Source organism: Notothenia rossii (genome assembly GCF_949606895.1).
Source record: "Notothenia rossii genome assembly, chromosome: 7".
In the NCBI taxonomy this organism is placed as follows: Eukaryota; Metazoa; Chordata; class Actinopteri; order Perciformes; family Nototheniidae; genus Notothenia; species Notothenia rossii.
The window spans coordinates 54,726,387-54,798,475 of NC_136905.1; the positions used below are offsets into that span (position 1 = coordinate 54,726,387).

Here is a 72,089-nt window from a genome sequence, read left to right on the forward strand (position 1 = left end):
CAATGACCTGGAAACGGGGAGGAGCCGGCGAGCCCCTTTCATAAAACGGCAGACCAAGGGATGTTGGCTAGCCGTCTTTCCCCCAAAGCCCACATGGCATGCGGCAATAGCAGCCAGGTACACTTTGATCGTGGAGAAAGCTCTGTGTTTATCAATCAGATCCTGTAGAAATGATAGAATCACACCGACAGGGCATTGAAAAGAGATGTGTTTCTTTTGAAGACAGCACTCCTCAAACACCCTCCACTTACAGTCATAGAGAGACCTGGTGGAGGAAGCCCTTGCACTCTGAATAGTGTTTATCACTTCCTGAGGGAGCCCCACTGTACTCAGGTTATACCACTCACGGGCCAGGCCCATAGCGCCAGGCGCTCTGGGTGTGGGTGAAAAATCATCCCCCCCGCCTGAGATAGTATGTCCCTGCGTAGCGGGAGCTGCCACGGCTGTCCGCACAGCAGCTGATATATCTCCGCCAGCCAGTACATTGCAGGCCAGTGTGGAGCTATCAGGATCAGTGTGTGGCGTTGTTCTCTCACTCTGGCCAGAGTTGGAGGTATTAGAGCCAGGGGTGGGAACACGTACAGAAGGGCCGGGGGCCAAACGTGCGCGAGCGCGTCCACGCCTAACGGTGCATTTAGATCGCGCATTGAAAAGAACAGCTGACATTGAGCATTTTCTTTTGATGCGCACAGATCTACCGCGGCCCGGCCGTAACGCACCCACAGCTGACTGTTGGATGTAGAGTCCAGTCTGCGTATAGTGGTGCACCTCTGGACAGCAGATCTGCCCCGAGGTTCATCACTCCCGGTACGTGTGTCGCTCTCAGAGAGAGGAGACGTCCGCAGCTCCATAAGATCAGTTTGCGTGCCAGCATGTGTAACTGTAGAGAACGCAAACCCCCTTGGCGGTTTATATACGATATTGTGGTCGTGTTGTCTGTCCTCACGAGGACATGATGTCCCCTGAGAAAAGGCAGAAAGCGTCTTAGGGTGAGAAACACCGCTAAGAGCTCCAGATAATTTATGTGTGACCGTTGGAGGTCTCTGCTCCAGAGACCCCTCACAGGTCGACCTTCGTATATGCCCCCCCAGCCCGTCAGACATGCGTCCGTGGTGACCACCTTCCGCGATAAGACAGCACCCATAGGCACGCCTCGCACCAGGAAAGTCGGGTGCAGCCAGTGGCGTAGCGCCGTTACGCAGTGCACAGTGACCATCACTCTCCGCGCGCCATGACGCGCGGGGTTTAGTCTGAGGGCAGCTACCCAGCGCTGAAATTCCCTCATGTGTAAGCGGCCCAGACGTACTACTAGGATGGCTGACGCCATGAGCCCCAGTAACCGCAGACACGATCTGAAGAGAACATATTTGCGTGGCTGGAAACGAGCGAGGCAAGTCCTGAAGGCTCTCAGTCTCTCCGCTGACAGGCGGGCTGTGAAGGGCACCGAGCTCAGGCGTAAGCCCAGGAAGAGCACCGACTGGGCTGGGGACAACATGCTCTTTTCTGTGTTTATTACAAAACCCAGGTCGAGCAGGTGTTTCATGAGGATATTCGTCTGCATAATAGCCTCCTGCTCCGACTGTGCCAGAAGGAGCCAGTCGTCTAAATAGGTTGCCAGGCGAATACCCTGTTGTCTTAACGGGGCTATCGCTGCTTCCGTACATCGCACAAACACCCGTGGGCTGAGAGACAGTTATGTCTGTACTCGTAACAGACACCCTGAAAAGCGAACCTCAGATATTTCCTGTGTGGATAATATACTGGGATGTGAAAATACGCGTCTTTCAGGTCGATTGATGTGAACCAATCGTCCTGACGCACGAGACGCAGCAGGGATGTGTGAGTGAGCATCCGGAATTTGTATTTTCTGAGATACCCGTTCAGAGCCCTTAAATCTAGGATGGGGCGAATTCCATTCCCTCCCCGTTTGGGAACGAGGAAATATTTGGAATAGAAGCCGCTCTGACTCCGTTTGGAGGGTACGATGGATATGGCTTTCTTTTCTAGTAGCGAGAGAATCTCCTGCTCTAGAATGTGAGCCGACGCTCCCCGGGCATGTGATTGCACAATGCCCGAGAAGCGAGGAGGGGTGACAGCGAATTGGAGTCTGTAGCCCCGTGATATCGTCTTGAAAACCCAAGCAGAGCATGTGAGCATTTTCCACCTTTCGCTCCTCAGAGCGAGCGGGGATGTCACCATATCTCTGTTGTCTGCACCCTGTGACCGCATTGGTTGTGTTATGGCGCCCTCTAGTGTCTGAACACGGTGGCGCTCTAGGGTGACAACCTCGGTCGACACTGCGCATGCGCGCGGTGATGGTGCGTTCACAGACCCGGCCACCGTCCGCATTCCGAGAGAGGCGTTCATAGCCACTCTCAGAAGCGGGGCAGTCACCTGACTGTTTATTGACATTATTATTTGTCTTTTTAATATTTTCGACTGTGCCCTTGGCTTTAAGCCTGGAAGCAACAGTGGCCAACATTTTATTTTTAGACCCTTGTGTGTGTTTGTGTGACTTGAACGACTGGCAGGAACTGTTGTCAGTGTTGTGAAGTCTGCTTCCCTCATGGCGCGAACTGGAGGATGACGTGCAGTCATCACCCGAGGCGGCGGGAAGGCGGGAGCGTGGTTGTCCCCCGGAAACACATGGGTGCTGGATACATGCGGAACACGATCCAGGGCTGAAAGAGAACAGGAAACCTCCAGCCCTTTCCCCGAGGGGGGGAGGGAAGGCTGTCAGGCTGCCCTCTTCTTCTTCCTCGCCTGGTGACTGAAAGTCTGGGTCGGCGGCGTCTGTGTGGCTGCTGCCGGGACCGGGGACTTTCTTGGCCAATTCGTCCGCGCCTCGTGTCTCGGTGGGAGACCGGGGGCGGGCTGTGGCTTCTGCCATCTCGGGACCTTGAACAGGGCCGAGTGCGGGGTAGCCTGGGAGAAGGTCTGTCGCAGGACCGTTGGGGCCGGCGGCTGGGCTTTCCGAGGGAGGCAAAGCTGGAGAGCTTCATCCTCCTTCTTCTTGGCCTCACACCGTTGTTGCATGGAGGCAAGAGCGGAGCCGAATATGCCCTCAGGGTAGATTGGCATGTCCAACACGTCCTCCTTTTCCCGGTCGGGGAGGTTTGTCACGTTCAGCCATCTGGCTCTCTCCTGCACCACCATCATCCCTAGCGATTTGCCTGTGGCCTGGACTGCACAGCACTGTACGCGGAGGCAAATGTCTGTGATCGCCATGATCTCCTCCCACACGGCCGGTTCAGGTTTCACCGTCATGTCCGCACACAGCTCCGCTTGGTACGCGGTTAGCATGGAGGAGACATTCAGCGCCCTGACGGACAAAGCAGCCGCTTTGTAGGCCCGTTCAGTCATTGCGGACTGGAACCAGTCCGCCTTTGTCGGCAGTGTGGGGTTCCTGCTCGGGGCCGCCGACAACCGCGGTTGGAGGTGGGCTGCCACAAGCGGCTCCATAGGAGGCATGCGGAGTAACCCGAGCTTCTCCATGCCCTCACAGTCCAGAGAGGAGGCTCCCTGGATTGGGGCCTTGCTGCTGAAGGGGCGGTCTCTCCAGGAGACCGACACCTCGTCCAGCAGCTCTGGAAATACGGGGAGAAGTTGCCTGGTCAGCCTCGCGGCTTGGGGCAAGTTCTTTCCCTCGTATCTAGACCTGGAGGGCTCTCTGGCCGCTTCAGGCCAGGGGATGTCCAGCTTGGATGCAGCGCGTTGGCACACGGCCTGCAGGTCCATGCTGAGGCGGGGGAGCGGTGGCTCGCCTTCGCCCGGGGAGGCGGGCATGGCCCCAGGCTTGGCAGCCTGGGCAGACGAGACGAAGATGTCATCTTCGCCCTCGTCTGAGTCGGAAAGAAGAAACTCCGGGGCGTATTCTCCTTCCTCCTCCTCATAGTCCAGCTCCAGGACATCCTCCGTGGGTGAGACCATGGTGAGGTCCAGTTGGGAGCCCCAGCTTGACACAGCACGGGGCCCCCTTCCCGCGGCTGCCGCCGCCACCGAGTCCCAGCTTGACACAGCGCGGGACCCGCCACCATGCCCTGCTCGCCGGCCGGCGAGTTTACAGGCATGAGGAGGTCTCGGACCGGCATGCTACCTTGGCGTGCTAGCCGTCGGCGGCGGCTTTTGGCGGTAAAGCGGGAACAATGCCCGCACGCGCCGGGGGTGTCGATAGCCTCCTGGGCATGTTGCAGCCCGAGGCAAGACGAGCAGACCTGGTGTGAGTCAGTACTCGATATCTTCAGCCCGCAGCCGCAGAGCCGAGCCTCCGAAACTCCGTCTCCTCTGGTGTGAGGGAGGGAAGAGTCCATCCTAGCTAGCCTTGGTGCGGCGTAGAAGGGACAAACGAGCAACAGGCGTGTTACCGTTTGCGGGAAAAAAATCCAAAACCTTACGTTATCTGTTGGAAAAAAACGGCAGGGTAGATTCTGATATTAACTGGAGTGTTAATAAAGGGAATTCCCGTGCGAAGCAAAAGTAGCTGGCGAGCGTCCGTCGACCGAAGGTTAGCTTCGTAAATCAGTCTGTGGACCGTTAAGCTAGCTAGCTACTGATCTTTCTCGAGATGTGCTCCGAAGAGAAGAGGTGTTTGAATGACGCCTGCGTCGTGGCGCAAGCTACTTATAGGGTTGGTGGATTCCCTGACGTTGGCGTCAAGATCACCAGCCAATCAGGATTGGCGTAATGAGATTGATGCTTCTGGTGCATACGCGTTGAGGCGCATCCCATAGTGAGACATCGAACGGAGTGTTATGAATGAGAACAGGAGAGTAACAACTCATCAGAAACATCTGCAGAGTTGTGGCGAAACTGTCAGCGACTATGAGCTCACCTCAGCCAAATTAAATTCATAACACACGCAAAGATTCATATTACAACTAAGATTTACTTGAAGTAGCTTGTGGTCAGTGTTTACTCAAATTAAACCATGTCATTTTTTACAACTACATTTTAGGCGCAACACGTGAAATGTTTCCTTGTGTTACTAAATAACACAAATAACTATTTAGAGAACTCTGTACAGCTTCAGTTCTCATTAGTGATGCTCAACTATCTCTTTGATGGCTGTAACAACTTGCAAAGAGGGCTGAAACCTTATTTTGTGACAACGAAAGCCAGGACCCGCCCTGACCAATTTGCTGCCCTAGGCAAGATTTTAGCTGGCTAGTTTATATTATTTTAAATAAATGAAAAATTCCAAAATGAAAGCCTGAATACAGAACAAGTAACATAAAATGAATTATATACAATACAAATAAGGTGATCAATTAGAGCAGACACAACTCATTATAATCTATTCTAAATACAGTATAATTGATGCTGCTGGGCTGAGAAGGTGTCTGTAGGTGGCCCAAATATATTTCAAAAATGCATCTGAAGAGAGAAGAGAAATATATGTGACCATCAAGAGATGCATTATATTTGCTAGACTTGCTAGTCATATTATAGAAATTAGATTACAGGTGCAGCTCACAATATTATATATTGCCTCCATACCATGTCAAATATATGTGTAAAACAGCCTTTCCTCCTCCAAAAAAAACACTAAATAGGTTGATTGTTCAGCAGCTTATCACGACCTATAGTCACGTTTTAAGGTTTAGTACCTCTAGTGGTCGTGTAAGAAACAACATCCTCCCGTTGATTGCAAACGCTCTGTAGGGTCGTAAATAACCCTCTCCGGAAAATCCTAAATTGTAGAATAGTTTGGCCATTAAAATGCTTTTTGATTAGATTTTGAAACGCAGAGTGAAGCAGGTAGGACCCAAACGCAGATAACACTTGATAATACCTTTATTGCAAGGGCTCTTATCTAATACATAACTTGGACACACAAAACACTGTACTGTGAACTAGGTCACAAACAAAAGAAGCACCAACACTGAACACAGGAGGAGACGAGACTAAATACAGGGAGGGGTAATCACAAGACGAGAAACAGCCGGGCAGGGGAGGAGAAACACAAGGGTCACAGGTGAACACAATCAAACAACTAGACACACCAGGGAAACTAACGACAGGAGGAAAAACACAGGAAAAAGGACCAGACAATAACCCAGGAGGAAAACATGACAGCAAAACCCAAACATACAAAATTACAAAATTACCGGCGGACGGCCCGGGGGCAAGGCAGAGACCAAGGTGGGGAACTCGGGCGGACGGCCCGGGTGCAAGGCAGATTCCAAGGTGGGGAACTCGGGCGGACGGCCCGGGGGTAAGGTAGAGACCATGGATGGGGTCTCGGGCGGACGGCCCGGGGTCAAGGCAGAGTTCAAAGAGGGGGACTCGGGCGGACGGCCCGGGGGCAAGGCAGAGTTCGAGGAGGGGGTCTCGGGTGGACGGCCCGGGGGCAAGGCAGAGTTCGAGGAGGGGGTCTCGGGCGGACGGCCCGGGGGCAAGACAGAGTTCGAGAAGGGGGTCTCGGGCGGACGGCCCGGGGGCAAGGCAGAGTTCGAGGAGGGGCGAAGACCACAGCGGGCGAACTCAGGGGACCGGGCTCGAGGGCGAAGACCGGACAGCTCCGAAGGCCGGGCAGGAGCCAGTGTCGAGCGGACAGGATCCGGAGCCGGTGGGACAGGTGTCGGCAAGATTCCCCACGGAAGAGGACACAGGGCCGGCAGGACCCCCGGCAGGAGAGCAGTCGGCGGAACCTCCAACGGCACAGGACATGGAGTTGGCAGGACACCCAGCGGAAGAGTAGTCGGCGGGACCTCCAACGGCACAGGACATAGGGTTGGCAGGACCCCCGGCAGAAGAGCAGTCGGCGGGACCTCCAACGGCACAGGACATGGGGTTGGCAGGACCCCCGGCAGAAGAGCAGTCTGCAGGACCTCCAACGGCACAGGACATGGGGTTGGTAGGACCCCCGGCAGAAGAGTAGTCTGCGGGACCTCCAACGGCACAGGACATAGGGTTGGCAGGACCCCCAGCGGAACCTCCAACGGAACAGGACATGGGGTTGGCAGGACTCCCGGCAGAAGAGCAGTCTGCTGGACCTCCAACGGCACAGGACATGGGGTTAGCAGGACCCCCGGCAGAAGAGTAGTCTGCGGGACCTCCAACAGCACAGGACATAGGGTTGGCAGGACCCCCAGCGGAACCTCCAACGGCACTTGAGTAGGAACTTGAGTGGGGACTCGAAAGAGGGCTTGAGAGGGAACTCGAGAGGAAACTTGAGAGGGGACTTGAGAGGGAACTTGAGAGGGGACTTGAGAGGGAACTCGAGAGGTGACTTGAGAGGGGACTCGAGAGGTGACTTGAGAGGTGACTCGAAAGGTGACTTGAGAGGTGACTTGAGAGGGAACTTGAGAGGAGACTCGAGAGGGGACTTGAGAGGGAAATCGAGAGGTGACTTGAGAGGTGACTCGAGAGGTAGCTCGAGAGGAGACTTGAGAGAAAATGGAATGAAACCACGGCAGACTACTCGAACGGGTCCAGCCCCTCACCCCCCAGAACTAGACATGCTGGCAAATTTTTTTTCGCAACATGTTCTATGGCACGTCTTCACTGGGAATTGTAGTTTTAAAAGACGTTTTCGTATTTCCCATAATTAAAAGTTGCCAGTATTAAACTGTGTACATCCCTGGAGGTTTAGGGAATGGGAAACACATTGGTGTTATCAAATTTAAAACATATAATTAATAAATGGGTGAAAATTGCTTGTGTCCATAATGGGCAGCATTAATATATACCCACATGACAGCTAAGGTCAGAAGAGCTTTATTTAATAGCTGGTCTTATGTCTGTGACCCCTCCTGTTGTTAATTGATAAGCGTGAAACATTCACTTGTCAAGGGTAAGAGGCAAATTTTGCAAATATGGCAGTAGCCATCTGTCATCTTAAGATATACTTTATTGATCCCAAGGTGCGAAATATTTTTGTTACAGCAGCATGTACAACATGCAATTTATTGTTAGTTTGTAATTCTAATCGACTACAATTCAGAGGTTAACCTGGTATTTTTACTCCACAACATTTATTTTAGTTACTTTGCAAATTCTGATTAATGATGTGAAATATAAACAATCCTTAAATCTGACTTTAGTTAGTAAAATTCAGGGAAGGTGATTGTCAAGTGCCAAAATAAACTATGCAATAAAGTTTTTTTCTTATTCAAAAGACGACCTTAAAGTCCTTTAATGTTTAAATAAAGCCTTATTAGTTTGTCTGTTTTGCATCTTTGGACGTTCTGCACTAAACTGTTTTATTGTAGAGATACAGTATCTTCTTCATTTTCTATTCTATATTTCTATCATTGACCTTTTACTTTGCCCCTATTTTGTATGTAGGCTACTCTTAAGCCCTGAGCCTATTTTTCAGGTTTCAGGCTCCAAAATGCCACAAACACAGCAAAGACTATATCTTAACTTCTAAAAGGGGTACATTTAATAATATTTTCTCTCAAAGCAAGGTTAAATCTGTGAGTTGGATGTAGAAGTGTCAGAATCAATATAGATGTTTTTATTTTAAAGTAAATTCAGATGGAACATAGTAAAAACATGTAAATTCTAATGTCCGCCTAAAACAAAAACATTACTTATAGTGAAAACCAACCTTGAATGATGGGTTAGTAGACTAAAAGCTTTAGGAATCCAAACTATAACATATAATAAGTACCCTGTATCAAGATTGATGCAAAACAAGTAAAATTTGACCTTTTTAGAGAGGTTTAGAAAAATAAAGTCCAGGCGGACTCACCTCTGGGTCATTTGGGAACCATCAGTTCCATTTGACCTTTTTCACTGTAAAAATCATTTTATTACTTTGAATTATCACTATAGGTATTGATTCCATCAAAATACAACTGTTGTAAAAAAATCTACAAAAACTTAAACCAAAACAAGTGGCGCTACAGTAGGTAGCTACACAATGCTAACATGGCTTACCTTCATCTTTGTCTGGCCTAAACTGGTCTTCAATGGTATTAAAACGATAACAACGATGATGTAGTTCATCCATAGGTTAATTTCCAATGTGGCTGTGTTCCCTTTGAAATGTTCTGGTAATCTACAAGCAATAAAACTGCAATTCCGTTATCTGCTGTCCGCCCTGTGCTCCGTGCGCTCTGGGTCCTGCAATTCCTGCTTCCTTACGTAGTAAACAATAAGTAAAGTCTGCTGCGTAAAGTGCTTACGCTGGCTGGCATTCTTCATACTTTACGCAGGACCATAACTCTGGAACCCATTGGTCGATTTGGGTGATTTACACCTTTTTCTTAACCATTACATCCAATAGAGTCGATGGGCAGTTCCCAAATCCACGTAAACATTACCATTGCAGACTTAATAGAGAAGCAAACGAAGCACATCTGAAAGTACAAGCCTGGACGGCAAAACTTCATAGCCAGTATATTGCCATAAATATGATGGTGGCTTATCAGTAAAAAAAAAAGGTTTATCAGTAAAAGATCTGATATCTTGTTTGTGCAGTGACGATAAGTAATAAGGGCATTGCTACCGTGAGTGCTGTGCAAAAGTCCGTTAGCATTAGTTAGCATTTTTTCGCTGCATGCCAATTCAAAGACTTGGAATTACTCTTGTGTTTCTTTTAGCTAAAAATGCTTCATACAGATGTAGCGATTCATTTCAGACAGTTTGAAACGCGAGGGCCGTGATTGGTACGTGATCTGCCCTCGCTCAAGGGAAAACCTCCAGCTTGACTTGAGACCGCCCCCGTGATAGATAAATGTAATTATAATGAAGCCAGCTGCAATGGATCATTGATCCACCAGGGGGTGCAGTGGGGTTCCACACTGGAGTTCATGTGAAATAAAGTCAGATACAGTACGCTGGATGTACAGCCAGTGGCGGCTGGTGGAAAATATTTTTGGTGGGGCTGTTATATGATATAGTGAGTAAAACATTTTTTTTTGGGAGAAATGACCCCTTAAATTGGGACTTCTGGTGATTTAATGGCCACATAAAATCGTGGTTCTAGGGCCAGGAACAACCAGGCTGCGTCGGGCTGAGTCAAGCCAGCCCTCACGTGATATTGCGGTGCGCGAATATCCTATGCATTACGGTAGAGTAAAAAAAAATCATCCCTCTGTGTTCAGATGAGAATAAAACAAAAACTGTTTTGTATCAAAGACTCATTTCACTTCAGGGTGATAGCAGGACATCCCATCTAGTCACTCAGAAAAAATCAGGACATTCTGATGTAGAGTTTCAAAATAAAAGACCTTTGAAGTCTCATATGTGAGCTATCATCCCTGTTTTTGGATGAGAATAAAACAAAGACTGTCCAGTATCATAGATCCATCTCACTCCAGGGTGATAGCAGGACACCCCATGTCGTCACTCAGAAAAAATCAGGACATTCTGATGTACAGTTTCAAAATAAAAGACCTTTGAAGTCTCATATATGAGCTATCATCCCTGTCCCCAAAGGTATTTTATTTTTGAAATTCTACATCAGAATGTCCTGATTTTTTCTGAGTGACTACATGGGGTGTCCTGCTATCACCCTGGAGTGAGATGGATCTATGATACTTGACAGTTTTTGTTTTATTCTCATCTAAAAACAGGGATGATAGCTCATATATGAGACTTCAAAGGTCTTTTATTTTGAAACTGTACGTCAGAATGTCCTGATTTTTTCTGAGTGACTACATGGGGTGTCCTTCTATCACCCTGGAGTGAGATGAATCTATGATACTGGACAGTTTTTGTTTTAGTCTCATCTAAAAACAGGGATGATAGCTCATATATGAGACTTCAAAGGTCTTTTATTTTGAAACTGTACGTCAGAATGTCCTGATTTTTTCTGAGTGACTACATGGGGTGTCCTGCTATCACCCTGGAGTGAGATGGATCTATGATACTGGACAGTTTTTGTTTTATTCTCATCTAAAAACAGGGATGATAGCTCATATATGAGACTTCAAAGGTCTTTTATTTTGAAACTGTAAGTCAGAATGTCCTGATTTTTTCTGAGTGACTAGATGGGGTGTCCTGCTATCAACCTGGAGTGAGGTGGATCTATGATACTGGACAGTTTTTGTTTTATTCTCATCTAAAAACAGGGATGATAACTCATACAATAGAGATTTCAAAGGTCTTTTATTTTGAAACTCTACATCAGAATGTCCTGATTTTTTCTGAGTGACTAGATGGGATGTCCTGCTATCACCCTGAAGTGAAATGAATCTTTGATACTGGACAGTTTTTTTTTTATTCTCATCTAAAAAGGATTTTTTTTTTTTTACTCTACCGTAATGCATAGGATATTCGCGCACCGCAATATCACGTGAGGGCTGGTTTCACTAGGTTTTTCCGAGTGGAGGCTGGCTTGACCGCAGTCTAAACTAGAGAGAGAATCGCTGTCAAGGGGGCTACAACTACAACAAGATGAACATATTTGACCGTGATTTAATTGTAATACACGTTTCAAAATGATGCCGGAGTAACAACATACTGATACCGGATAGTAAAAACCATGAATTAAGGCTTTGACAAGTCTGCAGACAGACGGCAGGCGAAAAACCTTTTAAAATGCATGTTTTCTAATGGAGATTTGGCTAAGCTAACGTTGTAAATGCTCCGACCGTCCACACTCACAACAACGGCCTATACAGACATAAATAAACCAGCGACTGTATTCGCCATGACACAGACAGTATGTGGTTTGTACTTGTTTGACTTTGGTCTAGTTTCTGAACAGATATGAAGAGCTGTGAGCTCTGAGTGCTAAGAGCTAACGGCTGTGTTGTTTTTCTGGGGAGCTTATTGAAGATGACGTCACGGCTCCGCCTACACTGCATTACTATAGATACTACCCCAGTTCCTCACGAGTCTAAAAAACAACTCACGTCAACGCACGTAAGCAACGTGGGCGCCAACGTGAGCGCTCTCGTGACCAAAAATATTTGACGGCGCTGATTGGCTGAAATTATGTTTCGGCGGCACAGTTTACTATTGAGACTTTTGCAACGTGCTGGTTGCTGCTGTTTGGCTCGGGGGTAGCGCCCCGTAATGATAAACTAATGCCAAGGGCAAGGCCAGGCAGGAAACATGTGACTTATCAGTAACTTTAGACATCGTAACACAATTTTAAACAAGATTTTATTGTAGATTATACATTTTACTGACACCAATTGTATGATATTTACCTTGTTCATTAAAAATAAAAAATATAAAATATATATATTTTTTAAATATATATATTTTTAAAAAAATATTTTTTAATTTAATATTTTTTTTTATATATTTTTTTGTATGTGGGAAGAGGTGGGGCGGCACCCCTAGCGCCCCTATGGGCCGGCCGCCACTGTGTACAGCGGAACTTTGTTAAGATCCATATGTCACGGATATCATACTCTGTGCTAAATAAGAGACATGTAATCATTTACAAAACATCAACATGTTGTTATTTAACAAAATAATGTTGTTTAGTCGAAAAAAATGAACAGGAGGAAATGCAGCCCGGCTCTCGATTTTTAATCCTAATTTAATCATCATCTTCACCACGATAATTTATATTTATGTTCGCCGAATTGACATTAAATCACTGACACATATGAATATACTGTATTCAACTTCATTAAAACGTTATTAACGTGCCTAAACTCAGTAATTCACAAAAAATATTTATATTTTAATGGAGCCTCGTCGGCAGATCAGGATCCCAAAGCGTGGCGGAGGGATCCTGATCTGCATGACTGGTGTTATTTTCCCCATAAGGAACAAGTCGCTGCAAATTATCCCGCTTATTACACGGCCACATTCTCAACAAAGTAACGACATGACTCCCAGTATTAATTGAAATGCTTTTATGGATTTAGAAAATGTTTTTATTGATTTAAAAAATAGTTGTATGTATTGATTTAAATTGACATGCATCCGCTAAGAAAAATAATCTGTTGTTACCGTTTTTTAAACAGTCTGAATGAAACGGCAGCTCTCAGCTGTGTATTTACACAACTAATGGCCCATCAACCACAGCTCTCTCCCCCCCCTCCCCCCCTGATCTTTCCTCTCCAGCAGCTAAATAAACTGTAGGTTACTCTGAGTGACCATAGACTGTATGTGACAAGCTTAAAGTTAGTGACGTATCAACACCATAAAAGCCGGTGGGTTGAAAGCAATACAGGAGGTAAAAATAACTAGAATTCATTTATTGTGGCTTTTATGTTTTTAGGTATAAAATGTTATGTAATTCAGGCTTATAGTTCACCCTTCTCTAAAAGCCTTCAACAATGACAATATTCATAGTAATTTAATAAATCCTTCCAACACACATTGTAAAAAATAGCCTACTGTAAGTTAAGAAATCCTTCCAATATGTACATCTTCTGATGTAACAACAATAACATTATAAATAGTAACATAGCTGAACATGGTATTGCACATTTAGCTTTGAGTGTTACTGACCTGAGATATTTTTATTACATGAATTAAGGTGACTGAGGCTTTTTAACATACAGGGATGCAAACTCATCAGGTATGAAAAAGGTGACAAGGATCCGAGCCCCCGGCTCCCCCACCCCACAGAATATTGGCTTTAAAATGAGGAATAACAGAGGATATTAGCAGAACAACTAAAGCAGCAGTGTTAATAATAACAGAAACGCCAAAGAGTCACATCTAATAGAAATATATAAAAGCATTTATTTTAAATTGTGTAGCAGTCAGTTTATAATTTTGGCAGCACTGTTGGGCATTTTGAAAATGTATTTTCATGCCTCTGTGCAAGGCTTAGTCTTTCTATCTTTATAGCCACATGGTGTAAAGTAACTAAGTTCATAAACTCAACAAGTACTATACTTGGGCACAATTTTGAGATACTTGTACTTTATTTAAGTATTTCAATGTTTTGCTACTTTGTTCTTCTACCCCACTACAGTTCAGAGGTACATGGTGTACTTCTACTCCACTACATGTATTTAATACCTTTAGTTACTTTACAGATGTGGATGAATGATGTGAAATATAATCAAGTGTTAAATCAGACTTTAGTTCCAACTGGAGCAAATCCACAAGCTACCCTGCAGTATACAAAGTCATTCAAACTAGCTGCACCTTTACCAGCTTTGAGAACACTTTCATGATCAATCATTATAAAACATATCATATATATTATTCTGAAATGGACCAATCTGCACAATGACTACTTTTACTGTCGCTACTTTCACTATATTTCGATGAGAATACTTTTCTACTTTTACTTGAGGAACATTTTGAATGCAGGACTTTTACTGTAACAGAGTATTCCTACACTCTGGTACTTCTACTTTTACTCAAGTACAAGATCCGAGTACTTTTACTTTTACTCTAGTACAAGATTTGAGTACTTCTACTTTTACTCAAGTACAAGATCTGAGTACTTCTCCTTTTACTCAAGTACAAGATCTGAGTACTTCTCCTTTTACTCAAGTACAAGACCTGAGTGCTTCTACTTTTACTCAAGTAAAAGATCTATGTGCTTCTACTTTTACTCAAGTACAAGATCTGAGTACTTCTACTTTTACTCAAGTACAATATATATATATACTTATACCACCTCTGCTTATAGCCTATGAAAAAAACTATTAGAAATAGAAGGCTAAAGCTAACGTTAGCAGATAGTGACAATGTATGCTAGCTAGCTAGCTCAACGATTCCTTAAATAATATTGCCAAAGAAAAACTTTTCAGTTCACATCACGCTCTTCCAGTCCAACAGGGAGCTCTGCTCTGAACACCTGAACGGCCCGTTCTAACAGCTGTTCACCAGCGGTCCAGTCTGTGCCACAGTGACTCCGGACGTACAGTTAATATTAACGAACGCACCTGGAGGTAATGTAGCTGCTGAAGCTAGACCATCATGTCGGAGCAGCAGAGCCTTATTATACATCCACCATGAGCAGAGCCAACAGGCAGGAAGACTCGAGCACACAGCTCGCACTTCATTATAATATATATAAAAAAGAACATCATGCTTGTCATGATGGCACATAACAGCTCACGGCCGCAGATTACTCCGGGTCCCAGACAACCCCATACCTCAAAAATATTTTTATTGCAGATCTACATGAATCACACAAACGACCTATTTTGGATTCAAAACTGCGAATTTCGCCGAAAGGTGACAAGTTTGCATCACTGAACATAGACAGAGCACAACTGAAACATAACATCTGAAACGATGTAACAACATAATACACTTGTGGGGATGCAGCTTGGGATGTGAGGAGTGAGGGACACGGCTTAGAACGGGCGTGTCGCCTGGCAGGACAGGAGAGTGTGTGCACCAGTCTGCCTTGATCTATGAATTCATGTCCGTGACACTCACTGCTGCCCACAGCTGTTTTATAGAAGGAAAACCTCCTTCACTTCATGAAAGTGTTTTAACCACACACACCTCTACACACACATGACGGGTGTTATTTTCCCCATAAGGAACAAGTCGCTGCAAATTATCCCGCTTATTACACGGCCAAATTCTCAACAAAGTAACGACATGACTCCCAATATTAATTTAAATGCTTTTATGGATTTAGAAAATGTTTTTATTGATTTAAAAAATAGTTGTATTGATTTAAAAAATAGTTGTATGTATTGATTTAAATTGAAATGCATCCGCTAAGAAAAATAGTCCGTTGTTACCGTTTTCTAAACAGTCTGAATGAAACGGCAGCTCTCAGCTGTGTATTTACACAACTAATGGCCCATCAACCACAGCTCTCTCCCCCCCTCCCCCCTGATCTTTCTTCTCAAGCAGCTAAATTAACTGTAGGTTACTCTGAGTGACAAGCTTACAGTTAGACACAACACTGTCATTGCAAGTGACCCTCAGTTAGTTGACTTTTATGTTCAACTGCTAAATTTGTTACTGATAAAAAAGGGCTTCTACTGTACCTAATTACCTTAACACTAGAACCGCCAGAGGTTTTTGTATAGGCCTACCTAAACCTGTCAAATCTCGCAATTAGAATGCAATTTTTAACAACATAGGGTGCTACATAACACACTTTCAGGAAAAGTCACGGACTGGGAGACTTTAATATTTTATTGAAAAAAAGTTACATTGCACACACACAACACACATCACACAAATTGACCCGATTGGCGGTTCTAGTGTTAAATAAACTCACTAATTAATGAAACCAGTTCAATACGCATTATTCTTATTCTTATCATTCTTTATGAGCGCTGAAGTAGTCTTAAAATCAGATCTGTTTTTTAAATGAAATCTGACGGCAGGCAGTTAGCTCTGATCACCTATGATAAATGCGCCACACCTAATCTGGCCATTCAGCCACAGAGGTCCCTCTATACCAGGGGTGGGAAACCTTTTTCCTCTCAAGGGCCATTTCAATTTTTTAAACATCCTCCGAGGGCCGTACAAATGATTGACCTCTGCTTAAAAATACTAAAATCACAGCCCATTCATTTCGCCTTTCTTTCATGCCGTGCAAAGAAAAAGCAAACTCTTAATCCAGATATTTTACCATGACTCGTGCATGCATTCACGTGCACGGTTGTGGCATGACCACCAAAACAGAAAGTATATTGGACACAAGATATGTGCAAATGTATTTCGTTTCCTATCCATGTTGACGTGATTTAATAATGGGGGGGGGGGGGGACCTAACCTCCTCTAGGGGGGTCCTCACCTCCCCGGGAATATTTTTTTCCAAATGTTGAAGTTAAAACCATCAATCTGGTGCACTTTGAGAGCAACATTAGGAGATCTATGGATACATCTCTCAACATCCATATGAAACAGAACTGGAAGCAGATGTATTTTTCTTTATGGATATTTTACAAATCACTCCCCTTTCAAACTGTATTCTTGTTTATTAATAACAACTTTTATTTACTGTCATATCGTATTTTATACCTGTTTACTTTATTCTCTTGTTTTTTAGAACTATAATGATCATATAAAGATGTGCCTTTACCTCACTGGTTGGAGAAAAAGCTTCTTATATTCGTTAGCATAGCTAGCTAACCAGATGCTAATAATAAAAAAGCTATTGACTGTATGATCAGTATGATAGATGAACAGATCGCCACTGGGATTACAACTAAAGACACAGCCACGCAGAAACTGCGGCATGTGTACGGCTCCTTATGGGTACTGCAATTTTTGGAAGTGCCGAAGTGACGTTCTGGTGCTCTCCTGCCATGCTCCCCTGTCAGACGAGACATATACCACGTGATGACACGTTAGGCTCGTGTTGTGTTCAAGGACCCTGACCTTGGCCAGGAAAAACAGGCACTCGCCTGTCAAATTTTTTTACGGTCTAGATTTCTTTACTTTTTTTCTTTTTTGCGTGTGTTTATAAATTACCTCGAGGGCCGTAGCAAATGTTCTCGCGGGCCATATACGGCCCGGGGGCCGGATGTTCCCCACCCCTGCTCTATACAAATCAAACTGGTGTGAAAGCACCTATTGTTTTAAATAATGGTCGGAATGTGACCTGTGAGCCTTCTGAATTACCGTGGGACAGCACATTCTAAACTAAAATGTTCAATCAATAAAGTAACATCTTATCTTATCTTATCTTAATAATATCTTCATATTAATAATAGTAATAAATCATACAGTATTTGTCCGAAAGGGAGCAGGAGGAAGCAAACACAAAAATATACAAAAAATATACTGCATATTAAAGCAAACGATTGTAAAGGTAAAAGTATGAGCATAACAAATAAAGAAGTGTAATGTAAACATTTACATTATAATTATGATTATTTAATATATAAAGACTATATATGATTGAATTACAAGATTAGATATACTTTAGTTGATCTAAAATATTGATGTGTTCAAATGCTCTTCAAAACACAACTGAAAGTCCATGAAACTTGTCTTTCTGTATTTGTGAATGAAGCGCCATCTCCTGGTTAAAACCTGAAATTGAAAATCTGGCAACGCCCTCTTGGAAAATAGTGGGAGGGCTTAACATTCCTCTATACTGGTCTTAGGCAGGTCGTAGGCAGGAAGCTGTAAGCTGGAGTCTGAAATTCAGTGCTACATCTGTATTGTTAGTTAGCTGAGTTTCTTATCGTTAAAAGGGTATGGAACATTAATAGTTTCATAAATGTTAAGAAGCCCTGAGATATAGTCTCTTAAAAATTAAGAGGTTAATGTTGAAAATGTTTCATCAAATATAACATATTCAACAAAAAAAATGCAATAACGTGCTTTAACCACTAGATAGTGCGGGTTAAAAAACTGTCAAGTTTACAGTGTTAACACAATAAATTATACTTTCCAGTATAATTTCCAGTTTAGTTTATGACAGATTTATTTTGTTATCCACACATATATTGTTTTGATATTTGTAACACCAAACCGACAGAAAAGATGTTCTTAACATGACCCAGTGGTCTAGTTCAGGGGTTCCCAAAGTGTGAGGCGCGCCTCCCCTGGGGGGCGCCAGACAGCTTCAAGGGAGGTGCAGCCGCCAAAAAGAAGAAGAAGAGAAACAGTGAAATGTAGCTAGTTAACTTCAGCTAAATGTATGCGAGCGGCAACATATGGATATATTTTTAGTGAAGTTACCTAAAGTGAGAGAGGAGACAGCGTCTGTCAGAAAACGGATGAAGTATGACAATGATTATTTGAAGCTAGGATTTTCATGGACCGGTCCTGATGACACTCCACTGCTACAGTGTGTTATCTGCAACGAGGTACTAGATAATGACAGTATGAGACCATGTAAACTCCGGCGTCATATTGAGACGAAACACCCATGTTTGGTGACCAAGCCACAGGAGTTTTTTGACCAGAAGCTCAAGGAATTGCAGTCACAGAAAAATGTCATTGACACATTTAGCACTGTGAATACAAAGGCAACCAAAGCATCATACCGAGAGGCGTTACGGATAGCTAAGGCAGGTAAACCTCACAACAATGGTGAAACGTTACTCCTCCCTGCTACTAAATACATCTCCGTCGAACCTATTTCTCTCCGAGTGCAACGTATGAGGAAGCTGCCATCCTTAACCTCAACATGTTTAAAACATAAAGATAAAGAGGTTTAAAAAAGCTATTGTTTAATGTTTTAAGGAGGTGACGCTCAGCCAATCAAAAGAGAGAAAGGTAGCGAAAACAGAGCATTTTATGACATTTTCTCTTATTGGACCTCTTTGAAATGCAATTGAATACCCCTGCATTATAGCAACAACAACAACAATAATAATAATAATAATAGCAATAATAATTGGGAGGGGGGGCACGGCTGTGATTATGTTCTTTGAGGGGAGGCTCACCTTCCAACACTTTGGGAACCCCTGGTCTAGTTAATAAAACATAATAATATCAAACATAATATTACTATTAACTTTATTGTGAAATTAAAACAGAACGGTAAACGGTAAATGTATGTATAACATCTGAAGATGTGAAGTTTTATTCATGTTTTCACATAATTTTACAGGATATTGCTATATTATTTCACATATTGTAGTTCTACACATTAATATCTGATTTGTAAAACATCATAGACAGAAACGTATATATCCGTCATTTAATGCTAAGCTATTGAAATCCTGAATCCATAGATGTGTCTCCCATCACCCAAAACCCCTGACTAAAATCAGTAATATCTTTAAAAACTACAAATCCTTTTCTATCAGCTGTGCACCGTTATGGTAAATATAGCCTATCTACCAATTGGATCAAATATAAAGTCAGCAGAATTAGTGTTGATACTACTAAGAGACGTATTGTGTGAAAAGAAATTGAAGATGTTGTTTAATTGCTGATATATTTATGATCCACGACACGTAATCAGTTTCGGCGGCATTTCTTCCAGTTTGTCCAAAGGTCTTCTAATCAGGGCTCTATAAATAAAGAACTACAGCAGATATGTAATATTTAATGCAGCCGAACCGTGTATTGCAATGCCGTTATGTGATGACTTTCAAAGAGAAAAGCAAGCACACTCGGAATAAAGTATTATTATTATTTTAAATATTTTCGGATTTCACATCGCATAAACACCATATCCCAACGTGCATTGCGGCTAAAATATCCAATCATCAAGCTTCAGTGATAGCTGAGGATTATGGTTAGTTCGATGTTTTAGCCTATCAAAACCCCTGAAAAAAGAAAGGTGTCTCAGAATCGGAAAAAAATGGGAAAAACACAAAAGCATTGTACACAATTTAAACCAATTAATGTCGTGTAATTAACTAGGATAAACTGATGTTTTTTAGTGGATGAGTACGGCAGATATCAATGTGTAATCATTTGACAGTGAGGGGAATACGGTTTTATTATGAAAACTTCGAGACCGGAAAGTCTGTTTTCACCCCGTGAGGGTTGACGCTAACTTTACATGGATGCTGCCCTCAATAGAAATGAATAGGGGGAAAGACGTAGTATATACACGTTCTCCTGGTGAGACCTCAAATAATCTTCGTAATATCTATTAAACTATAGATCCAACACATCCACTGGACATGGATTCTAAAAGTAGAATACACTTCTCGCTAGAAATCTAATCAAAAAGCATTTTAATGGCCAAGCTATCCTACAATTTAGGATTTTCCAGAGAGGGTTATTTGTGAATATACGACCCACCGGAGCGTTTGCAGCCAACGGGAGCACTAGAGGTCGAAAACTTTAAAACGTGATTATAGGTCGTAATAAGCGCTTGAACAATCTACCTATTTGGTCGTAATAAGCGCTTGAACAATCGACCTATTTCGTCGTATGAGTTGGAAGACTTGTTGGTGTAAAATAATAATACCAATTTAAATTAAAAAGGCGACACATTTGGCAATAGCTAACTAGATAGCTAACATTTGCTAGCTTCCTTGTTAGATGGGTAGCTAAGGTAAGCTAGCTTGCTAGGTAGCTGGATAGCGAACGTTAACTAGCTTGATTCACAAATTGATAGATAGATAGATAGATATAGATAACGTTCACTAGCTAAATAGCACACTGACAGACGGAGTTATTATAAATCGTCCACATGAGCTTTAGTATGAAGTCCGACTGGCCGATATGTTTTTGTTAAATTTGTTGCTCCTCATAGCAGGGCCCCTCTACACCACAAGTTACTACTGAGTCATGAAAAAGAAGCTAAAACTTAATTACTGTCACGTTTCATTTTCTCCTAGCTGTTGTTCTTATCAAACCCAACATGCACAGCTGTCCATTGTAGACACACAGGGCTGTGCAGTCAAGAGAAAAAGAAATCCACAGATTTTCAGTCCAACTCTCTTGTTTTCCTTTCAGATAATGTACTTTCTATGGTGTTGACTGAGATTTTCCTCCCTGTCTCTGCATGCCTCCTGTCTATCCTTCTCTCCAACACCACTTGAGCTCACATTCAAACACGCATAATAAGGGGAGTGTGAGTCAGTCTTTGTCTATCGACAACACAAAACAGAATACCAACAGGCTGACCCAATTTTAGCAAGACCCAGGTACAGCTTGCAATTGCAACCCTGGAGTTATGTATTGTTGCAATTTTATAACAATGTCATTACAAAAAAAAATGCAATGTACAGGTTTTGTGTAGTAAACTGCATGTATGCTCTTTTGTTGTTTTAACTATATCGACTGCCTTAGAATTGAGTGAGCTTGATGTTTGTTTCAAAGTACATTTTATTCCACTGATTAACAACAGTCAAAAGTTGTTTTAACCGTTAGGTTTTTTCATGGTTCGTGCATTGGATTACATTTCTAGTGGCAGAAAACATGAAATCACCCGCACCATCTTCTTATTCTCACCACGTACCGGAGATCACCCTGCAAGGAGAAGAGTTATCAGCACTAGGCAGCTCCAAAGACGGAACTCCAGTCAGCAGCCGCAGCAACTAGAATGTAGCCAGCACAATACGAGCAACGGGAGTCACAGCGGGCTAGTAGAGTGCTGGGTCCAACCTTTGCTACTGCAGCAACAGACAGTTTGAGGATCCGATTGGGAGTCTGTATCAGAACCCCTGACTTCACAGCGGGCCCGGCGCCACGAGGGGGCAAAAGGGGGCATTGCCCCCTCAGTTGTATTCTTTGCCCCCTCACTTTGAGCATCATTCATCCATCAAAAAGTGCAATAAATGTCACAATTATGAAATAACTTTAAATACATTTTCCCCAATACACGTTACTATGTTTAGATCAGATATGTGGGGAAGGCAGTCAAGCAACGTGTAAAAAAGCCTCAACCCCAAGTGAGCTTGTAGTCTTAATGTTAGCGTGTGTGCTACTGTAAACACAGTCGGATGGGTGACCCGTTTTCAGTGGCTGGTACCCGGTTGAAACTCCCGAAATTGTTCCCGTTTTTGAACGTGAATTAAAAAAAATAGAGCAAGGTGAAATCAAATGTTACATGTCAGTAAAAACAGAGTAACAGTGTTGTACCTGTTTCTGTTAGCGTATTTCTTCTTCTACTACTTCTTCTTCTTCTTTTGTCTTTAATGGTGAATCGCTTCCACTTGGAGCATATATCGCCACCTACTGTTGATTTATTAAATGTTCATATTAAATCTTTGTCCTCAGACCAGTGTTTTTGAGGAACTTGAAGATCAGCTTGTTTACTTCATTTCTTGATTTACTTTCGTATATTGACTTGAAATCCATGTTGTTTGACATCAACAAAAAATAAGACAGACAACTACAGATATCACCACACGTGATGGTTACTTGTTATTATTTAGGGCTGTATGGATCAGGTTTTTGCCAAAGCGAGCCCTTTTAATAGAATAATAATATATTATGTATTATATCAACCAAATTGGTACAATGAGCGACATCTAGTGAAGGATTTTGGAACATTGATTTGATTTTTCTCATGGCAGTAGAGACAAACCAGGGGACTTTATTTTTATTTTTAATCAAAGTCTGCAGCATCTTAAGGGGATAGTTTGGATGTTTTGAATTGAAAAAAAAACTGGTATTACAATTTTGGGGACTGATTGGAAAGGGAGGCGTAGTGTGTTGGAAGGGCCTGTAGTGGAGTGGTAGGGTAGGGCATAGTATAGTTCGCCAATTGACTGACATACACAGTCAGTGTGAATACAGGGCCAGTTCGCACCTTTTCCGTGACAAAGGCGACAATGTTTTAGAAGAGTCTCTTGATTGGAGCTTGCAAATCTGCACTGCATGTGATCCACCCCTGAAACACAAGAGAAACATATAGGACATTCAGTTCAGTCAGCACTTGCAGAGATATCATTTTTGAAACTTTTAATTTGTTAGTTTTCATCCTTTCCTTATATACTTAGTAGGACTTAACAAAAAAACGATTTAAAACTCAGTTAATGGGGTTCATTTTTAAATTGCTTCAGTTTATCATCGTAACAGATCAAAATGTTCGGATTCATTTTACAATAAATGGTATTCTTATACAAACAAAAAACAAAACAATTAATACATTTAAACAAACCACTAATAGTATATTAACTACGTTATTCAAAATTAACATTCACTTTAGATAATAACACCGGTATAATAAACGGAGCGCTCTCTGTTCCTCTCTCTCCCTCTCCTGACAGCCCGTCAGTATCTCATTCAGCTCGCTACTCCAGTAATGAGTGAACCGACAGTGAAGAATAACTAGTTTAGCTAGTTCCAGAGGTAGATAAAATAGCTAAGCGTGTTTGGTCTAACTTGAAACGTGTGTTTTGCTCCGCTCACCGGTCCGTTACAGCGGCTGAGCTTCAGGTGATCACGGAGCTGTGTGACCTAAACAATAAGTGTTGCTTGGCAATGGGGTGTGGCGGCAAAGTATATACTGTATTTTTCCTCTCTCTCTTAACTCCCCAAGCCCCACAATTAATTTGATGATCAATACACCCGTTTTAGGAAAAGTCACGAAGTTTGAAATGTTTTTTACCCTCAACCAAACAACAAGACCTGTAACACAACAATGTCAGAGTCACCGGCGGCCGGCTACCTCAATAAACTGACGTTACTAACCGCTTAACAACAAACCCCCCCCCCCCCATTCCGGGTTTCGTCACACATACACACAAGTTCTTTATAAAACGTACAAACACGGCTCACAGCGAAAATGTATAACACATACATTTGGCTGGCCTGTAAAAATACAAGTCAAGGCTAAGTTTCAACACAGCAGCAACGTTATCAGATCCCAATCAATGCTGTGTGTAAAGTTATAGCGTTATACGTCTGGCTCGGTTTACTATAACACCGGTCGTCTCACCATCGAAATGCATTATAAACGCCTTCAGGTGCTTGAACATGAATTTGACGCCATCTGTAGCTAAGCTAACTGTGGTGGGTAGTTGAACTCATTGTATCCAGGGCTCAACGCTAACTTTTAAAAGTGGTTGACAGGCTGGCAACCAGGCATCAGCTTTTGGTTGCCAAAACTGAAAATACGGTTGCCCTTTTTAGTCACCTTATATTTTAAATAACTAAGATACTATACAGTTATACATCAACTTAATAATAAACATGTGACACAAAAGAATGTTCAAATGCTTTACAATAGTTAATTAACACAATTATTTGAAACTTAAATGGTAGGAAACTTGTCCACCCTCAATTGCTGGTATACAAAACACCAGCAGTGCAGCTGTTGTTCTGTTCTTAACAGATTACTAGTTTCTTGGTCATCCGTTGTCTCCCTTTCAAATGTGGGTTTTCTTGACCTTTGTGCTGACCCCCACCATAGATCCATTGGCCCTTCAGCATTGAAGTCTTGGATTGGCCAGACTAATACATTTCTAATGTTAAATAAATGAAAACCATTCACAGTTAAGAATTAGATATTAATTATTAATGCTTTAAATTACCTTTAATATATCTAGCTATATATTAAAATACCTTTTTATAGAAGAGATTTTTATGCCAATATTTTGCTATGGTAAAGTTTCGTTTTGCACTTTTATTTTGGTATTAATCAAATCGGGACTCTTATTTTGAAGGAACTTTTACCGGAAGTGAATGGACAATGAAGCAGAATGTTTCGCCTCCCAAGACTTCACCCATTCCCTCTTTGCTTTTCGTTCGGGTTCACCTTGCGCTTTATCAGTTGAATCACTTTGAACATTCGTTTGAGAAGTTGACGGGTTGGCTGAACGTTTTACCCCACGGTCAAACAACTTAATTTGCTTCGCCATTCGTTGTAAAACAAACACACGGCGCACCGCGCACGCGAGTAAACGTGCATCGCTTTCTGGCTCCATAATCACACCAATGCACGTGCAACTTAAGTATCAGGTTCCGACTGGTCACAACAATAATTAAATATCACTCTTAATACAACAAATAATTAACTTTTATCTTTTTTGGGGTGCAAATTTTGCTGTTTGCTGTCCTAAACTGGCGCCTGATGGCAACCAAAGGCCAAGAAGTGGTTGACATTTTTTCTGAATGGTTGCCAATGGCAACCTGGCAACCGTTACTGTCGAACCCTGGTATCTATCTTTTGGTTTAAATAGTACAGTGCACTTTACTGTTAGCATTCCTTGTTAGGTAAAACACACACTTACCTGATTCTGCAAACAAGGCAGACAAATGTCCCTAGAATCCCCAACTTTACATCCAAATTTGGCCACATGTGGACGTTTCTGTCTGCAAAATGTCACACAAATTCACTCAGCCCCGCTCGCCCGCTCAGAGACAGTGACTGGACCCTGCTCAGACCCTGCGGAAACCCCGTAGACGAAAGAATGCGCATGCGCGCAGTCGTCTGGGTTTCCATGGAGGAAAATGTGACTGCAACGTATTAACGGTTAACTCAAAAATCCTTGTTATGCTGTGTTTTAAATACAACTGTATAGGGGAGGGGAGAGTTGGTCTCACGTTGGAACAATGTAAATTCAATGTAGGGAATTTCGATGTTGAAAAACCGGCATCTATATTTCATTGATTCAACAAACATTTTTCAAAGGTTGAAATGGTATCTGTAATAACACATCGAATCAACATTGATTTTTCAACTTCAACCAAAAATAACCAATTTAACCAAAATCCAATGTTGAATTAATGTCTTTTGCTATCTGGGATAATTCTGCTCAAAGTGCACCAGATTGAAGCATTTTACTTTAAAATGTTAGAAACAATTCTTCCCGGGGGGGCATACCCCCGGACCCCCCTAGAGGATGTGACGTCCACCCACCATTCTATTGTGTATTCCTTGGATACTCTATTGATCTTTATATTTTCTATTGTACGATTCTCTGGCTGGGGCGCCAGCTCAAATCTCGCCTAGGGCTGCAAATTGTCTAGAGCCGGCCCTGAGTGCAGGATCAAGGCCAGTCAAAAAACGTCTGAATTTCTCACCATTTACTGCAGCGCGGTCATAATCGGGAAAAGCCTTAGCCACAAGACTGGAAATGTCCGCCGCATACACCTCCAAACACTCGTTCGCCTGGCGGGGCCGTGCAGATACACACGTCTGGAAATAAAGGAGGAACTGTCTCTGACCAAAAGCCTCCGCCAGCTTCTCCTTCACACGTTCGTAATCACACTGCACATCTGCCGGCAAGCTGTCCCACAGCAGGAAAGCTGTCAATTCTGGTTGGTAGAATGTTCATTAAGGTAGCTGCTTAGCTCGTGCCCCTAGCACCCCTCGTCTGAGCATGAGCAGCAGCTTGAAACGGTCTTATCCACGTAGCAAACTGCCTCTGGCCGTCGCCCCTAAACATCGGCAGCTCCACTTTAATATCATTACTCACAGAACCAGTCCAAGAAGCAGTACATCCGTTATAATCGTCTTCCATATCGCCATCACTCTTCATTCTTCCGAACCAGTGTTTCCACCCCAGACCAAGGCTGAGAGGCCGTCCACCCCGGTGGCAGGGGGGGGAGAGAGAAGAGATATACTATCGCTTTATAAATACTATCACTTTACGTATATACTGTATGCACGCACATAATTTTGAATTGCACCATTACTTTTATATACTGTCTCTTTACACACACAATAGACAATAGTAACGTAACGTTACCGCCGTAACACTCAAAACCTTTCCAGGGCTCTGTAGAAGTCAAACTGTTCAATGGGTGGTACTTCAATGCAGATTCTCATCAGGACGTCGAGATTTTCTGCTTTTATTCTTGACCTGCCCTTGGTCTTTATGCGATTTTGAACGCTGAATCCACGTTCGCACGGCACCGTGCTCATTGGAATGACCGAGATTGCACCCAGGAGCTTTATGGTTTCAGGTTGGAAGCCAGCATGTTGTGTAGCCATGATCTTCACCAACTCCTGGAAGGAACTTTTGCTGTAGTTTGCATGGACCAGCTCCTTAAAAGGTGGACACTCTGTGCTGCAGGTGTCCGTGTCAACGATAGGTTCCCGTCCCGCTGGGCACAAGTGATCCAGGATGGTCCGCAGCTCATCGCGTCCAAATCGCGCAGGTTCAGTGTTGTCCAGTGGCAGACACCGTGGGTCAAAGATGCGAAAAGCGGAAAAGAGGCCGATGTCGGGGAAACGATCTTCAATATTCTGGATGAGGGTGTCGAGGAAGCGCTGCCTTACACCATCCACGGCCTGCCGCATCGCCATGGTGGCCTTTATCTTTTCTCTCTTAAAATACGTCACGCCATTGTTCTCCGCAATGTTGGCCAGGAATTATTGGAATTTTGGGCCGCCAAAATCTCCAATCTGCATGGCTCGCAGCGCGTTGATCTTTGAGGTTACAGCAGGCTGAACATTTGCGAAGGAAAGGGACTTTAGCTGGAATGCCTTGCTCAGGCACGCTATGGTCCCCAATATGTCGCACAGCAGACTGTTGATGGGGATAAACTCATAGGTCAGCATTGCCCTTGCTAGTGTTTCGGCCATCGTGTCATGAATTAATAATAATAATAATAATAGATTTAATTTGTTAGCGCTTTTACAGGAGCTCAAAGACGCTTTACAGATAATAGTGAAGAAAAAAATAAAAGAGAAGAAAGGAACAACAAATAAATATATAGTTAAAGTTAAAGTCAAATAATACAAAAACAATCACACATGAAAAGCAAGATTGAAGAGGTGAGTTTTTGTGAGTTTTTTGAAGGTGGTGAGGTTGGTGCAGTCTCTGATGGGTTGTGGGAGTGAGTTCCAGAGGGAGGGGGCAGCGACGGAGAAGGCTCTGTCCCCCCAGGTCCGGTGATTGGTGCGGGTGGGGATGGATAGGAGGTTGGCTTCTGATGAGCGGAGGCAGCGGGAAGGGGTGTGGTGGTGCAGCAGGTCTGTGAGGTAGGGGGGGGCCTGGTTGTTGAGGGCTTTGTGAGTAATGAGGAGGACTTTGAAGTGGATTCTTTGATGGACGGGGAGCCAGTGGAAGTTCTGGAGGATGGGAGTGATGTGGTCTTGGGAGCGGGTGTGGGTGAGGAGGCGGTCAGCAGAGTTCTGGATATGTTGGAGTTTATTGAGGAGGTTGGATGGTATGCCATAGAGGATGCTATTGTAGTAGTCGAGTCGTGATGTGATGAATGCATGAATCAGGGTTTCAGCAGCAGAGGAGGAGAGTGATGAGCGGAGACGGGCAATGTTTTTGAGGTGGAAAAAGGCGGTCCTGGTGATGTGATTTATGTGGTGGTTGAATTTGAGCTGACTGTCGAAGATGACTCCGAGGTTGCGGATGTGAGGGGGGGAGATAGAGTGTGGCTGTCAATGGTGAAGTTGAAATTCTGGATGTCTTTGATACGGGTTGGGGGGCCGATGATGATGATGTCTGATTTGGCACTGTTCAGTTGGAGATAGTTTGTTTGCATCCATGCTTTTATTTCTGAGAGACAGTTGGTGAGGGTGAGAGAATTAACTCAGCGTCCTGCTGAAACACCTCCGCTACAGCGTGCATTGTTCTGTGTAGAGCAACATTGGCCTCACCGAAGCTCAGCCAGCGGACGGCATGGATTGACTTGAGTTTCAAGTCATCAGTGTCCAGGATGACATGCATTTCTTTTAGCCGTGCTTGCCGAGAGCTGCTGTTGGAGAAGTATCCATAGATGCTGCCCACCGTCCTCTGGTAGCACTGGAGGGATGGTATCGCCGCAGCAGCCTGCTGGGCACACAAGTTTAGCTTATGTGCAGCACAGTGTGTGCCACCGATGGCTGGGTTTTCCCTTTTTAAATGCGCCATGACCCCATTTTCTCTTCCAGTCATAGCCGCTCCCCCATATGTACAGACGCCAGTTATGTTGTTCAGGTCGATGTTGTAATTTTGCAACTGCTCCTTAATGGTTTGCGTTACGGTAGCAGCGTCGCATGCAGTAATCTTTGTGTTTCACAAGTAGTGGGTTTCTAAGTCACCGTCATTTATTAGGTTAACATATGTGCAAAGAAGCTTTTCGACCGAAATGTCCGTGGACTCGTCAGTCATGAGCCCCTTGAATGTCGAGTTATTTAACTTTTCAATTAAATCCTCCTTTAGCACATTGTTTATGGCCGATGCATGTCCAGCACTATGTCGTTGTGAGTATACTGGACGTTCTCTGATACGCGCAGTTCTGCCAAGGTTTCACATCCCTGCAGAATGCACAGTTCATTCAAGCTTTTGTATTTGTGTGTCGGCAACAGTTCTTTTGCCAGGTAGTACACGTTCCTCATGGCCGCAATTACCGCCTTTGATCTGGCACAGACCATTTGATTAACGGCAACTTGAACGTTGTTTCTTCGTAAATGCTGTGCCTCTAGCACTGCTTTGTGATCCACCCCCTTTATGTGCATCTCTATACTCTTCACCCTGCAGTTGGACGTCCCTGCGGTGAACACGTTGTGCTTTTTTCCCCTTACACATAGTGTGCAATACATTTTATCACTTAGTTTGTTATAGCACAACCACAGGAACTTACTTTTCCAGGTTCCGACAAACTTCTTTTTGTTGTGGCTGACCGGTACCCTTCGTGGCTTACGGGTGTAGAAGTGACATTGTTGGATGGCGTAGGCTCTGGATGGGGTGGGAGGCTAGATGATGATAACTCCGGCTCCGGGGCACCTGCACGGGCAGGGGATGCTAGCGGAGAATAGGATGGCGGCAACTCAGGCCAACGGCAAGGCTCGCTGGCAGTACACTTTTTTCCGTCACAGGAACCGGCTTTGCTGGCGGCGAAAAAAATCCCACCAGCCTCCTTTGCCCCTCCAACAGAGGGATGTCATTTTCCTTTTTCCTTTTTGTCATTTAAACGATACAAATTGTCGATCTTCTTTCGGATAAATCTTTTTTTTTGGACGGCCTCGGCTCGAGTTGAGGGCGTTCCCATCTGAAAAAGGGCGTCCAATGACGGCAAGACGGCCCCCTGGCGGAAACACTGCTCCGAACATGACGCTTTGACGCTACCACTGTTAGAACAGCTAGCCAGCAGAGCCAACCAGAAAGTTCAGTAATTGTCCACAGGAAACAATAATCCAAGAGCAGATAAAACACACTCCGATACCGCTGCCACCAATGTAACATCCGAGGTGTTAAGGCTTCAAAGATACTTCTGTGTAACAAGAACTCAGGAACTTTAGTACTTTTTGGAGCGTCAGAGACAGCGCCTCCGTTTATTATTGTAGTCACACCACACTCTCTTTCACAACTTCCGGATAGACTGCGCATGCTCAAAAAACATGACCTCTCAATCCAATGTTTACAATAACATGATTTCTGAGTTATTGGCATGAAGTCCGACAATTTTCCGACATTTACACTACACAGGGCATATTATCTCTGCTGCTATTATACTGTGAGCACTATCTGTTCCTACAGTGGTGGCCCTGTCAATCTCACACTCCTGTACAACTTCGAGAAACTAGAGCATGATTCAGCAAATTGCCTTTCTTCCGTTTTCAGCAGACCTAAAGAACGGGTGCAGAACATTTGTCATGGATTAGTTCTGCCGTTAAACTAATGTAGTGAGGGTTCTTACTGATGTCCAGTGGTTTCCAGCCAGTTGCTTCCTTTGCCTTTTCACTGCTGTCCAATTCATGCTAAACAAATCTGCGCTAGAATTACTTTAAGAAAGTTAGGGTCAAACATCGTCATGTGATTAATCTGCATTTATTTATTTTTCCATATTAATCACATTAATGTTGACAGCCCTGAATAAAAGCAATTCAACTGCAAATTTTACACCTAATATATCCTCCACCCAATCACATAAGTTTGATTCCGGTTTCTCGCCTCTTTCCCTCAAGTGAACAATAGAGACAGCTAGTTTTTGTATTGATTTTGTTTTTTAAGGGGGCAATGTTAATAGGTTTATCTTCGACATATACCTTTTATAATTCAATCAAATGTAGCCCTGTTTTGATTAATGATTTATATGTGTACACATATATCACTTAAATTAAAAGTATTCAAAAGTAAAAATTACATTTTTAATGTAAATGATTTGCTGTGGCCAATTGTTTTCATTGCATTTACAGACCCTGGTAACTCTCAAAAACTCCTAAAAATAATCATAAATAAATAATATAATGAAAATAAATATATTGCAATCCTCAAAACAGCAGCATCCAACAGTCTAATCCGTAGATATTACATGTCACTGCATGCATGCACGGAGCACCTGTAGCGCGTCGTTCACTTAAAAGAGCTAGCTCTTTGAGCCGACTCATTCGCGACCGACACATCATTACTTTTCTGTTCATTTTCTTTATCTTTGCACCAATGAATTTCGTTCGTGTTTTGTACTGCAAATGTAGAAGCTATCTACTGTATCATTCAGCTGGTGCACAAAAAGTAGGCTACATGATGGAATCATTAAATTAAAGGTGGGGTAGGTAATTTTGGAGAAACCAGCTCGAGTGCGCTAGAATTTGAAAATACACAGCCGGGAAAAATCTGCCACAGACTGAAACTGCACAGTACAGTACGCGAGCGCCCATTGTTGCTCTTACTTTTTTTCCCGTCTCTCTCTTTCACTCTCCATTCCGCCTCCACAGTGATGCGTGTTGCATTAACGCTGAGGTGAGGAGTGGGAGGTAGAGGCCAAACTGAGAGGGCTACAAGAGGGATGGAGAGAGCCAGAGAAGAAACGAGTGTGTGGGAGAGTGAAATATGGATATGTGGGATAGATACAGTAGATAGATAGATAGATAGATAGATAGATAGATAGATAGATAGATAGATAGATAGATAGATAGATGGATAGATGGATATATAGATGTTGTTCTTTTTCTCCATCGTTACCTCATTTAGAAAATGTCTGAAGGTGATGATTTCCCAAGTGAAACCACTCAGGTCAAACTAATTCTAGAAGGGAATGAGAGAATGGGAAGAGGGAAAGATAGCAATACAGAGAGCAGATGAGTGAGAGAGGAAGCAGCTGGAGAGAAGAAGTTGGTCTCTTTGCAGCTCCAAAGCTCTTAATGCCCCGAAGCTGTGTGGAGTGTACATGGGAGGAGAGAGAGATAGATAGATAGAGGAAGAGAAGGAAAGATTGAGAGGCTGAATTGACAAGAAGAAAAGCTAGAAAGGGGAGACAGAGTGAAAAGGACAGGAGGAGGAGGAGGAGGAGGAGGGTTTGCGTTGGTGTGTTGGTTGGCAGAGCGAGCGCTTGTCAGAAAAACCTTCCTCTGACAGAAGGCATGATTCACAGCGGAGAGAGAGGAAGAGGGGAGAGAAAGAGGGGGAGAGAGAGGGAGACGAGCGTCAGAAAAGACGCAAAACAGCAGAGATAAAGAGACGGAGAGAGAGAAACAACAGAGGAAGAGATGCCGGTAAGAAACGGGGGACTGCTGATTTGAGGCAGAATGACAAGACATTAACAGGATGGGACTGAGATCGACGCGCTGGATTGACTGATGCCTTTTAATGACTGTGACCATGTTGATAAGGTTTTGGCTTTTCTATCGATCGCGGGGAAAATAGAGCAGGTGGCAGCAGCAGAGAGAAAGAGAGAAAGAGGGAGGGAGGGAGGGAGGATGCTGAAGAATGAAGCGACACTGAAAAGATAGGCAAAGAGATAGAGAGACTAGGAATGATTCCCAACTTTCAATAGACTCCTTTGACAGAGCTTCACTAATTTGCAAGGAAGGCATTACTAATACATTCTAAATAGATACTTTTGATTCTCTAACATTACATTTAAAAGGATCAGTACAAATACTTTTGAGAGACTGCTGTGGAAACCTTTCCTACGGTGTTTTTCGATATCTGAATCTTTTCTTCAGATGAGAAAAATAATTTGATTTTGAATGACTGTATGACTTTTCACTTGGAATTGGCATTTAATTTACATCTAAACTGGTTCAAGTGTGATGAAATTATTCAGTGTTGTCCTGAGCTCCCTAAAGATGAGGTGGATGCCAAGCTTCAGTGGGTCATATTTTTTTTTTTCTGTAATTCTGGTAACTTCCTGCAAGCTAACGTTTAGCAAGTTATTATGCTATCGCAGACAACGCTAGAGTTATCTGGCTAGCGGCTGTAGATAATCCAGTTTCCTGTCAAGCCACATTTTTATATTTTCATATTATGGCATATTGGAAAATTCATCTTCAGATTTTTCATATTGAAGAATGGAACAGCTTTGAAGGAAATTATTGACGTCATCTTGACTTTATTTTTGGCTCCAAATGCTTGGTACAGGCTGTCGCTATTACATCTGACCAACTCCTTTTTGCTTGCGCTTTTTAACTATGGACAGTTCCCCCCCCCCCCTTTTAGATAGTCAGATCTGTTGGTGTGTTATATTATTTTAGATATATTGCTTACAAAATGGATCAAAGGGTTCGCCAACAAGGGCAGCATTAAGCTTGATGTCGAGCTCATCCTGAGAAGAAAACATACATTTGAAGGTTATTTATTTTTATCATTTGTAGTCTTGGCGCTAAAGAGTTTTTCACCCTTTTGGTTTTGAAAACTGTATGTTTTTTTAATGATATATTATAAATTGACTAAAGTGTTTGGTCTTTCCTTGGGAGAAAATGAGAAAGTAATGTTATTGAAGGCTTTTAGCTTTTGTAGTCTTGCTGTAAGGAGCTATTCCAGAAAATTTAACAAAGAGATTAGATTAAATTTTGCGTTTAGCCTGTACTTTGGAGAAAAACATATAGTTCTAAGTAAGAAATATTGGAGGATTGTACCCCTTGTTTTCTTAGCTATGAACTTATTCTTACTTCCTTTTTGTCCTCCTTTATAACTTCTAAATGGACCAAGGCATTATCTAAGTAGGACTCAGGACAAATGCTTAATGTTACGCCCATCTTTTGGGAAACATACATTTAAGGTTTTTTATCTTTTGTTTTCTTGCCTTTGAATTTACAACCCTTTAGGTTGTGAAGAGTGCTGGACTAAAGCTACATTTCCTAACTCAGCATTCAGCTTGTCCTTTGAAGAGGAGCACCAAGGATTTCAAAAAAATATATATATTGACAGTTTTTGAGAGCTATGGTTTAGCTCCAAGACACAACAACTAAATACCTTTTGAGAAAAGCAAAAGTGTTCAACTGGCTAACTCCCTTCCTAAGCAAAGGGCTTCTCTTCTCAGCATTATTGGTAACTAAATGGTGGGCCTCTGTGGTCCTTGGGTTGGTGCTGTTTGACATTAGCGCATCATTTAACAGTAGGGGTTCTAATGTTCTATATGGAACGACCATTCTTAATTAACTGATGCTGTTATTATTGACGTAATATCTCTAATTTGAGAAAGCTGAATTCAAGGACATTACAGAACTGTTTCAACAGGTAGAGTAGTACTTATTTGTATAAGTAAACTGTGATAGGCGATTACAATTGTTGGAGTTCTTCTTTAATTGGGCATGCAAGAATATCATTGATTGATACTAATGTCTTAATACTGAATATGTTAATATCCACTCACTTGACGTTTGTAGAGAGACTTTTCCAAGCTGTCTTTTGTTCAAATTTCTTTTTTGTTTTCTTTGTTTTTTACAGACAGTCAATGGTAATCAACACATGCAGTCGGAATGAAAGAAGAAGCTCTGACTGGATTCATAATTTCTTCCACTGTGCTCGGCCTTTCTTTCGCTTTGTGTCTGACAGAATAACGCTCCACTGGATAAAGACTTAATTGGATCCAAACCGACATCCAGAACAATAAACAACCAGAATAAATACAAATGTAGAAATTCTGGGAGAAGAGTGGGAGAGGAAATGAGCTAAGAACAGTGACCCTGTGGACATAAAAACTGGACATATTTTTTCAGTACTTTTCTTTTCGAAATCTGGTTGGGATATTTCAATTTGTGATAATTCTCTTTACATTGCTTTTATCACATTGAGCTTTGGACAAGCTTATTTTGTTGAACAGAAGGATTATGCTTGAGTATTTTTACATTAAACGAAAAGCAAAAATTGGAATTTTACATTTCTATTTTTTTTTTTGCCATGTTCCTCCCAAAGCTAGATGCCCTGCTTCCTGCACATTCTGATGTTTTTTAAGCAATTTTTTTGTGAATTAGTAAATCTGACAAATTCACAATTCACTCTTCAAACTTCTACCGTTCATCCCACCAACCCCTCCCACCGTCAGCAATCCGGCCAATCATGGGAAAGCCTCTAAGCCGTCCTGGGTGTTTCAGGAAGAGCTCCTGCTGCCTGGAAAAACATGGAGCTGGGGATGGGGGAGTGGGAGGGCGGGCTGCGACAGTGGACGGGGGTTATGGAGATGGCTACGTACCCCAAAGATCCATCTACGATACCATGTGCATCAATCAGCAGATTGACAGCCATCACCATCACTCTGGAGGATCCATAAGGAGAGATGGTGGAAATGAAGGGAATTTTAGCTACTCTGCAAGTGGCTCTCTGAGGGTGAGCAGGTCTCCGGCTGACATGTTTGATTCCCAGCCCCGCTCTCTAACTCCCAACCCCTCATTTGTTCGGCGACTGGATGAAAGAGCCATCTTTGATTCATTGAAGCTCGGTGGTCAGGATGTCGATGGTGTCGGCTGCCATTCGCCAGGATGTTTCAACCGATCAGTTTCTCCTTCAATGTCATCTTTTTCAGCACCCGGAGTGTCCTCTTCCTCATCCAAAAAGCACCACCATCACCCCCACCATCACCATGGAGACAGTGCAAAGAGTAGAGATGGCCGACATTCCTGGAAAGTCATGACACCTCCAACACAAATGGAGTGTATGGAGTATACTACAACTGAGATGATGGACAGAGGAGGTGGGTATCTAAACCCAGGGCAATACCCTCCCCCTGGGGGCCAGTCCTCTTCCCTTACTTCCCCCCTAATTTCCCCCTTTTCCGGCTCACCTCTCTCCTCAGGTTACCATACTCCAGTTTTCTTCTCCCCTGCCAAACCTCGACCCAGTCAGTCTCAGAGTTTGCGATGTTCCCCTCCCCATGTCATCCAGCCGAGGCATTACTCGCAAACACAGAGCCTCAGAATGTCGCCACCTCTCGAGGTAAGACGATCCCCCTACCGCGCCCCGTTGGTCCAACTATCTGCTCATGACCTCGAGCAGGAAATGAGGGATCGAGGAGGAGGATGGAGAAATGAGCGAGAAAGGGACTGGGAGCGGGAGAGAGAAAGGGAGATGGAGCGAGGGTGGGCCCAAAGAGAGTGGGAACGAGAGAGGGAGAGGGGGAGACTGGAAAGGGAGAGGGCAAGAGAAAGGGAGAGGAGGGAAACATCATCCTTTGGGACCTTCGGGTATGGTCGACCCGTACCTTTGCGTTCTGACAGAGACTCTGTGTTTTTAGAGCCTGACCAGGTTTTAGACACAACACCCCTGTTGCTTCCCCAGCCTTCACCTTCCCCTTCACCTTCCCCCAATGCCCCCAGAATGGGGACTGCCGCTGTGGGTAGGAATAGAGCTGGGTCAAAAGTTGGATCTGAAAGCATAGGTGGGGTTATGGTTTCAAAGTATGACAATGGGAGTGTGGGTTTGGTGTTAATTGACAGCAAATCTGGGTATGGGCCGAGGTTAGTAAATGAAGTTGGGAACATGTCAGAGGCCGAAATAAGGGCTGCAATAAAAGAACACCATAGAGCTGAAAGTTGGAAGCAGGATGACCACGGATCCAGGGCTAGTGTTAAAAATGGGTCTGAAAAAAGAATGGGCTCCCAGGTGAAAACTAGACCAGGGGGACGGGATCTAGAAGGAAAGGTGCAGTCTGGGGTAGGGATCGAAAATATGGCTCCAACTGTGAACAAGGAGGGACACAAGGGAGGGACAAGGAGTGGAGAAATAAATGGAAGGGGTGGGGCTAAACAAGAACCTATTGCTGAGTCTACACCATCTGAGAACAGGTTTGAGCCTCGAAATAATGTTGAGCTGGTAGCTGAACCTGGTACAGGGATGAAGCCAGAGATCAAGGCAGAGGTTGAGGTTAGAGCTATTTCAAGGCAAGTGGACAACTTGATTGGTAATGAAGTTGAGGGTGTAGCAACAGTTAATAGTGAGGTTGGTTCACCAGAAGAGCCCAGAGTAGAAGCTGAAGTTAAACCAGAAGTTAAGATGGCCCCATCTGAGCCTGAGGCAGTACTACAGACTGGGGTTGGTAAGGAAACAGGGACTAAAAGTAACATCGAGACTGGGGTTGCTTGTCAGACCCAGAGCAGCAACAAAATTACAGATAAAGCCCAGATAAATGTTGCTGCTGGGGATAAAACGGAGAATGCTCCTGAAGAGCAAGATGAGAAAAAGCCCTTGGACATTGATAAAATTGAATCTAGCCATGTAGAGAAATGTTCCAGGTCACGCAAGTCCAAGTCCTCCAAATCAACATCTAGGACTCGACCTGGCACGGCAACAGGGATCCGTCCAGGCGTGGTCAGCCCTTGCCTAAGCAGAGGGTTTCCGGACCTTGAGCAAACAAGCCCTGCTGAGGGCATTGAGTCAACTTGGCCACGCCGAATTATTGTCAGAAAGAGGACTGTTCGGCAGGGTGGGGCACTCCACAATCTCCCTATTCTCCCCCCACTGCCCTCTGTCCTCTCAGCACTGGAGAAGAGGCATCCGCATGTTCACCTCCTCCCTCGTCCAGGACACTATTCAGAGAATCCGCTAACAACACTCATGAATGCTACAAGTATCGCGGGACGATGCTCACTTAAAGAGCCATCCCACCAAGATCCAGGACAGAGCGCCAGTTTGGTGGGCAGGGCTTCCCTGAAGGAGCAGAACTTGGAGCACTGGAGGGTCTGCAGAGAGCAAGAGGAACCCAAGAGGTCCAGAAGCAAGGAGAAACAAGCAGAGCTAAGCAAGGGTAAGACTGAGATCGAGGAGATGAAGGGAAAAGAAGAGAAGCGAGACAAGGAGAGGGGGAAAGAGAAAGACAAAAAGAAGGAGAAAGTGGGTAAGGAGAAAGAGAGAGTTCCTGTCAGTGTGGGGCTAGTAGAGGAAACCAAACGAGAAAAGTCAGAGAGAAGGGTTGAAGAGAAAGTGCCAGAAGATTGGAACATAAAGGAATGTGTGATAAAGGAACGTGTGAAAAAGGAAAGAGATATAGAAATAATTTCTCTAAAAAAGGAGGATAAGGTAATGGAGACTAAAGATGGAATACAAGGGCTGCATGGAAAAGAGTTCAAGCAGGTTGTGACAAAATCAAAGAAAGAAGAAAGTGAGGTAAAGGGAGGAGAAGAAGAAGGAGGCCCTTTGCGAGAGGAAGAAGGTTGGGACACTGTCCTGGACATGGTCAACACTTTGTGGGAGGATGGCTGGGAGAAAGGAGGAGCGGGTGGAGGGGATGATACAGATTCCTTTTCTGGCTCCCTTCCGCGTTGGCCTCTTCTTCGACCCCCGATGGGTTTTGGGGGCTCTCACCCCCCCTCCTCTGCAGCTTCGGAGCTCAGCCTGACTGAATTGGAGCGGAGAGCCAGGGAGCTGGACTCTGACCTGGAGCACCTAGACCTTTCCCAACCACACAGGGACACCCAGGATGTATACCAGCCACTGCTGGAGCCACAGAGGGAACGAGCTGACATGTACCAAACCCACCCAGGGCCGCAGAGAGATAAAGCTGCTCTCATGACAGGTACACATCAGTAGGATTTTATGTGTTTTTTTTCTATCTTCCCATATTTATGATCCGCTCTATCAAAATCAGTTGGATGTCGCAACAGTGCATTGCGAGATAATTGTGTAAAATTATGTAACTTGTGTAAAAAACTTGTGATTTAGTCATTTTGGGGATTTGGTTGATTCTAAACAAACAAAGTCTTGGCTTTCAGAATCTCAAACATGTATTGTCATATTCAGACTATAAATACGTTTCTGAAGCTTAAAGGGGACCTATCATGCAAAATGCACTTCTTGATGGCTTTTATACATAAATATGTGTCCCTGGTGTGTCGGGGGAACTCACGCAGTGTCAGCAAATAAAACCCTTTCTCTTTTCCTCCGTACCACATGTTTTAAAAACGGGGATACAACGAGCAGATACAGATTTTCTGCCGATATGATGTAATTTTGGATGGTGGACCCTCATGGTTGGTATCAGAAACAATGCCTGACGTGTTTTGGACGTAATATGGTATTTGTTTACATTAGCAAGCATCGCTAACACTCAGAACTAACCTGTACTGGAGAGCACATGTGTTTAAAAAGCAGGAAATTAAAAAAAGGACTCACCTAAAATAATTTGAGCTCCATACTGTTTCAGAAATAATCCTTGATGTGGTTTAGAACAGGATGGCGTTTTATCACAGCTGAATTTAACTTTTTTTCCGGTAGAATTCTGATCAGGCATTAGCTCCGCCTCCTTTTTTTTCAAGCTAAGGACCCAAAATCCGCGTTTCTCTAAACAGGGCTGGGATAGAGGGATATGAGGGATGTCTAAAGGCCCGGACACACCGGGCCAATTTCGTCTGTCGATAGATGTCTGGCCGTCGATGAGCATCCTGTCGCCCTACTCAGATTGGTTTGTCCAGCACCGTCGTGTCTTTTCGGCCGTGCTGACACCTTCCGCTCCCGATTCAACATGTTATTAAGCAATAACTGTTGCTAAAATATTGTCAGCAAACTTTATTGGCCTTTTTTCAAATTGTGTTAACAGACATTATGTTATTCGAAATATTTTTGGTCTATATTTGGAGAAAAAACACAATAAGATATAATTGGAAAGCTAAGAATCTCCTCTTTCCAACAGTGTAAAAATTGCAAAATGTGATTTTGATAGAGCAGGTCATATTTGTTTTATTTAGGTAACTAAGTCTGTTGATTTTACTTATAAGGGTCAGTTTATTTGTCACGGATACTTGGGAAGATCTTTGTCATGTTTGACAGAAGATGGGGACTGGAGTTTTTATTGTTCCATCAAGTACTCAGGTTTATTATAACTTGATTTGAACTTTCGTGGGATTTTTGTGGCGATTTGCTAAACTATACATTTTTGGAAAGGGTATTGTATAAGGATTCAGAAAATCCATGTTTCCATTTGCCCAGATGTCTATATGGCGGCCATATTGGAATTTCCAAAATGGCCGACATAAAATGTAGGTTTTGTAATATCTCGGGTTCTAAATAAGCTGGAACATTGATTTTAACTTCTAAACCTACATTTTCAGGGTCAAGGAATCCAATGGTGGTAGTAACAAAGGTTATACATTTTACAACATTAACCCCTTCGATGCATGAGTCGGTCGAAAATGACCTTTGCAAAGTTTTTTTAAGTATGCAAAAACAAATTGATTTGATTATTTTTCATCAAATACTCTATAATAGACCATTATCTTCTATAGATAAATATAAAATATCTATAAATTCAATTCAGGCAAAAAAAATAAAAATCTTATGTGAGACCACAGTTTTTCTTCTCCTATGGCAACGGCACTGTTCTTCAGACTTCTGATATTCTTCTGATATTTGTTGTGGACCACACATAGCCTACTATATGAGAAATGTCATCCCTCAAGGTTATTTTACACAGTTTGCCATCGGCAAGGGGATCTCAGAATCCTATCAGCTGACACATCTAGGATGGGTTGTTGCATCTGCATTATCCAGAATGAAAGCAGGAGAAACTTCCAGCAATATTCCAGGCTGGGCAGGATACAACTCACTGTTGTCTGAAAGCCTTCCCTTGACACAGGTTAGAGCCTTGCCACTATTGCCAGAGGTGGCACACGAGTGGTCAACTCTGTTGACTGTGATCATGCAAGCAAATCAGCTGAGAAAGTTGGCAGTTGGGGAAGATCACGCCACAGTCAGTACCTTTGACATGGCCCTCTATGAGAGGGTGGTGCAGCTCCTAGCTGCCAGACCTGACCTGAAACAGATGGTTGTTCCCAGATTGGATGAGCTGCATGTCGTCATGACTGCCCTCAGAGCTCTTGGTGCCTCCATGGAGAATATTGGGTATAGATGATGCCTGGATGGAAGCAGATGTGTATGGTCCTGCCACAACAAGGCAAATCCTGAGATCCACACACTACAAGCGAGCTCTCCATGCCCACATCTACTCGTATGTAGCACTCTATGAAATTGCTCCGGAGGAGTTCTTTAAGGACAACCCACAACTGAAATATGTGTGCCTGAAGGCAACAGAGGGAGTATAAGCTGCCTGCTCGGAGGGTAAAGACATCAAGGCTGAATCTGTGAAGCAAGTCAACTGGACCCTCCTGGAAGCCACTGCTGAAGTCATCACAGCATTCCAAGAATGAGAGGAACAAAAATCCCAGCATGCGATGTTCAAGGTCATTATGAGCTACCTACATCGGGTGGAAACAATCCTGTTCTTCGTAGCAGCAACTCGGAATGCTGACCTTGAACTCCATCTGCAGGCTGGAGAAGCACTGAGCAAGCTGTTATTTGCCATGGATCGCATTAAGTACAAGAGACTCTGGCCAAGATACATCGCAGACATGCATGACTTGAGGATCAATCACCCTCAGACCTGGGGGGAACTACACGCAGGTAATATATCTGTCACCAAGAGTGTCATTCCCTTTGTGTCTGTTGGGGCAGACCACACATGCGAACATCTGAACAAGCTGATGAAGATTCGCTCTGTGATTAATGGAATCTCTAACAATGCCAATGCCAGACAGAGATTTTTCATGGTCACACCAGAACTTTCACGTCTGTCGAAAGAGTTCAAGAGTCAATTTGACATGGAAGCTGACAGAACCACAGAGCACCATGAGCTTGGACCAAGTGCAGTCAAGAGGGCACATGGTACAATCGACAAGATCAAGGCAGCCATACTCAGTCATGGAAACCCCTTTACCACTGAAGGTGACAAGCTGTACAATGTAATCACATTTCCCTACATCCCAGATGAGTATGTACCACAGATCTTGAATGCTGATGTCACTGGCCAGAAGTTGTATGAAGACTACATGTCAGAGCGGATCAATGGAGATGTCAGCCTCTGGGCCCCTGTGAAGAAAGTGAACAATAAGATGTTCCTGTCTGGGAACAAGAAGATTAAAGTGAAACTCAGAGACAATACTGTGAATCTGAAGGAGTGTTTTTCAAGGCTGATGGTACTTGCCAGGTCAAACGGAGACATCAACCAGAAAGAGGCCATAGGAAACTATGAATTTACTCTAACACCAAGGGCACTGTTTGCTTCTAATGGAACAATCCTGCTATGCCATGTCAAGTCCAAGTTAATCAATCTCCTTGAGAAGCTGACAAGAGAAGATGTGCCCCATGAAGACCATCAGCTGCCTCAAGCTGGAAGTCCTACCCACCAAGATGCTATTGACACAGGATTCACAGACACCACATCTACTGATCAGGCAAGTCGAAAGATAGCACTGGTGGACGGCATGGTGCTTGTGCAGAGGCTGAGCAAAAAAACAGCCACTGTAGTGACATTCAAGGATCGTGGCTGCTTCAATGACAGACTGATGTCACTAACAAGAGATTATGATGAAATTATCCTTGTGTTCGACACATACAGGAGAGATTCTCTGAAGAGTGCAACCAGAGATAAACGAAGACAAGGAAAAGCTATCCAGTACCAAGTCACAGAGATGACACCAACATCAAACACATCCCACTGAGCAGGTTCCTCTCTCATGACCAGACCAAGGCCGATCTGACTGATTATCTTGCAGCCAAAATTCTAGAATACAACAGGGGATCCTCCAAGCTGATCATCACGTCAGCTTCTGGGAACACTAGGAGCAACAAATACCTGCTCTTTGAAGAAAATAACCACGAAGAAGTAGACACGCTGCTGATCCACCAGGCTGTGCTGTGCTGGCATCACACCGAAACCCAGCAGATGCACAGTTGATATTCTTTTCACCAGATACAGAACTTCTAGTGCTAGTCACAGCAAACTATGATCTCTTGCTGAAGAACACATCGATTTTGATGGCCTCTGGTGTTGTGCAGATTTAACCACTGTGGCGAGCTCTAGGTAAAGAAAGAGCAAAGGCATTGCCAGCTTTCCACGCATTCACTGGGGCCGACAACACAGGCAGGCAACCTGGCTGCAGATCTATTTAAAAGCAGATGAAGATATTATCAATGCTCTGCAGATGCTTTTGGATGAAGCAGAAGTGGCGGAAGGAATGCTGTCCACACTGGCTTCCTTTGTATGTGCAGCCTACTCACCCAAAGGTATCAACATAAAGACAATCCCTGAACTACGATGGCATCTCTTCTGCAAACACAGGGCAGAGAGTGACAAGCTCCCTCCAACACTTGGAGCTCTGAAGCAGGATATCTTGAGGGTCCATGTCCAAACCAGGGTATGGGCCACAGGCAGCCATTGCTCTGCAGGATCCGGAGCTGGATCCCCTGCACAATGGGTACAAAGAGACTTGGATGGCATGAAACCAACAACCACAGATGTCCTCCCAGCCCCAAAGGCCATCATTGAGATGGTCCAATGCAGATATAAATCTAACTGTTCTTCTGGAAGATGTTCCTGCAGAGCTCATGACTTAGCCTGTACTGATATGTGTCAGTGCAGTAGCCAGTGCCAGAACGACGATGATTCCCATGCCGTGATGGATGGAAGTGTTGATGATGATAGTGATGATGATGCATAGATGTGTATACATTTAGATGTCTAAAGAAGAAGGTTGCTTCTTTTATGTGGTCACAAAATGTGCATGTCATGATGATACTGAAGTTCACAATTATAAACTCAGTTTAATCAGTTAATGTCAATTATCTATTAAGTCCTCAATAAAGGTTATGTTAACATGCAATTTAGTGAGTTCTACCTAATTATTGTTGGCACCATTGGATTCCTTGAACCTGAAAATATGGGTTTAGCAGTTCAAATCAAAGTTCTAGCTTATTTAGAAGTCAAGATATTACAAAACCTACATTTTACGGTGGCCATTTTGGAAATTCCAATATGGCCGCCATATAAACACCTGGGCAAATGGAAGCATGGATTTTCTGAATCCTTATACAATATCCTTTCCAAAAATGTATAGTATTGCAAATCCCCACAAACATCCCACAAAAGTATATAGTGAACCTGACTAAAGGGATATCAAGGTTTAAAGAGAAGTTTGGATTTTGGCTTATTTCCCTCAATGTCATGTGTCTCCGTTCTATTTGGATCTTTCTCACTTTCTCTCTGGATCTTTCTGTTGTGGCCTTTGGCTTTTTCTTATCTTAGCTCAAGCCAGTCTTCACTATAATTCCTATTTTAGGATTTGTTGGCTCAGGTACTACCACTGAAACTATTTTGCTTTCACAAACCTGTGTCCTTCACTTTTCTTATCTCGACAATGGGAAACTCTGATCTAATGGCTATGATAAAATATCAAAAGTTTTGACTAATGATTGGGGAATGACGAGTGTCCTATTGATTATATCTTGCTAATATCTCCCTCTTCTCATGTTTAATTGTGTTTAAAACTGTGTTCCACTTCCCAGGCACAGGGAGCAGATCCCATATCAGTTTGGAGCTCACTGCTATGGCTTCACAAACTACAGACACAGAAAGACCTTCTGACTGGTCAACTAAACCTGCTGGGACTTCCACTGTTGGTACAAGGTAATTCCACAAAAATGTTTATTGTCAGCATTGAAAACCTTATCTACCAGATGTTTGCTTATAATCTGCATAACTAGTATTAGTACTACTATTTATCAGTAGCGTGGCGTGGGGAAAAAATTAGGGGAAGCCAATAATACGTCCTTTCTTTTGGGGTAGGGGGGGTGTGGTGGTCATTGTAATAACGTAACCAGATGAGTGATTACAGCGCCCGGTATCATTTTACACACATTTGTATCATACAGATGCAGGACTTACACAAGCCTGTTATCTAACCGACAGGTCCGCACGCACTCTCCAGCCGAAACTCTAATAAGCATTCATTCACAAACTAAATCAGGAGACCTTTAACGTTTTACGTCCGGTTCGCTCCTTTGTTCCTCGCTGTACACAGCTCCAGTTTGGGCATTGGCCTGTCATCAGATTGTATTTGTTGTTGCTGCTGCTGCAGCGGAAGTTTAGTACAATTATTTTTGATTAAATACTCCAAATCTCCACCCTCCATAATTGCACTTGCTTCAGTTGCTTGCTACTTTCTAACGGCAGTGAGATTGGTGCAGTGACGCTATCTATCTTCTATCGATTAGATTTATGATTCGAAAATTATAAAAGTAGGGTAGACATGTGGATATTATCCGACTGAACAAAACGTGCATTTACCTAACAGGTTCGTTTTCCACTGACCTTTCTTCGAGCTATTTTCCAAAATCCTATGGAGAAATCCCATTGCTATTTTATCGAGGGAAACCGAGCGCAGCTTACTTCCGCTTTTTGGGACGCGTCACTGCACCACTAAATTGATGTGATTTGATTGGATTGTGAGGCAAGGGAAGCCAGCCGCCTCTGGCTTCCCTTGGCATGGCCCTGACCAATCACAGGTTGGCAGGGGCATGACGTGAGCCTCATCTGATTGGTCAATCCGTCCATTTTTTTTCACCAAGGGAAGCAAATTTCGGCTGGCCTCCTCTCGCAACAGAGAGTGCAATCTACTGTTTCACCGTAACATCTAGAGGGGCGCTGTTTCACTCTTTGTAAAATACTCAATGAGAACAGGGGAGAGACGGGCCGGCAGTAACACACAACAAAGAATTTCCGAAACTAAACGAAGTGCTTTCATTTATTTATTAAAATTATAACCACAATCCGAAAAAACAGGGGAAGCCTGGCTTCCCTTGGCCTCCAGGAGAAAACGCCACTGCTATTTATTGGCTTTTTTGGGTCAGTATAGCACATGTATTACTTTGATTGGGATATTTAAATAATGTTTATGTTACATGTAGAACTTTGTATGTCTGATCATTTGAAATCTGATTTAAGCCTTTTTAACTATGTACAGAGCAATGTAAAACATCAGCATCCAATGTTGACCTGTGTACTATGCAGTGCTAATAGTCTTTTTTACATTTAAGTAAATGCAAATGATATGCACCAAATGTCTGAAGGGCGAGGATGATAACAAATAAACGTAATTGTAGTGTCCCAGCACATGAGCCTTTAGGTACATCCCACATAATCAGTAAATCTGAACAGTCACAGTGCTCAGACAAGAAAGATGGTAAACAAATAAATAAGTCAGTGCTGAAGAAGAAGAGATAGATTCCTCAATCCCACATATAACAAAGCATAAACAGTAGTAAAAGTTGTGTGCCATGCCTAGGGAGCCATTTCGGGTTCAGTATCTTGCCCAAGGCCACTTCAACCGGTTATTATCTCATTCTCTTTGAACAGTGCGTGTACAGTTTAGCATGAAAGTAGACAAGATTCATATAAAGATAATAAAGGCATCCAGTGCACATCATTTGCGACCAATTAAGTAGATTTCATATCTAAAGTGTGCTATCTGAATCTGTTTTTAGCAGATCTTTGTAACATTCAACTTGTCATTAAAAAAAGTGCTCTGTGGGGCAAATACATATTCATAGTCTTGATCCCAAAAAGTTGATGGATTTAGTGCTAACCAATGGTAAAGAAAGATAATTATTAGTCACAGGAGGCACAACAGGAAGTAGCAGTTTTTGACTACCATGTTTTTTTTCCAGCTCCACTAAGGAGGACAGCTCTCCAGACTCCAACCTGACACTGGAGTCCGACTCCAGCGGCGTCTTCCTCTCCTTATCCAATCAGAGCCAGGAGGAGGCCGGCTCTGACAGCGACCAGCCAATCAGTGGCTCTGACCTAGGCAGCAGCAGCACGTCACTGGAAAAGGACGGGGAGGATGGAGGGTCAAAGGAATGGGGGAGGGAGGAGAGTGCAGAGCTACAGTGGTGCTACCCTACACTATTCAATACATCCTTGCAAGAAGACATAGAAGGAGATAGGGACCAAGAGGAAGCTGGGCATGGAAATATGGGGACATATGAAAGGGGAGGGAAAGATGAAAATGTAAGAAGGGTTTGTAGGATAGGCACGGTTTCAATCATGAAGACCCATCTCAACTATACAGACAACGAGGGCTCCACGACTTTTATGGCCCCACAAAGTGAAGAAATACCGCCCAGGAAAAGAGTGACCCTCATGGGAGGTGACATTCCTCTTCCTCTGTCTCCCTTAAAACAACCGATCAAAACCTTTCTAGATCCAAATCAGATGCCAATAAGAAGCTCAGGACTGGACTGTGGTGACATAGATCCCTTTGTTCAATCGGACAGCTTTGTTTACCTCGCTGTGTCTGCAAAACCCGCCTCCCAGGGGGAAGTCGCCACAAAGACAGAAGTTCCCACCCATGGCAGTGTACAAAAGCGTTCAAATAGCGTGAAAACACACTTTGACCAGTCAAATACAGAATGGCGGGCCAAGCCAACTCAACTTGGTCCACAAAAACCAGAGGAAGGAGACTTTCTGTGCACTGACAGCTTTGTGTACCTGGCTGCTCCGGCCTGCCACCTATTGGGCCCCGCAGGAACTGCACCCTACAGCGGCAGGTATGTGTACTTTTTGTTCACTGTATCCCTGCATTCCATCGTTCATAGTTCAGTGGGGACCGACAACTAAGCATCAAAATGCAATACATTTATTCATGTTCTGGTCCACTTTACCTGGTCCTGCTTGTAATTTAACATAGATGTAAAAAGAGAACTGGATACAGAATTTGAGGCGAGGCCACGTTCATTCCTATGAAAGTTGCTCAGTGGCCCATGAAGCAAAAATTGCCTAAATGTCGAGGACTAAAGTACCCAGATAATTTTAGGGATCTTCGGGCAATCCTCCGCATCCATTGGGTCCATGGATTAACAGTTTTCCTTAAATCCTGCCTCCAATTCCCTCCGTCACAATAGCGTCACTTCTGGTCTCGGCTCGATCAAATAAATTGAGAGGGAAGATACCTCAGTCAGATTTTGGTGCATTTTAAAACGTTAAGGACCTAATGATTTAAATAATGGCTGCTTGAGAGTTTGACGTATTTTTCCCAATTCAAGTCAATGTGAATAGGACTTTTAAGGCTTCACGTGATTGGCATCACATGACTGAAACGGTAATCATAGTACCACTATTTGGCCAAACTACTAAAATGTGCTTCAACAAACGACGCACTTTCTGTGGGCTTGATTCGTTGTGGCAGTTGACTAGGTAAGGTAGCCCAGGCGTCTTCCCCCCAGCCATGTCTTCCAGCTCTCTGAAGAATACCAATACATTCTAGCCCAGATAAGGTACGTGATCCCGTCAGTGTTCTGGGTTATCCACAGGGTGTTCTTCCAGCTAGATGTTCCTTGAATACCTAATACCATCACCATGACAGCAGCCAATTTACTGCTAATACAATCCACCTCTCAATCTTGGATTCCATTTCCACTCATAAAAGGTTTCGTTCCTTGTCTGCTAGGATCTTAACTACCACTTCTGGAATACTTTTTTTTGCACATCAAAGTAAGGGTTAGGCATGTGAAATCCAAGTGTCCCATGTCAACAAAAGACATTGAGTTTGGAGGTTGAGGATGTTCTTGAGAATGCCCATGAGGCCCTAGTGAACATTATTGCAAACGTTCACACATCTCAGGAAGGAGAGACAGGGTTTATCCCAGGGAAGAGAACTGCTGATTCCGTTGGAATCCAATTTCCATACAAAAGCATGTTTTTGTCAACAACCATCATTTATCTAATTTCCACTTCAAACTAATGGAGTATTATAATTGAAATGTGTGTTTTCCCCTCCCCCTGTGTTTAACATAGAGCTCTAATAATGAAGCTTTCTTTTTTAAATAACGATTCCTTGTGACAAAGTTCACCAATTGGCGATAGATGCCATTAGCACTTTGATTACTACAATTCCATATGATTTAACTCAGATTGTGCCTGTTGTGTTTTCTTCAGGGAGTCCGACTCGGAGAGTTCAGGATCTGGCCCTGGTGACATGTCAGTTCTGGGTTGTGGCTCAGTGGCAGGGGACAGTGACTGGGACTCAGACCTGTCTGACTCCGATCCCAGTCGCCCCCCCAGGATCTCTTCTGCTGGAAACAGAGCTGCCGGCGCATCACGATCAAAGCTGCACGCTGAACCGGGCTGGGACTTATTCGGAGATACCACAGAGCCTGAAGTGCTGAGTGAGCTTTTCACGGAACAGGATAAAAACAACAATGGTAAGGCAAGGAAGGTTACCGGGGTAACCAACAGCCTGGAAGATTCAACGACCATTCCCATGGCAACTCAGCGTGTCGCTTCGCCAGTGAAACGGTCGACAACAGTGGAGCAGGCGTCAACAAAGGTGACATGGCAGTTTAGACCTGCCCAGAGGTCAGTCTGCACAGGAAGTAGAAAAGAGAAAGAGAAGGAAATGACGTCATCGTCATCAGTAAGGTTCACGGAACTGAGAGGAGAAGAGACCCATAGAGGCTCGTCTTCATCTTCATCGTCTTCATCATCGTCACCATCGTCATCATCTTCTGGTTGATTTGTAAAGGGAAATGATTTTTTACCACCAATTGGGAAGAGCTGTGTTGCCAAAAGATAGAAAATATCTTTAATTTGTTCTGTTGAAACCGACAGATGACAGAATTTCTGGACAGATTTATTTGCCTGTAATTAGTTTTTAATTTCGCTTCTAGTTGCTGCCATTGCCTTCTAATGACTTACTAAAGGCTGCTTAAAAGACTAGTTAATTGTTGCCTTTTCTTATGTTAACAGTCCTTCACAATATCATTATAATTTGTTCAAGTTTAAAGCGATGTGAGATTCTGAACTTCAGGTTGAGATAATGAGGAAAAATGGCCACTGATAGAGCCCTTATGTAATTTAAGCACTATGTTTATTCGAATGGAGTTGATCAGAAATCTAAAAATGTTGATTTAGAAGTTACATGTACACATTATTCTCAATCTAAATAAGAAATATATATAGTTCTGTGGGGGTTTATTCTGGTGAATGTATTGTACAGGATACACACAACTACCAGGAAAAACACAATTCACATACTGTATGAGGCGTTCTCATGATGTTGCTTGGTGGCAATAACACAAACGCTTGCAGTTGGACAAAATAACTTCTGCTAGACCATACCCTTCTGTTATCTTTTTTATAAAGATTTAACGATATAAACGTGTATCAGGCCTTATATTAAAATATATCTTCTTCCCTATGTAATGCCTAACTTTAACACCTGCTTATACTTCATATAATATAAAAAAACAGACTTTTAAAAACTGTCAAAGATCAAACTTTACAATGTCCAATGTATTTTATAATCACATCCAACTTTAACAACAGTGTATTTAACAGTGTGTTAATAATATATTTTGAAAGAAAATTATAGAGTGAAATATAGAGTGATCAATTATACATATATATATATATATATATATATATATATATATATATATATATATATATATATATACAGTATATGATGAATGTGCAACAAATAACGGAAGGATTTAGTGATAACATTTAATTTAACTGTTTTATTTATCAATTAGGTTAAAAATTGTGAATCTAATATTTGAGCAATATGCTTCATGCTATATTATATGTTTCATATGTGGAAAGTGTTGTGCATATAAATAGCTGAGTTTAATTTAATTTATACCGCCAACTACTGCAGTATTACACTTAAGTAGAGGTTCTATGTGGAACACTTTCAAACATCAATTTATTATCAGGTATCATGGTATAATTTCCCTAAACAATGGAACAAGGTAGAGATGATTGATAGCATTTGCCTCACACCGGTGGTATTTTTATTGCGAGTGACTTTATCCCCCATAATCCTCTTTGCTTCTCCCACACCTCCAAGACATCTTTAGCTTTGCGGAATTGGATAAACATAATTTGTTCCCTTTTATTCCCATCAATCATTTGTCTATGGTTGTGCTGCAAATCAAGCAATCCAGAAGAGTTTCCCACAATTCTATGTTGCTGCACACTGCAGTACGGAGACTGATTATGCTGCCAATAGGCACTGATGTTAAAGGTTCACTTTAATACGTTTCAACCCTAACCCTAACCCTTGCTTTTGTCTCTACGTGACTAATGGGGACAACATATTTTAAAACTAGTCTAGTATTGAGCCAGAGCGTTGTTATGTAATTGCTTGGGGTAATCATGCTCAATTAAAATGTTCTTTTTACCTTTCGTCCGAAAAGGTCTGTTTGTTATTGTGTCTAACATGGTCTCATTAAAGAGGAAGTCTCCTTCTGAAATCTTACCACAGAGGTGTCTTTAGTCTTGTAGAAAACAGTAGAAATGTGAGTGAGTCATAGAGAGGAGAGCTGGGAGGGGTCTGTTCTGTTGGAGTGATGGTATGTACGATACGGAGAAAATATCACAATATATTACTTGAAATGACCATCTCTAATGTGGATTTAATCACCAAGGGCCTACGTCTACATAGCGTCTTTTTCTGAGCACCTGTGTCTTTTTTCTCTGTGCTTGGAATAGAGATCGGCTGGCGGACACTATGTTGCTGCCAGTGAGTGTTTTACTTTTATTGCCGTATGTCCAAAGCTCCTTGCTCTACGGCTGTCAGACTGAGCACTGAAGCTTATTCATACAACGTTTTACAGTAAGATTCTTTCGAGTAGTGTTCATGGTGAAAAAATAGAAGTCAAACCATTATAGCTTCTTAAAAACCAGAAAAGACAACACTTTACGATATCCCAAAAATCAGCTCTATATCAATATAGCCAACATATATATATCAGATGTACCTTTTTCTTAAACAACACATACAGTGTCAAAGACAAAAAAAACAGGTGTGCAGGTTGTCCATTTTTTTTTACCCCCCCCCCCCCTTACAGGTACCGATCATTTCAAGTGTTAGATCCTTTTCTCTGTAGGTGATGTTGTTGGATACTTATAATGACAATCAAACTGTGTTGGTGGCAGAAAAACAAGCACTTGTATCAGACATACATTGATGGCAGTGTATATGTTGCGTACTTGCATAAGCCTGTTTGGCAGCTACCTGCTGCAGCGCAAATGACCAATACTAGCCACTTAACTAACTAAACTTAGACTTGTGAAAGAATCTTAAAAGTAACCCTTTAAAAGGACACACGTGTACACCTTTAAAAAACCAGCACAGTGATATGAGATTTATCATCCTATTATAAATGCCATAAAGGGAACGTGGTAGGTTCGGTTGACGAACTTTCCCCAATAAAAATCCTTGTTACAATGGTATATGGTTATGAAAGACTGCGGGGGAAGTTTTTACCTGGCACAAATGGATTCCTTCCTCATTTAGTCGTGCTCATGAATTTCAAATTGGTCAGTGAAGGTTACTGATAATTCCGAGTTGAGTAAATGTGTCTTTATGTGTGTTTGTGTTGAGAGTGAATATATTGTGGGGATACTGCAGCCATATTTCTTGATTGTGATTGATCTTGTTTTTTTTCGCAAATTAAGAAGTGTTGCCTTGTGCAGCTGAAACTGCCATTATGAACCTTGAAATGCTCCGCCAGTCCTTATTGTTGATGGTGATGCTCTGTGTAAACCAATTGGATTTGGTGGAGCCCTAAATGTCTGCTTTAGTGATGGATTCATTATATATATTATTTGATATCATCTGGTGCTTTTGAGCACAGATTGACAAGCACATCCATGGATGAATAACATGCTTTTATTAGCATGCAATGTATTTTTAAAGTTGCAAGATTGACAGGTTTTCTTATGAAGTGTTAACCAGTTCTGTACTCATGACTGATGCAGGTTTAAAATGACTACAGCCTCTGACTATTGTAACTTTTTTTTTTAAGGCTTTTAAACTACATTTGTTAATATTCTTATAAATCCAATAGCACCCCAAAATGCTGTTGAAAATCAGCGGTTTTAAAACACGAAAAGTGAGCTGTAAGGCGTTTTGGCACACATTTGCTAATGGGCCCACGATAAGCTCCCATTACTGGAGAAACCAAGCAGTACTCCTGTGCTTTTTCTTTCTTTATTTCATGTGTGTCTATTTGTGGTTATTTGATTAAACACACATGTGCAGAAATGTGTAAATAAGTGAATTGTCAATGGTTCTGGTATAAAATAAATAATTAATCATTTCGATATGATGATTTTGGATCCCGAATAAGCTAATAAAGCAGGATCTACTTAATTTGATATTATACTTAAGTGGTGCCAATATACATTGAATCTTTTGCTAACTTTGTTGGTAATTCAGCCTAGTATTTTGGGATCTCCGATGGCAATATTAAAATTGAGGAATGTATCTTGTAAACACAAGCCAGAACAATAATCTCATATATTGTGCTTTTCATATAGGAAAGATTGCATTGGAATAAGACTGTATGAGCCAGTATTCCCCTGCAGGCCCTTCAGTGTCTTGGTGGTTTTCTGCCAGCTCCAGCATCTTGATACAGTCATGTATGTGGGTCTGTGCTGTTTATTTGATGAAGGAATGGGGCCGAGCATTTATAAAAACTACCTTTACAGGTTTGATAATCCACACTGCTTATAACGTCTGGCTGAAAATCCATTCGGAAAAGGCTGTTTATATGAAATGTAACCTGTGTTCTCTATTACGCTGTCTCTATGCTGTGTAGCACGACCTGGTTTGTCTTGGAAAAACTGCTTTTTCTAACCCTGCTGCTTCACATGTCTGATGGAAGGAATGTTTGTCTTAGTAACTAGACTTTAGAGCTCACACATTGGACCAAATGAGAGGAGGAGCCAGATAGTTGTACACAATTCAATAAAATAATCTTTGATTTTCGCTAGCATTAAACTGTGGCAAGTCATCTAGTTTCACTGTCAAATATTAAGGGTAAATTAACATCACTGACTTTTGTAAAATTCAGTATAATCAGGCCATACGTGTAATACTTTGCTCTTGATGTAAACGCTGATCACTGTTAAAGCTTAGTGGTGATGAATAAGTGAAGACTTTTAAGGGGATAAGGTGGATTTATGTGAAATCGAATTGTTTGCAACATTGCCAAGCCTTGTTGAAATGCATTAAAGTACAAATAAAGATTAAACTCAATGGTGGAATGTGACTCACTTTGGCCTGTGTCGTCTGTCTTAACCTTGGTTTTGCACTGCTATGCCACCCTATTAGGGATATACATACATCTTAAAAAAATTTGAGAAAATAAAAGGGAAATGCATAAAGCTGCATTAGTTATCAACAATGGACTAAATTAATGTGTGTACTGAAATGTGAAAGGGTTTTGTTTTGCTTAGAAATCCACAGAAAGGTATCACGAAATCTGCAATCCGCACCCATGTTTTAGTGGTTTTTACATTATTTTGATAGTTTATAGTCCAAACCTTTCTTGTCTCCATGTAAATAGCTGTATCACACCCACTTTGCATTGTCAAGAAACACATTTGCAATGAGCAGATGAACATAGTGGAGCACTGAATAATTTGAGAGCCAGACATTATCTAAGGCGTTGGGGGAGACCAAAACAGCTAAAAGGAGAGCGAATATGGACGTACATCATTCAAATGGCCAACACTTCAAATATGTCAATCTTGTCTTTGCTATTGTTCTGCTACCTTCAAATGGCCATCAAAAGCAAACGCTTACATTTGATTTGACAATTAAAGGACCGTTATTTGTATTGGTAATAGTAACATTGCACTTGCAAGTTAATTGCTTTGACCTGGTAAGATCGATAAATATAACACCAAGCTTGTTGTACATTTTCTTTGTTTCAATCTCAACATTTAGGTGTGCTGACAATGGTTGTATAAAGAGAACTGGATACAGCGTTGGAGGCGGGCCTCCGTTTCTTTCCAATTCATAAAGCCAAAGTAGTGGGAATATGGAGTACTAAAATGACCGATCTTCATCTGAAATCTTCTGCATCCATGGGGCCAATGGAGCAGAGGCACCCGGGTTTTCCTTAAAGGCCCTGTGAAGTGTGCACCTGTGCATGATCTGTTATGCTAATACGTATAGTAATGACCAAAATTGTCCATTGGAACCCATATCAAAAAATGTTGGAATAGCAACAAATTTGACGAGTTTTGAATTTTCCGGGGAAATCTGCAGTCGACCTTCGCCTTCGTGGGCGTGGCTTGCGATCTACTGCGTGACGTCACGAGATGGACGCCGCCGCACTGTTTACATTCACCACCGTTCGTTTTTTCTCTTTTTCAAAGTCGAATTTCTCAACGTTTTTGAGCTAGTATTTTCCTGGAAAGTGTGTCGGAGTCGACTGGAAGTGATTGCCAATCGAGAAAACCTGACAATGGAGGCGACAGTGAAGAAAGAGGGATGAAAAACACAGGGGAAACGATGCATTGCCGCTGGCTGTAGTAATGTCAAGTCTGCCGAAGTGGCGATGTTTCTGTTCCCAAAAGATGAAGGTGAGCCTGGCTGGTGTCATTGTTTCGCAGATTATTTGATTGATCATGATAAATAAAGGCCAGTGGTCGATTCGAGAGAGAGAGAAAGAGAGACTGACAGAGTTACAGGGTTGTTGTTAGCATCTGGTGCTAGCTCGGAGCTAACGGAGATTAGCTGTTTCAACAATAAGGAGAGGGAGAGTGCTCTCCTGTGGGACTGAGAGAGATAACGTCAGCTCAGGGAGGTAAACTGTAGCCTAAGTTATCTCAGTGGGTTTGGTCATCTATGTAAACAAATATTTCCATCTATGTAATATTAGTTGTATAAAATAGGTTAAGAAATCCTTCCAATGTTTTTTGATTATTGAAATATATGTTTCATATGAGTGTTGAGAGCTGTATCCATAAATCTCTTAATGTTGCCCTCAAAGTGCACCAGATTGATCACTTTCCTCATCTATCCTGTCCGAAAAGCTGTCCAAATCAATCATTTCTCTCACACTAGTATCACTTTCCAGAGTCTCCGCCATGTTTACAATCGCAACTGGGTACATCTTGTGACGTCACAGCCACTATCGTCTGCAACTTCCGTTAGGCTCAGACGGCAAAATTAATAATTCATTAATTCATTAATTATGAATTATTAAAAAATATTTTAGCCATGAACAGGCACAATGATATGTAAGGAATGAAACTGCCATTTCATTTTGGTGCAAAAACATGCACTTCACTGGGCCTTTAAGTACCAATTCCAATCTGCTGTGTCACAATAGCGTCACGTCCTGTTTCCGCTCAATTAAATTATTGGAGAGGGAAAATAACTTCCAATGTTCTTCTGTTGATTGGGCCCATAGAGCATGTTTACTTGCATTTTCCTAAGGCCCCGCCTCCAGTTGACTGCGTCACGACAGCATCATGTTCGTTCTCGTCTTAGTCAAATGACTGGAGAAGGAAAATAACTCTTGTCAGCACTTTTAGCTCATTTTGCAACTTTAGGGACCATTATATTTTAAATATTATGGTTTAGTTTATATATAGTTTTTATAAATTGTAGGCTGATTTACAGACCTCTCTTTCCCGATGTTAGTCAATGGGAAGAAGTCATTTTGGGCCAAATTGCATCACACCACCACGCAAAATTGGCTTTGCAAAGGCTGACTCCCTTGGGGCCTGTTGCTGAGTCTTAGTTTTACCTCCAAATAATGATTTATTTGTATATATCATAATGGTAATTATGTCCCTGTTTGACTTCGTGTAGCAAAGTCATATATTTTCCCAGGTCTCAGGAACAGCTTATGTGAGTTTGTTATAAAAACGTAAGAAATGATGGCAAAACTGAATGTAAACCCAAAGTTGTAATTAATTGGAATGTATCCTCGGTAAATGAATCCGAAATCCTGCTTTTCATTTGCAAACTTAAACTCCAATGTAAAGATGAACTGCCAAACAAATATAGAACTTCTTCTTTTGAAGGTATTTAGATTTAAAAAACTCAACTGTTACAATAATTCTATAACTATAATTACAGTCATTTATAAGACACAAACACACATACCACACACAACCTTTCAGTGCCATCTGTGTATTAAATAGTACATGGTGGTGGATGAGTAGTTGTGTCAGTAATCTAGGTCTGTCCATCTATTTAAGGCTGATTAATTAGAGCATCTGAATAAGGCCAGAGAGGGAGAAAGAGAGGGCGAGACACACTGCCAGTATGAATAGTTAATCTATGTGCCACTTCCCCTGCCACCACAGAGATTGTGGTGATTTATTGGGCCAGATCACACAGTCTGTTTGTCTGCAAAAATATGCGTCCAGATTTACTGAAATTCTTGAACTAATTTCAACTAACTTTTAAGGATGAGTGCACTCTGTGGAACACAATAATTTGTCTGCCGGGAAGAAGCTTGATTTAATTGCTTTTATCATTGTGTGTGCCATAAAGCATACAAGCTGTATTGTATACCATAACAATATTTGCATACCCCAACATCCCTATGGGAAATATGAACAGGCCTTTTTTTAATTTATTATTGGGGACAAAGCCCCAGTCGACTGAGCTATAGGGCGTCCCGGACCGGCTTCTTTTCATTATTTAACGTTTTTTTAATATATTTCAAATTCAGGTTTATCCAATTTAATAATTTCTCTTTGTTCCATTTTCACCTCTACCCAAGCTTGAAAAGTTGCTGGTGTTCAGTTTGTTGCAATATGCAACCTCCTTCTATTTGCCACCAAATCCTACAAACTATCCCTTTAATGAAAGTCCAGGAAGATGACTGGATCTGGTTTTACCACACATGTTTTCAAGAAATATTTAATCAGCAGCAAAAATGTTCAGTTGGGTTTTAGGCTTCTTGTTTTTCTTCCGAAACTCAACACTGCATGTAGATTTTTTAAACTGTAATTGGCTATTGGTGGGGAGATGTGAAAGTGGGCAAAGTTGAATTCCCATTTTTAAATTCATTTCATCAAGATTTGAAAGAGCTGCAGGACTCTTTGAAGATTATAAGTGCGTCATCCAGGGTACTCTTAGCATTCTTACTTAACTTTCAACATAATTCAAGGGACTGAAATACAGCTAATGCTTAAGTTGCACTGTAACTGATCTCAGTGCTGCATTTGACTCGTCCTACCACAAAATTATTTTCTGACACAGAACTAGATTGGTTTGAATCCATCCTAAAGAGAGGAAACACTTTGTTTCTACAGGTAATTACACATTACACAAATATGACATGCGGAGTACTTCAAGGCTCCATCCTGGGACCTCTTCATCTATATGTTTTTATTTGGCTCAGATTATGGAAAATAACAGCATATTTGGCATATGCAGAAGGCACACATGTTTAAATAACAACTAATTTCATTAGGTGACTATGATCAAATTCAAGTTGATTGAACAAATCAATGATTACATGAGTCAGAACGTTCAATTAAACAAATATAAAATTAACAAAATTGTTTTTGGAGGAATGAGTAAAAGCCAGTGCTCATCTTCAATCAGCAATGTTAAAACACATGGAAAAGACCAGAGATACTGGAGTAGTCATGGACTCTGACCTACATTTCATTGGTCATGTTAAGACATTTACAAAGTCAGCACCTTAAGAATATATCTTAATTTAAGGATTTAGAAAAACGTGCATTTATCTTCTTATCTTATGTTACTTTTACTATTGTAGCAGTGCCTTGGAGATCTCTGAAAAATCGAACAGTCAGCTGCAGCTGATTCAGAACGCTGCTGCTCGAGTCCTAACAAACACAATAGAAGTGGAACACATCACTTCAGTTTTTTAGGTCTTGACAATGGGATCAAAATGCTATTGTTGGTTTTTAAAGCACTGCATGGTTTGGTGCTTAAATACATGTTGAATCTTCTGCTACATTATGAATCATTCAGAATGTTCAGGTATCTGTGTCAGTTTTGCTTTCAACAATTCAAAGTATTTTACAAAAATGAAAACATTACGATCATTAAGAAATAGTGCAGAATGGCATTCAAAACATTAATAAAAAACCAAATAGAATAACATTAACATCAAACAAGCCAATATATGAAAAACATTAAAAGCATTAAGAAATTATTTGTTCCCACACATTAATCTATGCTATTCTTGGACCCCATCTGTAGTCACTTAAGTGATTCTGGTAGAGAGGGAGGGAGTGGCTCACCTGGAGAGCAGACATCTGATCAGAATTAGGTGTAGCCCTGGCTAAGATCATTTACACAACAGGATGTGAACAAGTTTATCATTTCTTAAGAGAGGGTTAAAATGTATAATTATGGTTAAAAAGATAACTTAAGATATATGAAATGCATAACTGAGTTAAAAATTCAAAGATTAAAAGTCATGAGTATACTTTGTTTACTGTGTATGAGTCAGCATTAGGGTGGTCCTTAAAATTTAAAGTCGGAAAGTCTAAGCTCCAACCCCCAGAATTAATTCTATTAGTCAAGAAAACTCTCCTGGTGAATTTTTTCCTCAATCTGACAACATGTACCCCTCCCTCATCAACCTTGAAGTTTAGCCTCAGTTGCAGCACAGTGGCTGCTGGTGTGGCAGCTCAGGTCGATGTTGTCAGATTAAGGAAAAAATTCACCAGGAGAGTTTTCTTGACTAATGGAATGAATTCTGGGGGTTGGAGCTTAGACTTTCCGACTTTCAATTTTAAAAACCACCCTACGTGAGGCTAAACTTCAAGGTTGATGAGGGAGGGGTAAATGTTGTTGGAATTCGAATACAATTCACCAGGAGAGTTTTCTTGACTATCATAACGAATTCCGGTGGTTGGAGCTTAAAATAAATGAATTCAAAAATGTACATGGCACTAAGGATCACCCTAGTCAGCATGTGTAGTTCACAGCCTAACTTAATGTATACCTGTAAACAGTGGCGGCCGGCCCATAGGGGCGCTAGGGGCGCCGCCCCCCCTCTTCCCACATGTTTGATTGTCATTACAAATTAAAAATAAATAAAAATATATATTTCCAAAAAATATATTTTTTTTATTTGTATTTGTATTTTTAAAGAACAAGGTAAATATGATATAGTTGGTATCAGTAAAATGTATAATCTACAACAAAATCTTGTTTAAAATTGTTTTACGATGTCTAAAGTTACTGATAAGTCACATGTTTCCTGCCTGGCCGCAGCGTGTATCATTACCCTCTCTCGTCCGGGCGGTAGAAAGGAGCCCTCGGCCAGAGCAGCTGCAGCCAACAAGCTGATTGTTGCTATCTGTAAACTATGCAGACGAAACATAATTTCAGCCAATCAGCGTCGTCAGATCTGATGCTCAAAGGGCGCCCTTTCAGTGCCCTGACCTGTGAGTTGTTTAGACTCGTATCCAAGGTTACGCTACAGTAGGGGATGGCTGCTTCTGCAGGTGTAGACTCCGGTGCTAGTGGATCGCCGGAGCTGTAGATTAACATTTGCATGCTTATTGTAGTTTTAAGGGCAATGCCTGTGGCACCATGGAGCATATGTTTGGGCTGGACCTGTATTTTACAGGAAAGGAGTGATCAGAGGGTCGAGTTGTCGATTCTTGTTCAGTTTTCATCTTCCTCACCCTCTCAGACTTTGAGTTGCGCGCGCTGCTAAAGAGACGCGCTACCATGGAAACCAAACAATGGTGTAGCTGTATTAAAGTCAGAGTGGAAACAGTGGTGAGTAAATCTGATTTTGTCAGAAATCGGGAGAAATGCGGGAGTCTCCCGCGAAAATCGGGAGGGTTGGCAAGTATGACACACACACAAAAACACACACACACACACACACACACACACACACACACACACACACACACACACAGTTCGTATTTAGTCTCCTGATTTTAAAGGCCCTAGTATGGTTTTGTCACCATTTCCATAGCCCCACCAACAATATTTTCCACCAGCCGCCACTGCCTGTAAATCTTTGCTTTTCTGTATTTTAATTGGAATGAACTAAAATGGTCAGTCAATACGATTTCATTCTGAGGTAAAGGGGCGTTAGTACTTTGTATGAGGGGCCGTTAGGGACATTATTCCGAAATACCGTTCATATAAATTTGTGAAACACTCTCACACCCACATGAAATCCAAAGGTATTCGCCTTTACATGTGAAACACTCTCACACACACATATGAAACACTCTCACACACATGTGAAACGCTCTCACACACACATAAAAACAAAAACCCTCCAGTATCAAAGACTTATTTCAATCCAGGGTGATAGCATCATTCACCCCTGGAGTGAAATAAGTCTTTGATACTGGAGGGTTTTGGTTGTATTCTTATCTAAAAACAGCGTGACGACAGCTCATATAATAGAGATTTCAAAGCTCTTTTATTTTGAAACTCTACACCAGAATGTCCTGATTTTCTCTGAGTGGGGTGTCCTGCTATCACCCTGAAGTGAAATAAGTCTTTGATGATTGAAAGTTTTGTATTTATTCTTATCTAAAAACAGAAGGCCCATATGAGATTTCAAAAGTATTTTATTTTAAAACTCCTTAAGTTTTACATTCACTCAGTTATAATGTGGTAGTTATACGTAGTTTGTTTTAAATTATTGTTGATCACATTATATAGTACATATTTCTTAATTTAATCTCCAGTATATATGAATATGTTTGGTATATTTGTTATTGACCGAGTAAACACTTTTATTTTGAAGGCAGTTTTTCCAGGCCTCTACCATAATGCATAGGATATTCGGGCACCGCAATATAATGTGCTGATGGCTGGCTGGCTTGATCGCAGTAGAATAAAAGTGTATACATTCGATTAAGAAATGCTTTCATTCTTCAATATGGAAGAAAAAGTAACAAAAAATCAATGCACTTAACACAATAATATGTCATACATCTGAAATGACTAACATGTATCATCTTTCCTCTTTGTCTCTTATCTATAATTCTCCATTATAATGCTTTTGTGCTTTTTTAATCTTTATTTATTTTTTGTAAATTACTGTTCGTGGTAATTTGAAAACAAATGCCGGTGGTGTCGGACCCACACAAACACACCGAACATGCACACACAGAGCGGAGCTGAGCACAAACACACACACATCATGCGCCCTGGTGACAGGACATCTCCTTCATAAAACGAGGGGGAATACTCTGGTAGTTTGATGTGTGTAGAGGTGTGTGTGGTTAAACGTAGCAGCCTCGATCTCTATTCAGCTGTTCTAATGAAGGGAAACACAGTGAAGTAAACAGTAAAAGGCACAGCTCTTTGCAGCTGGTGCTGCTCTTCTCAGATTCTGCTGAGTTACACGTTACTGCCTCCAGTGCCTGTACGACGAAGCCAGTTCAACAGACCCTGGATATGTTTGATTTACCCGGCTTAACTAACCCTAACAAACGCGATGTCGCTAAGCGGTCCTACGAAGCTGGTTATCAACTCAGTAAATCAACCAGGGTTTCTCTGTCCGGCTGAGAGCGCGTTCACGTGAAAGGGACGGGGTTAGCAACATTTGACCAATCACAAACATGGAGATGCGTGCTGACAGCGCAGCGTCATACTTCATGAATGAATAGTGTAAATAGCAAATCCTGCTTCGTAGTACAGGCCACGTACCACTTTTAACTAGTTAAGAAAGCGTAGCCTCGTTGTATTTAAAGCGTGGCCACGCTTTACATCTCGTGCGCACAAGTTAATAAAGCGTGGCCACGTTTTATTAATTTTTCTCTCTATGAACCCTCCAGGGCTAAGTGGAAATCCCTCTCGCACAACATACTGAAATCCCTCTCAAACAACATACTGAAATCCCTCAAACAACATACTGAAATCCCTCTCAAACAACATACTGAAATCCCTCTCACACAACATACTGAAATCACATTTCATGTGTGTGTGAGTGCGTTTCACTATGTATTAGAGCATTTCATATATGTGTGTGTGACTGCGTTTCACATGTGTATAATATATTAGTGAGTTTCATGTGTGTGTGAGTGCGTTTCATATGTGGGTGTGAAGGGTATTTCTGAATAATGTCCCGTGTGGCCCCTCATACCTTTGTGTCCATTACATTACATGTTACTTGTTAGACGCTTTTATCCAAAGCAACTTATATACTCAATACTGTGGGCAATCCCCACAGGAGCAATTTGGGGTAAAGTGTCTTGCCCAGGGACACAACGACATGCTGACTGCAGTGGGGTTTGAACCAGTGACCATTTGATCACCAGACCAAGGCTCTATCCACTGCGCCAATGCTGGGGAACAATAGCCTTGCAAGGGGGGGGGAAGAAAGGAGAAGAAGGGGGAAGAAGGGGGAAGAAGAAAAAAGAGGAAGAAAGAGAGGAAAAAGAGAAAAAGAGGGAAAAAAACGATTCTCTTGCTCCCTGTTCCCCTTCTGTAGCATGTAAAAGTCTTATACAGAAGTACTTTAATAAAGACCAACAACGTATGCGTTTGTTGACTAATAACACTTGTGTTATGCAGTTAACTATTAACACATTTCTATTAAATATTATATATTTCTAATAAATATTAAGTAAAACGTATCTACTTCTTTCAAGTTTATTACATACAATTATTATTATTTTCTTTATCAGGGATAGTTTTGAAGTACCCAATATGGACCTGCTCCTGGTTTGTGTGCTGTGGATAAATAATTAAATGTAACCATTACATTTAATATGAACTAAGAAGGTATTGGTGTTATGATGTATTTCTTTTAACAAACAAAGAGAAAACCTATAGAAATTCTAAACATAGCACTCCACTCAATTATTGGACAGTCACATACTTGATAGAACCAAACCTTTATTTTAAAGTAGTTCAACTTAATAAAATGTAAAACAACCCATAAAAGTAAGAAAGGTGAAGTGTAACAAAATAACACTCTAAATGAGTTTTAACATTATCATAAACTTAATAAAATATATACATATCATATATATATAAATAAATATCAAACTATACACCGAACTTTATACATAAATAAGTGTCCAGTATCCATGCCTCTGGTGGGGGGGATATACATTTTGTTATGTCCTCCAACCTTTGCTCCTTTGGCACAATGTAGTTCACTACTCCCTGTACTGGCAGTGTCCAGTGTCCGCTGTCCCAAACCTCCCACACCTTCACACGTGTTGGGCAGTACTTTGCCGGTCAGTGTTTGTCTATATGGAGCAGGAGCAGGACTAGGAGCAGGAAAAGCAGAGAGAGGCTGGCATTCAGAGCCTGTAGAGCAGCGACCAGGACTGGAAACTGTGAGCTCACTGGTGTATATATCATGGAGCCCAAAGGTGGAGCGGGGAAGAGCTGCAACACCACATGAGGACCTGAGGGTGGATCAGGGAAGAGCTGCATCTCCACCTGAGGACCTGAGGGTGGAGCAGGGAACAGCTGCAACACCACCTGAGGACCTGAGGGTGGAGCAGGGAAGAGCTGCATCTCCACCTGTGGACCAGAGGGTGGAGCAGGGAAGAGCTGCATCTCCATCTGAGGGCCAGAGGGTGGAGCAGGGAAGAGCTGCATCTCCACCTGAGGACCTGAGGGTGGAGCACGGAAGAGCTGCATCTCCATCTGAGGGCCAGAGGGTGGAGCAGGGAAGAGCTGCATCTCCATCTGAGGGCCAGAGGGTGGAGCAGGGAATCGCTGCATCTCCAACTGAGGGCCAGATGGTGGAGCAGGGAAGAGCTGCATCTCCAACTGAGGGCCAGAGGGTGGAGCAGGGAAGAGCTGCATCTCCACCTTGCTTTGATGCTTTGTGATCTGGAATGTGACAACAGCGAAGTTGAGGCATTTATTAGAAATGACCTATAGCAGTTAATGTTTCCAAAAACTAGTTTTTAATGTTATTGTTTATAAGAGAGTTTAACAAACATGGAAATCAAATACACAGTCACGTCATATTTGACCTTTTTGGTTGAGTCCATCTTTAAAGGCCCAGTGAAGTGCATGTTTTTGCACCAAAATGAAATGGCAGTTTCATTCCTTACATATCATTGTGCCTGTTCATGGCTAAAATAATGTTTAATAATTCATAATTAATTAATTAATGAATTATTAATTTTGCCGTCTGAGCCTAACGGAAGTTGCAGACGATAGTGGCTGTGACGTCACAAGATGTACCCAGTTGCCATTGTAAACATGGCAGAGACTCTGGAAAGTGATACTAGTGTGAGAGAAATGATTGATTTGGACAGCTTTTCGGACAGGATAGATGAGGAAAGTGATCAATCTGGTGCACTTTGAGGGCAACATTAAGAGATTTATGGATACAGCTCTCAACACTCATATGAAACATATATTTACAATAATCAAAAAACATTGGAAGGATTTCTTAACCTATTTTATACAACTAATATTACATAGATGGAAATATTTGTTTACATAGATGACCAAACCCACTGAGATAACTTAGGCTACAGTTTACCTCCCTGAGCTGACGTTATCTCTCTCAGTCCCACAGGAGAGCACTCTCCCTCTCCTTATTGTTGAAACAGCTAATCTCCGTTAGCTCCGAGCTAGCACCAGATGCTAACAACAACCCTGTAACTCTCTCAGTCTCTCTTTCTCTCTCTCTCGAATCGACCAGTGGCCTTTATTTATCATGATCAATCAAAGAATCTTCGAAACAATGACACCAGCCAGGCTCACCTTCATCTTTTGGGAACAGAAACATCGCCACTTCGGCAGACTTGACATTACTACAGCCAGCGGCAATGCATCGTTTCCCCTGTGTTTTTCATCCCTCTTTCTTCACTGTCGCCTCCATTGTCAGGTTTTCTCGATTGGCAATCACTTCCAGTCGACTCCGACACACTTTCCAGGAAAATACTAGCTCAAAAACGTTGAGAAATTCGACTTTGAAAAAGAGAAAAAATGAACAGTGGTGAATGTAAACAGTGCGGCGGCGTCCATCTCGTGACGTCACGCAGTAGATCGCAAGCCACGCCCACGAAGGCGAAAGTCGACTGCAGATTTCCCCGGAAAATTCAAAACTCGTCAAATTCGTTGCTATTCCAACATCTTTTGATATGGGTTCCAATGGACAATTTTGGTCATTACTATACGTATTAGCATAACAGATCATGCACAAGTGCACACTTCACAGGGTCTTTAAGATGGAACCAAATGTGGAGGTGATGCTGGCCTTGATATGGTCCATGTGGGAGAGGATATCCATGCCGTATATGGACAGCACCCAAAGACTGCTTGGGAGGAGGCTGGGCTCTGGGGGCTCCTGGCAGACCACAGGGAGGAGGCTGGGCTCTGGGGGCTCCTGGCAGACCACAGGGAGGAGGCTGGGCTCTGGGGGTAACTACTCGGGGTGTGATATATGCATGAGGCATTTCTTAATCTGAAACTATCATCATTATGTTTTAGTCTGGAGTGAGTCACTCAGTGTAAATCCTTTGATTGATAATATTTGCACCAGTAAATTGTAAATGTTCAGTAATATACTTATCATATGTGAATAATAAGTAATAGCTACATATGTTTCTATACTGTACCTTCTGACAGAGGTCACGTCACTTTCGTTTCCTTGGAGCGGGTTTATCCCTCCTGAAGGCCAAAGCCCGTCCATTCCGCATCTCCCATTTCTTTATGGCTTATAGGTTTAGTGATCATCTAAACTTTAAGTAAAATAACAATGCAAGTGTTAGAGAGAACTACACTGCAAAGCGAACAACACTGACACCATGTTAACCATTATTTATACAGGTTATCTACACATATAATCATGTATAAACACACATCATGTTCAAAAACTGTGAAGTTATCCTTTTATCCATGAATGATTGATGTATGTATATTGAATTACAATTAATGTAATGTTATATACAGTATATAGCTATCTTGAATATATATTCAACAATATACTGTATCCTTCCTGGAGCATATAACACACTTTATCATATCATAGTGAGCAACGATCCCTTATCTCACATAAAGATATTTATATCATATAATATATGATATACTTTAGGTGTCTATATGAACAAATAAACTCGTGAAACGCCACCAGTAACCAATAGGCATCTTAACCAAATCTGTAAAGTAACTAAAGGTAAGCTATTAAACACATAGTAGTGGAGTAAAAGTTCACCATTTACCTCTGAATTGTAGTGGAGTAGAAGTACACAGTAGAAAAATATGGAAACACTCAAGTGAAGTACAAGTATCTCAAAATTCTACTAAGTACAGTACTTGAGTAAATGTTCTTAGTTACTTCCCACATACAGTATATATGCTGTATGACTTCTGTACCACTGCTCACAGAAGTGTAGTTACTAATTACAACATGCCCATTCATACAAGAGTCGTTTAACAACTTATTTAAATTACTGTTGTCAATCGGATGTATAACAAATGGCTGTTGACATTTATTAATATAATAACGTGTATTTAACCTAGACACGATTCCATTAGCAATGCTGGCTTGCTAACTTTATGCAGACTGAAGTTGCCGACTGTATACAGTAATGTAAAAGTTGACGCCAAAACGACGGTTGTAAAAAATAGGTTTTATGACTGTAAACGGGAAAATAGAAACATGTAGTGTTGTTACTTACTCTGAATACCACTGATACGCCTCGCCACTATCAACCAAAGCGTGAGGGGGGCGGGTTCGGGGAGGAGCCGTGCAGTGAGTGGCTCTGTCCATTGTGATGCCGTGACGTGATTGGCTCCGTCCATTGTGAACTTGCGTCGTTATTGGTTTGAGTCCAATCTCACAATGGACAGCGAGTATCATGATTGGGTGATAGATTGGAGTTTGACAGATGGTCCTGCGCCAACTAGCGCCACACGCCTCCCAGGACTGGGCTCCAGACAGTAGCGAAATAAACTTAATAACTTTGTGGTTGACGACCAGTTATCCAATGGTTTGGACTGTTGTGATCTATATGAGGTAAATATGAGTTTGAGTATTGTTTTGTACTGCAACTATTATACTGTAAAAACGACCTCTAATGCTATTAGCGACCAGCATAGCCTATTAGTCGTTAGATTGCATACTGTTAGCTTTGCTAGTGAATAAGTAAGTAAAGACAAGTTTATGTTAGGTCGTCATGAGATAGCATATGGACTTTTGGCTTAGCTGATTGATGTGATATAGGACATGGACATTGTGACTGACAGCGAGGATAGCTCCTGTTCTCTGCGTCTTTACGTAAGAAATCTACCCTCGTGGGTTAGGGTTAGCCAAGCGCTCATGTGCTTAGAATTGAGGAGACATCGAAAAAAATTACAAGTACGAATCGGCTGACCGTCAGTATGAAAGTAGATATAGTGCAAAATGCGAGAGCGTGTAAAACCTGATGTGAGTACTTGGAGAAAAGAAATCTGAGCTTGTGAGCATAAATTTAGACTTGAATAAAATATCCACGTAACTTTGAACCAAATGTACACTTGTATAAAATATCCACGTAACTGTGAACCACATTTGAAGTCACAGAAGAAGAAAAAAAGTGTTGTAGCTTGAAGAAAAAAAATGAACTTAGTGATGAAATGTTCACTTGCAGAAAAATACATATTTTTTAAATATATTTTCCATTACAACTGCAACTTGGTTATTACAACCTCTCAAATCAGTCATTGCTACTTGACGAATCTGCTCTGTGGCAGTATAAATCGACGAATCTGCGGTCTTGACTTTTGCTACACTTCTTGCGATAAATGTGTCGAAAAAGTAATTTTCACCTTCAGATCAGCTGTAGATGTGGGGGAGGGAGGGGGGTTGGAGCGAAGGGGCGTAGCTATCAGAACGACGAGGCTTGACTGCGGGGATAACGGTTCGTGTCGCTACCAGTCTGCTGACATGGTGCGTCAATCAACGGTAAGTTTTGCCCATTACTTGCCCAGTATTACTTTGAATATTATTATTGTGATTGAGGATTAAATCCGCTTTGAAGACCACCGTTTTATATCGTGCAGTTTAGCGGCAAAATAACGTCAGTTAGCCAGCTAACGCTAGCTTTGTTGAGTTTATGCTAGCTAAACAAGTAGTGGTTGTAGTCTACAGCAGTAATTAATATATTGTAGCCTACTGCTTTGGCACTAACGGTTGATAACCGTTTATGAAAATAAAACCAATTGAACTGGACTGAAATAATGACACGTTTTATAATTGTCTTGGGCTCCTGCTGTGTTTTTAAAGCCTTTGTAAATTATCTATGCTATTTTCTAGAACGAAGACTTCAGAATATTAATATCCCTTGATGTTTGTATGCAATTGTGCTAAATTCAACTCTGGAATCAAGCAAATATTAATATGTTTGCATGACATTAGTTATTTATATTTTGCCATCACTTCATTATACGTTTAATACATTTAAGTCAAGCTAAGGTACATGTGATAGTAGCTAGTTAGTACTCTTACCTGTGAGGCCTCCTCCAAACAGCATAATAACAAGACTGTATCAATAAAGCTAAGTACCAGTTCTAGATCCTTGACTTTAGACAAACAATTCAAGAGACAACATGTATTTAAAGACCAATCTTTATTTGAATGTTCCTCTTAACCTGATATATTAGTTATACAGTAATAGTATTGACAATCTAAAAAAACTGAGCAACTCAACTGTCAACTTTATATTTCTTATTGTCTAAAGCATTTATTATTTGCTTATTATTTTTTTCCCTCATATTCAGTGTGGACGGATTGAGACAGCGTGGTATCCATAGAGCTGCAGAGACTTCAGGGAGAAACCTCTGTGTGATGGACGTCCTGTCTGTTGGTTTGGAGAGGACTGAGGGTCTTTCATCAGCGAGGAGGTCCAGGCCTGATGGAGGAGCCCATGCTGGGCAAAGCTGATACCAACTGCACAGGCCTAGTCTGTCACTTTATTTGACTAAATGTGTTTACTTATACATGTAATAGGCTTTACACCTTCTGTCCATATGTGCTTTTTATTTAAAACATTTTTGATTAACTTTTGGTTCACATTTCAATCAATTGTATTTGTATTTGCACTCCTTTCGTCCATTATTCTTACTGAAAATAGATTACAGATTCACATCTGACTGAAGATTGGCCCCATTTATTTGTGACCTTGCAAACTCTGCGGTACAAGGCACAAGTGATGTGAAGCTCATAAAGTGAGGCAAATAGAAATAATCAGCTGATGGAGTGTAGATGTGGAAATAGATGCATCCCATCAGCTGACTGTGTTTTTCGCCACACTTTATAAGCCTGACTATAACCACCCCTTCTCTGAGGTGCAGGCAGCGTCACAAACAAATGATGGTCCTGATAGACTACAAAAATATTTGTAAAAAAATTTGGTGTGCAGATCTTTGTTTTCACAATAAAAGTAGTTTCTTAGTGAATGTCCTGTACTGGTCTTAAAATATTATAAAATCAGCTTTTAATTTTCCTCTTGGATATTCTTCTTGACCCTCAGAGAAAGAGGGGATGTCTTTCAGGCATGTCCTTTCCTAAAAAAAATGACAGGAAACATAAAACATATTATTGCAGAACAAGTGTGTTATTTATGAAAGCGGTGTGTTTGTGTGTTTAGGGGCTGTAGATATAATTATTTTGTAATTGTAATCAGATTATGAATGAACAGTATGAAATTCATCAACATTGAAATATATTTTATTATCAAAATAATATGTAACTGTTACAAAACGTAGTGCAACTGTAGAAGCTTGTTCTGTTGTCTTACTGAATGAAAGAATAACATTTACCACGTTTTTACAGACAATATTGAGAGATAAATAGTAGCAGTTCTCACTATGTGTTAAATATCTTTGCCTTCAATACATTCAATTAGAAAGCTGACAAAATCATATTGCTTGTTAACATCTAAATGTAACTTTTTGCATGGAAAAACCCCTCAACTTCACTGATGTGTAGGTGATTTAGTATTGTTTAATGGTATGTATATCAGTGTATTAAAGTCAAAACTTCATTTATGTAAACCAATATCTTTCTTGATTCTTTGTACAGTATGAAAAAATAGTATTTGTACCTGTGCTGAAGTTCACTGCTGTGAGGAGTCCAGTTCTGTCTCTCACTCTCTTGTCCAGCCTGTCTGCATCACCTGGACACCTTAAACAAACATATATATATATATATATGTAAAATACCATGTGTACAAACAATATAACTGATTATCTTTTGTTGAACATGTTGGATAGTGTATTGTCCGAGTCAGGGTCCTTTTTATTTTACTGTAACTTTGGAAGTTGTGTTACCAAGTGTTAAGCTTGGGTGCACATGAATCGCGTATGAACAATAAGTAAATCAGACTCGGTATTCTCTTCAGCATGTCTCCGGTAAGTTTATTCACAGACTGACAACAGTCAACGTAGTGACGTCACATTAGGACGTACCTTCATACAAGAACAGAATAACAGTGCGACTGCTACCGTAGTACACAGACTAAGGGCGTCATCAAATAATAATACTTAACACCCCCACTCGCTCTTAGCTTACTGGGTTACCTGAGAACAAAACAAAATAAGGCTTCTTTTTCTTTTACCTTAACTATGTTAACTCTTTGCCCTTCTAGGTGCCAAACATATCCTGAGCAAACCTCTTTAGCTTTATTTTGGTGGCTGGTTTTGTCATCACATCAGCGATCATTTGCTCAGTAGGACAGTATTCCAAAATTACCTTTCCACTATTTACAGTCTCCCTTATGAAATGGTACTTAATATCAATGTGCTTGCACCTTTGCCTGTTTACTGGGTTTCTGGCTAGTGCTATAGTACCTTGGTTGTCTTCGTACACCTTTGTTTGTGCATATTTGTATTTGTCTATACCTCTGAGTAATTGTTCTAAGTAGATGTATTCCTGTATGGCTGATGCTAAGGCCATGTACTCTGCCTCGCAGGTAGATAGTGCAACCGTAGGTTGTTTCCTTGCCTTCCATGAGATCAAGGAGCTTCCTTCACTGAGACTGGCACAATATCCTGATGTACTACGTCTGTCTGTTACGTCTGATGCCCAGTCAGCATCACTGTACACTCTCAGACCTAGTCTATCTGTGTCATTTCTCTTAAAGCATAACCCCTGTTCTGCTGTACCTTTAAGGTATCTGAACACATGTTTTACTGTGTTCCAGTGCTCTTCAGTTGGTTCAGCAAAGTGCTGAGATAGTTTACTGACCACAAAACATATATCTGGTCGAGTGCATGTGGACAAGTAGATTAAACTTCCTAC

The 72,089-nt window shown here is 42.0% G+C and overlaps 2 protein-coding genes across 7 annotated transcripts in view; one reads left to right on the plus strand and one right to left on the minus strand.

Moving 5' to 3' along the window:
• Positions 1 to 32,429: 32,429 nt before the first annotated feature.
• Positions 32,430 to 54,149, plus strand: LOC307045623 (uncharacterized protein). Of its 3 annotated transcripts, none has more exons than XM_079691397.1 (5): positions 32,430 to 32,551; positions 34,728 to 38,787; positions 44,607 to 44,727; positions 46,767 to 47,648; positions 49,036 to 54,149. In XM_079691397.1, exons 2-5 carry the CDS (start codon positions 35,340 to 35,342, stop codon positions 49,610 to 49,612), a joined length of 5,028 nt encoding a protein of 1,675 aa, XP_079547523.1. In that variant the 5' UTR covers positions 32,430 to 32,551; positions 34,728 to 35,339; the 3' UTR covers positions 49,613 to 54,149. The 3 variants fall into 3 exon arrangements, with proteins under 3 accessions (XP_079547523.1, XP_079547525.1, XP_079547524.1); XM_079691399.1 differs by lacking the exon at positions 32,430 to 32,551 and adding an exon at positions 32,611 to 32,668; XM_079691398.1 differs by lacking the exon at positions 32,430 to 32,551 and adding an exon at positions 32,978 to 33,628.
• A 9,488-nt stretch (positions 54,150 to 63,637) lies between these two features.
• LOC307013355 (uncharacterized protein) overlaps positions 63,638 to 72,089 on the minus strand; it is a 20,561-nt gene continuing 12,109 nt past the window's right edge. Inside the window, exons 1-3 of one of the 4 annotated variants that reach the window (XM_079640717.1) lie at positions 67,489 to 67,514; positions 66,427 to 66,549; positions 63,638 to 64,681 (exon numbers count right to left, since the gene is read on the minus strand). In XM_079640717.1, coding sequence (XP_079496843.1) covers positions 64,076 to 64,654 — 579 coding nt within the window. In that variant the 5' untranslated portion in view covers positions 64,655 to 64,681; positions 66,427 to 66,549; positions 67,489 to 67,514 and the 3' untranslated portion in view covers positions 63,638 to 64,075. Of the gene's footprint in view, positions 64,682 to 65,569; positions 65,941 to 66,426; positions 66,550 to 67,029; positions 67,087 to 67,488; positions 67,515 to 72,089 lie in introns of those variants that run through there. The other 3 variants (XM_079640718.1, XM_079640719.1, XM_079640716.1) reach the window with 3 other exon arrangements.

Excerpts from the sequence above, each read along its gene's own strand:
- LOC307045623 (XM_079691397.1), top strand. The coding sequence starts at position 35,340 with ATGGGAAAGCCTCTAAGCCGTCCTGGGTGTTTCAGGAAGAGCTCCTGC. Across the intron at positions 38,788-44,606 it reads TAAAGCTGCTCTCATGACAG|GCACAGGGAGCAGATCCCAT; the intron begins GTACACATCAGT and ends TCCACTTCCCAG. Across the intron at positions 47,649-49,035 it reads ACTGCACCCTACAGCGGCAG|GGAGTCCGACTCGGAGAGTT; the intron begins GTATGTGTACTT and ends TGTTTTCTTCAG.